The 72,089-nt window shown below is 46.9% G+C and overlaps 2 protein-coding genes across 3 annotated transcripts; both read left to right on the top strand.

Annotated features, from left to right (window-relative positions):
* Positions 1-21,680: 21,680 nt before the first annotated feature.
* LOC142557147 (prolyl 4-hydroxylase subunit alpha-2-like) lies at positions 21,681-39,150 on the top strand. 2 transcript variants are annotated; one of them, XM_075668801.1, is made up of 4 exons: positions 21,681-21,768; positions 27,398-27,646; positions 30,048-30,226; positions 38,899-39,150. In XM_075668801.1, exons 2-4 carry the CDS (start codon positions 27,450-27,452, stop codon positions 39,114-39,116), a joined length of 594 nt encoding a protein of 197 aa, XP_075524916.1. In that variant the 5' UTR covers positions 21,681-21,768; positions 27,398-27,449; the 3' UTR covers positions 39,117-39,150. The 2 variants fall into 2 exon arrangements, with proteins under 2 accessions (XP_075524916.1, XP_075524915.1); XM_075668800.1 differs by having other exon boundaries at positions 21,683-21,780.
* A 3,031-nt stretch (positions 39,151-42,181) lies between these two features.
* Positions 42,182-71,755, top strand: LOC142558097 (prolyl 4-hydroxylase subunit alpha-2-like). Its single transcript, XM_075670258.1, has 10 exons — positions 42,182-42,357; positions 44,686-44,731; positions 47,432-47,535; positions 49,432-49,602; positions 53,997-54,173; positions 54,864-54,938; positions 58,367-58,429; positions 62,228-62,296; positions 69,424-69,520; positions 71,297-71,755. Exons 3-10 carry the CDS (start codon positions 47,473-47,475, stop codon positions 71,389-71,391), a joined length of 810 nt encoding a protein of 269 aa, XP_075526373.1. The 5' UTR covers positions 42,182-42,357; positions 44,686-44,731; positions 47,432-47,472; the 3' UTR covers positions 71,392-71,755.
* The last annotated feature ends 334 nt before the right edge of the window (positions 71,756-72,089 follow it).

The following is a 72,089-nucleotide window of genomic DNA, read 5'->3' as shown; positions in this document are numbered from 1 at the left end:
ATCTATCTATCTATCTATCTATCTATCTATCTATCTATGAGCGTGTGTGTGTCCGTCAGTTAGTCAGTAAAGTCAGCCAGTCAAGCCAGTAATTCCAAACACGAATATTGCAGGTCCCGCAGGACAAAAGTATTTATAGACAATTTCAGAGTGCCTCACATAATATGAAAATGTTGTGCGCATACCTCAAAACATATCGTAAGGCAGAAAATTTCACCTCTAGACTAAATCATTCTACTCACTTGCTCTTTAATAAACCCATCAATTTTGACACCTGAGGGCATCCTAGTCCCTATATATTGGGAGAAATCAGACTGTAAACTTAGGTAAATGATTTCGATATCCATCGCATTTTCCTCCGTAATGTTCTAGAAACAGTAGAGAGAAAGCAGCTGTAGGTAGAGGCTAATAAGTGCAATTCAACAAATTTGCAATGATAGTTCATCTTCAGTGTCCTTAACGTAAGAAGCTGCGAGGACGTTCCTAAGCCACAGGAACAAAGTTTAATCTAGTCTCTCTATCTTATCTTTCGCTGATTTAGCCGCCGTTGTCATCGCGAATGTAGACGCTGGATTTCCTTCTACAGTAAGCACAATGTGAAACTATTTACTGCCTGTACGTGTTCAGAAAAAAAAATTAACTAGAAGGTCATGTAATCCAGCTTTTCGGAATAATATAGTTTGACGTCGCGTGCAGAGAGTGCACCATGAACACGGAAGCTCAAGACTGGCCGGCCCGTATAATGTCTAAGATCCCAGGCGATGCTTACATCTGATTGCACTTCAAAGGAGCCGGCGCTCGTGTCAGAATAAGGCACTCAGATCGGTGCGCATTGATTGCAGCGTGCTTCGTACACGAGTGCAATAGAAACGCCATCAGCAGTGCTTGGGCGAGCGATGGGGTACGAACATGGACGGTCGTTACGACCGTCCACTTCACGCCTTGTACACTCACACACACAAAGATGGTGCATCGCTCGACCTCTCTGCCCCGTCTGTACGAATGTCTGCTGCGCCGAGAATGTCTTCCTGGTAGCAGAAGGGGTGTTGCTGACATGTTTCAATAATGGCTCTGGTAATTCATGTCTAGTTCGCACAGAGCAACAGACAGCACGCGAGAAACAAGGGGACGGAACGTAGAACTCTTCGACTAGAATATCGTGTTGCGAACATCATCGGGCCGCTCGTTAAACGTAACCACGTGGTAGTGCAACGTGCGTTTGCTGCTTGGAAGAGAATTATTATACATTGTCTTACAGGGCCGCGAAAATAAACGCCACGCAAATAACGCGACACGGACGTGATCTTGCGTTCGTCGTGTTTTATGTGTGGTGCCTGTTTTCGGGCGGTGTAAAAGCGAACGCATAGTCAACACCCCCCCCCCCCCCCCCCCATTTTTACCTAGCAAGAAGTCTCTTAGAAAAAGATAATGTTGCTAAGTGATTATCAGAATTTTTCTAGACAGAAGGCGTCGGCACAATACCACCAGGATGGAACCATGCTTGAAACCGCGCACTACATACATTATATTCTTCAAGTCCATGGGTTATTCTAGCTCGCATAGACGAGAATGCGGCGTTGAGCTCAATCCGCATCGAGCTCAATCCGGATCGGGCCTGTTCGCGATCAAAATTGACCGTGTGACACCACTATTTATTGCACGGTTTAGACTGTAGTCCTACGCCACCAACGATATACCCCCTATTTCAGCTAAATTCAGACAAGGCGCCTTCTTTAGTTAACCGCATAGAGCACGAAAACCTGCTATATACGCCTTATTTTGCATAAAAATGTAAGGGAAAAAGGTATTTATTAATTATTTATCAAGATTCTGAATTTACCTCCGAACTTGAAACTTTCGGCGCATATCACCAATCAAGTTGTTCCGACGCTTTTCTGATATAATATTCCTAGCTGCTGCCTTTGCGTCTCCCAGGACTGCGAGATAACTCGGTAAATAGTCCCGTATATTGGCTCCAAGGCGAAAAACGAGCGCTTAGAGAAAATTTTGCTTAACTCCAAATCAGCTATTACCCAGACTTTTCAGAAATTGCCTTCACATCACCCAGGCATCACTTTTCGTGATGTATCGTTATCGTAACGGAGCAGGTTGTAGCGTTCTTTTTTTTTCGTCGGAGTGCAACAAATAGGTCTCCATGACATCACCGTGACCATTGTACTACGGTTGTCGTCGTCAAGCCATCGTAGTCATCGTTGAGTTTTCGCGTTCACATCAACGCCACAAGCACAGTGACGTCCCATGCACAGATATTCGCCTTTCACTATTTTATAACCGTACTCTTTTAACTACGTGCTCACTATATTTGCATGCATGCATAGAGTCATGCGTTAACAATTCGCGCAGTTGCAAACGATGCTAGACAGCCAGTTATCTACAAAATTGTTCTCAATATACTGATTGCCGCAGTATGTTGGGTCTGCATTTCTTTCTCCGGTGGGTTTCTTGCCGAGCGTGCAATCGTGCTCAAAAGAAAAAAAAAACGTGAGAAACGAGTGAAGATGTTTTTCACTGCACGCAAACACCCGAACGCAAATGTCGTTCGGCGCGACGTTTTGCAGCACGTGTCTGAGCCGTTCTCGCTGGGGCCGGTGAGCGAAACGTGTGTTCTGAGGCACTGCACTTCACAAAATGCATGTTACCTCTCTGCGTGTCCTGCATACAATATAGCGTCGGCATATTTTAATTGCACGCTCACACTGGCCCACAGTGCCTCCTGGTCAATGGGGGTTGGCCGGATTCGCTTTAAACTAAAAGGAGGAGGAGGGAAACGAGGCGCAAGAAGAAAATTTATGCTTGTTGACGACTGGGACTCAGCGTGACCTCATCCCACGAAGCCTCACCACTGCGCCACCGGCCCCCTGTGGCCCCCTAGCTCCGACATGCAATTCCCGAGCAGACGACGTCGAGCGAAAGTAGCAGGCAGTGCCTTCACCGCTAATCTGCTAATAGTGTGCAAAGGAATGTGACGAATACAACCGGAATGCATGTCCAGAGCCAGGAACCGTGATACAAGTTCTGTTTCTGTGCGTCATATCCGAGTGCTTTTGTACGTTGCGCCAGACAATCACGCCGAGCATCGGAGGAGGCGCAATTAGGACACGGAGGTGCCGCCGCTGAACTGCTTCGCGGGAAGCACACAAAGTGACGTGCTAGACAGAGTCTTTCGTTTTTTTCTCCCTCAACTGGTAACCAACAATATTTTTCGTTCGAAATGTTTGCGCAAATGTAGAATAGAAACGCACATCCAGCGCACACTTTTAGAATCTTTTCGAAATCGAAAGTTTGGAGAATCGGCTGTTCCTTTTTCATTCGTTTCGCAGTTTAACAACTACGTGCCAGCCCGGCAAATCAGCAAGACGCGGCGACCATGACCAAGCGACCTACGTGGTCCACGCGACCGCGGATTACACTGCCTCCAGGACCGGCCCACTTTTCCCCATGCCACCTCCGGGATCGGCAGCTTACTATTGCCCTATCTTCAGGACCGACCTTCCTTTCGATGACGATCTTGCTCTATCCGGATACAGACGATCGCGATCCGTGCATTGTGATTCTTGATCGCGATCGTGGGCTGACTACTGTGTAGTCCTGAGAGTTGCAGACTATTAGCAGACGAGGACAGCCTTACCCACAATGACGAACAAAATAATATATTATTCAAAAAATATGTTACAATTTTTACGGCATATTTGATATGTGCTTTGGACCCACTCCAGTGCGCTAGAGCTCACCCAGACTGTAGATTCCCAAACTCAAACCGGATAATTGTTGGACTGTGTAGCAGCGATCATTGTCGATCACGATCGTGAAATTCGATCCGAATAGGGCCCGATCGCGATGAGAAGTGACCGTGTGAAACCGGTGTTAACTTCAGGTTCTTTTATTCAATATTATTTATATGAGAGTTCCAGAGCACTAGATTTGTATTTATAAACACTGTATGAAGTTTTCCCCATTGTCCTAGAATAACATAACGCGCCACAAATTTGAAAATTCAAGAAAATAGAGGCATATTATTAGTGAACTGCAGGGCATACTTTCAGGAACATCAGATAACTGACGACATTGTGAATAAATTCCTTATGAAAATGCTCGAAAGTGTTGTACTGCATTTATCCACCGCATTCTGGAGAAATGCGGGGGATGATAGAGCTGCTTTTTTTTTTTTTGCGTCCTTGCTTTAAGTGTAAGCGTTGCAAATAATTACTCAAGACTCGTTTTTTTTCGTATTCTCAGGTGGTGACTATGATTTTTCTCCGGTTTCGTCGAAGAACTAACGAAACGTTAGGTTGGCTAAAGGAGATGTGCAAACAAACCTCGAAGTTGGCGGGTTAGCTATGGCCGTTGTAGTAAATTGCTTATTCTAGTGCTCCAGGGGGTTATGATGCGTTTTACAAGTGGCGTATTACTTAGCCAGCTGTCCTGGCGAAAACAATAGCAGCCAACGAGATAAAGTTTCGTGAAAATTCGACCATTATTAAGGTTGACGTGCATGCGAACATAAATGCATGCAGGTGAATCGCGTATTGCGCAAAAAAAAAAAAAGATTCTTATTCAAAGCCTAGAAACCCGCATATGGCCGTTATTCGCAAGGAAGGAAGGAAGGAAGGAAGAAAAAAGTGGGGAAGGAAAGGCAGGGAGGTTAACCAGTTTAGCTTGACCGGTTTGCTACCCTACACATGGGAGAGGGATGGGGGCGATGAAAGATGGGGAAGGTAGAGAGAGAGAGAGATTCGCATTGGTCATACCAAGAAACCGACAATGGTTGTACCTGCCGAAAAATCGAGCCTCTCGGAATCCCTTCGTCATATCGCCAATTGTCTTGAAAGCAGCTTACGTAAGGGAAAGTTCAAACTCAGTGGAAACGGCAGGCATGTTAGGGACAATGTGTGGCGAAACTTCAGTGCTTCTGGCTCAGATGTGCGATTCGCAAAGAATTATTGCTTCTTCGTTTTATGTACCTGTTTTCAGGTGGTCTACGAAGCGTTTAGAATGTTACATTCGCTGTCCCCGGAGAACTGAGAGTAGCACCGATTTCATTTTTGGGGAGAAAGGGAGCTTGCATGCTATGCTTGAAGGTCGTGCGAAGTTTATTCGGTGTACGGTGATCAATTACAAGCACAAGCGTTGCACGGTGTTATGGGAAGTCGAAGTGGGACCCCGAGTTTAAATTTGCACGAATTAGATAGAGTCCACGTCACGACTCATGCGCGAGAAGCATATTAACATCCGTGGTCTGCTTCAGGAAATTGAAATTCCCTAATGGAAGTGCTCAAAAGAAGCAGTTTTCTTGGAAATTGGGCGCGTCATTGTGCAAAGTCGCTTAAGTCTGCTGTGTTTCTTTTTTGAGGGACAGCCGCTGGGGACACCCCTGCCGTCCTTGCGTGGACTTGGCAAAAACAGCTTGCAGCAGCCATCAACTGCTAAGTGAGGGAAGAGGTGATCTTCGTCTTATTACGCGGTGAAACTTGCTTTACTGCTCTAATTGCCTTGAACCCCGATTACAGCGGCATAGTGCGCGGAACTATACCGGTATTGTGGTTTCATCAAGGTGGAAACGCATGCGCTATACATTTATGAACGTGTTGAGACAACAAAAGTTATGCAGATCTGAAGCGTTTTGAAAACTGACGTTACGCGGAGGCACCTAGCTCGACTATCCAGTATCCTTTGGGGTTGTGTAAAGCGTAACCAAATGACCCAGAGTGTTTGTGCAGGGCGACCGAATGTGCGTGTGTGCGCGTGCGTATGTGTGCGTGGGCGTGCGTGCGTATGTGCGTGCGTAAGTGCGTGTGTGTGTGCGTGTGCGTGTGTGCAACGACAGCGGAAGCAGCAACGATATTATCAAGGTGACGGCGATGACATGACCACGGGCTTATTGTACTCTGGCGAAGAAGCGTTACAACCTGTACGATGTGGGGGAAACGGGAGTGCCGGTTTCCGCTTTTTGCAAGCAATTTGTTGCTACGTGGACGAGACGCGCACGGGAAGGACAAGGGTCAGATCGACAATTATCTCAGCCTTCCATTCACACTTCCGCGTACCAAGCAAGCGCGCATGCTCTCGCATTCCTTTCTTCAAAATGAAATCGTTGCTATGAAACAAAAATCCCTACAGTTGGGACAGAGAGAAAGAGAAAGACAGAGTTGTCAAGAAAAGAGTGAGCATGTAGCTGGTGGTGTAACGCGTAGAGCATAGGCTTTCCTTGCTGGAGATATCGACTTCGTTCCCGCCGTTCCGTTCGTTCCTTAACAAACCTTCCCGGTCTTCGCTGACCGTGGCTGCTGCTACTGCTGCGGCTGCCTGCTTTGCTATCCTATACCCTTGCAACGTGCTCGTAACAAGCTTCAGAACGCCGTGCGCGCAATAAAGAAATATGTGCCCATGAGATCGCAAGCAAGACACGGTGAACCCATTCGCTGTATGCACGCGGGCTTTGTCGCTGCTATGGGCACTGCGTAGGTCAACAGCAGCATACGCGGAAGTGATCCAGTCGCTTCTCGCGTTCGAACGCAACGGCAACGCAGTCAGACTGGATGTATGGCTTGTCTATCCATCGCCCATTGTCTCTCGGCAATTGCACCGGGTAGCGTGTCCGCGCCAGCTCAACCCTTCCGCTGAGACGGCCGTCCGACTCGTTCCGACCAAGCCCAACGCTAGCTCGACGTCGAAACAAAACAACAACGCCGTTCCGAAGCAAATGCCCACGACGTTCAAAGCACACGTACGCGGCTAAGGTGACCTCCAAGCACGTCGTTACACGCAGACGAACAGAGACGCGGTTAAACGGCTTAGCAGCAACAACAAAGCGCACAGCGGCGGGCAGTGAAACAAGCGATCATTCGGGACCGATCGTAGTACACACTACACAGCCCCGACCCAGTCGATGAGATGGCCGGGCCTGATTGGCGTAATGGTGTCGGAACTGCTCCCCGCGCGATCAGCGACCGCCCCGCGCTACTCGAGCTGTAGTCACCGCCCCCCTTTACCCCTCCCTCCCCCCACTCCGGCTGTGGATCACACACCCGAAAACGTGACAGACCGTCGCTGTGATACGCAGAGCAGCTACTTCTTTTCCTTCTTCGTGGTCTTCGCCGTTATCATCATCGTCGATTTTTTTTATTCACGTATTCCTCAGTAGGGGTGGCCCGCAAGTGGGCCGATCGCGGCCTTCTGTGCACGGTCTGACACGTCGGTCACTTCGGCGAGATGAGCAGAGAGATGAATCTTGGCGGTTGTTCCTACCACCCTCCTCTATTTCCACCCTCTTCCTCGTAGTCTCTATATCTCTATTTTTTTTTTCATCCAGTACGCCGCATTGCACTTACCTCGTTTCTGGCGGTCGGTCGGGCGGCTCTTATTAGGAGGTTGCGCGTTGGGGAGCCCTCGCCCACCGCTGCTGCGTAATTGAGCATGGCTCGTAGATGCATGTTGTGCGTATACTACGCGAGTGTGGCTTTATCTTTCTGTGTGTCTGTGCGCGTATATGCCGCGCGTACGAGCTACAGACACTGCGGAAGGGGGATGTGCACATCACGCGGTCGGCTGTCGTAGATTTATGTGGGTGGGCGTTTTTTCATGGGAGGCTCGTAATAGAGCATCGTTGCTCACGATCGCGAAGGAAAATAACTGAGGAGTGGCACGGTTTGAAGACGAGAGACAGACACACTTTCTTGTACTTTTTTTTTTGCTTTTCTGCGTCCACTACCGGATAAGCAGGGCGATAACGCGAGATCAAAAGGTGTCTGCTCTACGTCTCACGATATAGCGATAAAGAGCCGGTGGTCAGTAACAATCGCGCGGCTCATTCGGGATGCAAACGCAGTACGTCATCATCATCATCATGTCGCGCGCAGCGAGCTTATAGCGGCAAACGATTAGTTCTGTTGAGTAGACGGCGTCTGTAGTCTTCGCAGTGGGATTTCATGCGTTACAGAGTGAAAGTATTGTAGCTAGATACTGGTTCCTAGATTAAATAATTAATGATTAATTAATTAATTAATTAATTACCTCATTCATTTCTAATGATATGTACGCAATGCCTAGCGCTGCTGCCGCAATCTGCAGCCATATGTATAGAAAGGAAGATTGCTGGAAATAAGCAAGCGCTGTTAAGACGCCAACTTTAGCATTACTTCCACAACACACAGTAACTTCTCTTTTATATTTTCGCAGGAAAATTACCGACACAATTTCTCCTGTGCAGTCATTGGCACTTGCAAGTTGATAATCTTTTACTAGGATCTCAAAGGTGAAGCTTTATGCCTACCATGCGATTATCCCATGTGAAGGAAACTGCTGATGTCACATAACCTAATCGGATGTGGCGCTGTGTGCTGCATCTTTTTATAGATAACAGCAAAGAAAATGTTGAACCCACTGCATATAGAACGTGGCCGTGCACTTTCGTAGACAAAACCGGATCAGTGCGCTTCCGTAATTCGTCAAATAGCCCGTCAAATATTTTTGGGGAAGCATATACACATCTGTTATCATACTTTTGTAAAAGCTACCAGCGCCCTGGTTCATCGAATTGTATCTGTGATTGACCTGCATGCACTTTGTGTCTTCGCCCCCCATTATTATTTATTATTTGACAAGTGCCTCATGGGAGGCGCTGCATTCTGACCTCATGACATATTAACAGATATAACCGTGGCGATGGCATACTAGCGTAGACACGCCCAATCCCTGGGAGACGTATCGCATAAGAATCATCTTGAAGTACTGCCCAACGGCACGGCACAACAGGAACGAATACGAACACAGGTGCACATATGTTCGTCTTCCTCTCTGTTGTGCCATCCCGTTGCGCTCTACTTCAAGATGGTTCTCACGTCAAGATGTCAACTAGCACGATATTCAACTGTTTATGTATCGGATAGCAGCACCGTATAGTGAACAGCGACGCCTTAAGATGCTGTGACAAACCACAATGTGAAAAAAAAAAGAGAGAAAGAAATACGTTTATGTCCCGCACGACAATTGGAAACAAAGCGACAAATTATTTTCCTGTCGAATATATAGGCCACCATTGACACGTTCTTGTCAGCAAATAACAAGATACTGAGGCCGATGGAATATAATTAAAAACTTGGAAGACCATCCCGCTTCGCCTTTAAGAGCGGAACGCGATAGCTTTCTGTGATCTCTGACCGATTCTCGCGCTTCCCGGTAACTGCACCTTCTGTAAACGCTATGTTTACCGGGAAACGCTAGCGGCAAATGCTATGCACGAAGGTCGTCATTCAGGTGGAAACGCGGTTTCTTACGTGGGCCGATCTCGGACGTAGTGCACAGCCGCACACACACAAAAAAAAGAATTACATAATTTTCAAGTTTCCGTTATTGTTCCACACTTTTAATATTTAAGCCTGAGAAGATTTAACATAAATGTCATGAGCTGTGTGCGTTTTGTTTCATGACATTTGTTTGTGGGCTGTCATCCTCAAAATTTTGAGGAGTAACTTTGTCAAGAATTTAAGACAAGGCTTGAGCAACTTTAGCGATAGAATGGTGTGGCAACACAACACGCATATACCGCACGTCGTACAATAAGACGCGGCATATACGTATACCTAAACATATACGGCAATTTTCGCTCACGGACAACTCCGCCGACGCGGATGCCGACGCCACGTTTTCTGCGACACGGGGACCTTAACGATAACGATATCGGGTTAATAACACGTGTGTGCATTCCTTTAGGTCATGCGTCGGGAGATGTCGCCACCACCGTTGTTGCTCCTATCTGTCTCCCAGTATCTTTCAGACATACAGCACGCCTCTGCGCTAATCTGTGGTCGTAGTGGACCGGTACATGATCTGGGAGAATTTCGATTCCCGTGGCTTCCAAGTTGCAGAATGCCACCCCGTGGAGACCCTGCGCACTGGTCCCGTCACCGCTATCTGAGCTGCGTCTGGACTCGAGTGCGAGCATATGACAACCCCCAGGCGTGCGCGCCTTTGAGGTGTTACGTGACCGGCTGCAAGGCACTCCGTGTGTATACGTAAACCTTCCTTTGTCAATGAGTCGTTTGTTTTGTCGCCCCCCTTTCGTAGCTCGGAAGGGAAACAGCAAGCTGTACCCCCATCCTGGTGCCTAACGTGGGGCCAGAACTCATGATGTTGAGATTAAAAGGACACTAAAGAGAAACACAAATTCAGTTTATACCCACGAAGTATACTTTGAAAACTGCGTTTTAATTAATTTCGCCGTAAGATAATGTTTGTTGTAAACGAAAATGAATGTGAAACTTCTATTTTCTTTTTTTCTTAATTTCGCTCCGAAACCTCAACGTAGGTGCGTCAGTGTGACGACACCATGTTCGACTTGTTCTCTTACTTGGGAGGTTGTAAACTATGGGGCAGAATAAACTATGTAAACTATGTAAACTATGGGGCACAATAAATAAATAAATAAATAAATAAGTAAATAAATAAATGCGTAAATAAATATTGCCGCTCTCAGTCGTGGGCGTTAAGTCGACGCCGCGGGCTTCGAAGCATGCAGGGGATGGCGTTTCGGCTGGCGCAACGCAAGCGGCGTAGCGTGACCGGCCGCAAACGACGCTTGTCCGGGCGCCGATAACGTGGGACTTGTAAACGCGCCTCACGTGCCACTCTCAACCTACGTTCCCGCTCTTCAACGAGACGCTTGAAGGCCGACATAGGTCACCGGGGATGCGGCATTGCATATGTGGCACTGAGTATGTACCACTCTTCAATTATCCTTTTGGCATCCAGAGAGGGAGATTAACATGGACTGCAACGAATGTAGTGGCATCATTGGAAAAAGACATATGCTGGCGGGGTGTCCCGCGACTCTCCCCAACCTCGTTGAAGAATGGACACAGTGGGAGAAAAAGGATTCAAAGCCCATTGTTTCAGGACCGACTAAGGGCAGTCCAGAGGGCCCATGATGTCGCTGAAAGGCTTGGCCTGACAGTGCCAACGTGGGAGCGGCCCGCCTAGGCTTGAGAAGTCGAGCCTGCGGACCTCATTACAACAAAAGTTTTCACACACACGCACGACATGCATCACTGCGTATGTGCCACTCGACGTACGCAGCTCTTCTGTGAACCTCTTTGATACAAACCTAGGTCACTGCAGTACGTGCCAGTATGTGTGTGCCGATCTTCAGTGCACCTTTTATGACGCCCACTTAGGGCAGTTAGGCGTAAGCCACTGGCCATGCGGCCGCTCTATGAGGACAAAAACGATCATTAAAATTTTTTTTCTAATGCTCGGCGGAAGTGCAATCCACGCCACGCTCGGTCCTTACGGCGGCACCGCTAGATGGCGCAGCGTGCGCAGTAGTACGCGCGAGTCGGAGGAGCCTGCCTGCGTACATTTTTCGGCGTTGGCAATAGTATGTGTTGCTGCAGTGCTACAATGTTATTCGCATTTATCGTGAGATGAATCCTGCAGAATGTTTCCCTCCCATTGCTGTTGAATTTCAACTGCGTTTTGTTGCACGTACACCGCCATTCTCTTAATTGTACTTTTATTTTTAATGCGCCTGTCTTTTCGCAGTGCGCCCAGCTTGCTTCTCATCCTCTCCCTTTTTTGTCCCTACATTCTCTTATAATTGTTTTTATTTCTTTCTTTTGTCTTAATGTATGCGCGCGCCAGCATGCATAGAACTTATCCGTGGTTGTTTCGGGGCACGCTGGATATATTATTAATTGATTCCTTGATTGATTCTTGAACAGTTGAATCCAGCGACAGACCTCGTTCTCGACATCAGTACGTCACAGTTGAACCAAAGCGACGAGTGGCTTTCTGCACGCTGACAGCGTGACCGCCGAGGGCGTACAACGAAAAGAGGGCTCACCGACTACGAGGCATGCGAGGAAGAAGTGCGCGACTGTTCCAGAAAACGCAAGCGGCGCACCGACTACGCTGTCAGCGCTTTCTTTCCCTGTTCCATAGTCCTTTGTGCTCTCCGGGCTTCCGTTGTCATTGTCATCGTGCCACTTACCTGCAATATACCTTTCAAATTGATTCGCGCGAAGCGTTCGACGCTGAACTCTGTAGTTCTTTCTTTTTCTTTTGCGAACAATGGCCGCGAATGCTCCGGCGACGTCTTAATCGAAAACCGACCAACGATTGCGTTGCTCGTCACGACGCAGTCGCCGCAGGCCCCCTCTCGAAGTGAGCTGCGCAATTTCTCAAGAGCGAAAACAGAGCGGTGAAAGGGTTTCGGAGAGTTCGGAGCGAATCAGAACGTAATACGTTCAGATAAGTTGGAATCGGAGTTTATACATATGCTTGTTTTCATTTTTTTTTAGTTTCGAAACTGCAGGCTGATTTTCGCTAGCGAGAAAAGTGCGGGCTACTCGTATAGGTACTGCACTTGGCGAATGATGCCGTTTCTCCCGGTTGCATCGTCTGCGCATCTTTTGCCGTCACCTTCAACTGCTGTCGACAGCTGCCTCTGCGAGCGCTGGCTGTGTTGTTGCATCTACACTGACGCAGGCAAAGCTTTTAAAGTTCACGCAAGCTTACGCAAACCAATATATACTGCCCCTCATTCCCATGCTGCCTGAACCTTGCAGCTTGCAGCTCCCGCGTAAACACTAGCATCGCGTACACTTCCCTCTAGTAATTGTATGACACCTTACGCCCGGCAGGCACAAACGACACGCATCACCGACGCAGCGTTTCCCTAAGTAAGCACATTGTCGTCGTCTTTCGGTCGCACTTTCCTGCGGCACCGTTATCAGAGAGCACACAACGTAGCACACAAACAGAGGGATTCCGATCCACCCGACGCTCTCCACGGCTTCCGCATAACACAAGAGAAATGCGGCGCGACTGTGGGAACCTGTTTCGCGTGCGGGTCGCATCAACGGCATACACACACACACGGCTTTCACAGATGGCTTGCACGCCGCACCTCGCACAGAATGGCGTGTTGCCACTGGTCGCGATCACCTTTCCTCTTCACGACGCGCGAATATACCACCGTCGTCGCGGAAGCGCGAAAAAAAGAAAAATCGCACGATCGCCGTTGCATACACACGGCCCAGAATGCGACAAAGATCGTGCACTTTAATTGAGAAGATAATGCGGGCATTGTAACTTACTGTCGTTCCAGTGCCAGCCGCGCGCTTCCCTGGACGCTGTTGAAGTAAGAAACGCGGAAGATCCAAGAATGGTGCCTCCGTCCGCCGCGGTGGCTGAGTAGATATCGCGCTTCATTGCTGAGCACGAGGCCGCACTCTTGACAACCGGGTACGATGGACTCATTCCAACGGGCTCAGCATGTAAAGACACTCATGTACTAAGGGCGTGTTCCAGTTCGTGCCAGCCGCGAAGACGCTATACGTATTGACCCTTTTCACGGAGCAGTTTCTTCTAGAGAATCGAGATGGCGCTTTCGGCGGCCCGCCGCACGTTGCCCCATAGCGACAGCGCGCGAATACGACACCCTTACCGCTTCTCCCTTGCTTCCGTGCAATCAGCTGCAGGAAGTGCAACTTAGTTTTCCCTAACACACTGTGCTCCAGTCGTGCTGGAAATTGTGGAGCGGTAGATTGAAGATGCGTGCAGTGGTTGGCTGCGAAAATAGTGACTGGCATATTAAGGCATGGAGTGCATCTGTGGGACCAAGCCCACGGACCTGCATAAGGACAGCCTGTGTTGCCGGACTTTCGCGATGCACGATTTTCTCCGAGAGTAAAAGGCTTCACTGATCTGCCAGCGCTTCATCGCTAACGGCCAAATAAAGGACTTCAACCGCGAAAAGTCGGCAAGAGTGAATGTACCGCTAGTTAAACATGGACAAAGGGAGTAGCGCCGCTTCCTGTCATAGTAAGTTTCGCGCACGTTACCTGCACACATCTACCACAACTGGCACGCAAACTCACCCACGACCACCCTGCCGCCAACGTATCAAGAATAAGTGAATTGGTGCGCACTTGAATATATGCACAATATATACGCACAATAAGTGACGGACTAAACTGACAGCATACGAGTGGTCGAAGCTGAATGTTTCGGGACGGTGCACAAGAGTAAGCGAGTCACTAGCGATAATAGATGTTTGATACAATGTATTACAATGCAAAGGACAGCCACGTTTCAAGCCTTGTGCGCAGTAACAACAAATCTATAGGAACCAAGGAGACCCGCGAGGATTAGGCAGAAAATAATCAGATAGTGATTTCACCGAGGAATTTTACAGTAGAGCCAAAAACGTGATAAGCCGCTGCTTCATTGTGTTTGCCAAATAAAGAACGAAGAGCAAAATGCGTTGATCCTGATGCAATTCAAAAGCGAATAGTTTGGATAGCTTGGAACACATATTTAACCCCACTTTTGGAACAAGGAACATATACCTGCTCGCTCCGTTTGGGCATGTATCTTAATCAGCTCCGAAAGCGCTTTTACATGTTCTGTGAAGCTGTGGCTAAAGCTTCGTGTCGTCCACCAAGCCACGGTCAACGATATCTCCCGAAACAGATGTTTGCTAAGCCGCACCGGAGTCATACACATCCATTGTAAGTGCAGAGGCAACGGAGGCAGCTGAGACAACCAATGGACGCGTCACCACGTGATCAAACATGGCAACGCCTGGATCGCAGCGAAAAAAGTCAATAGACAGCTAAGGAGCCGTCTTCGAGTCCACGAAATGGTACGCGTCCAGAGGACGATGACTGTGACGATTCAACGGTATCCCGTTTGAAATGACGTCAAAGAAAAATATTCATCTAGCCTACTTGAGCTAATCATGTATGCTGCACATGCCTTTCAGTCTAGCATATTGTCTAAATCTCCTCAATCATATTTTTCTTCCTTAAAACTTCTATATCAACCTTGTATGATTTCCCCTTCTTGCAACGGATCCGGTTCTCTCAACCTCTTTTACGCTCTCTTCCCCCGCCAGGACGTCTCTTCGACGTGACGCCGCTACACAGCGACATGGAAAAGCTACGAAAGCACATAATACATATGGTAGTTTACCTATTTCTGTGTTTCAAACCATTAAAAAGCAAAACCTAGCTTACATCAGACGCAAGGGGCAGCGTGCTACGTTTTCTTGTCCGCAGACAATTTCCCCGTCGAGATTCCAAGCTTCTTGATCAGTTGCCATCTTGAACGACAAAAACTCGTCTGGTCGGGATTGCTCATAGTCAAGGGTAAAATTGACGCCGACGAAAAACATTAAGAGAAAATCAATTAAGGCGTATCGAGTACCATACGGGGGCTTTGTTCACAATGACAGTAAACGAAAGGGGGGAGATGATTATGTACGTGTGAATAGATGGCGCAAACAGCGGGCATAAACGGAAGGAAAGCTGCGGGCATTGCGGTTCAGCGTGGTATCAGTAGTTCGGATTACTTATGACTCGTTAGATTACTTTCAGTGGCTAGCACATGCGCCCTACCCCAGTCAGTATCATTTCCTTCTGTTACAGAATGCTTGGCAAGAGCGTTAGAAGAAACTTCTTGTTTTCCCACATCATGACAGTGTTCCTTGATGCGCCTTTGAAAATTGCCCGTCTCGCCGATGTAGACGTAACTACAGTCTACACAAAGAATGTTGTACACAATACCTGGGCCCCTTTCTTTCGGAAGCTTGTCTCTGACATTTACAAGCACGTTTTTCAGCTTTTTCGCTGGCACATGTGCGACGTGCACGTCAAAAGAACGAAGTATACGGGCTAAGGCTTCGCTAGTACCGGGAGCAAAAGGTATCGCAGCACGTTTACGAGGAGCAAACGTGGCGGGGGAAGCACTAGGCGGGCGTGATAGGTGGCACTGCACTGAAGCCACGAATGAAGTAGGGTAGCTGTTCCGTGAAAGTTCAAGATGAATAGTTTCCAAATGTTTTTCTCGGTCTTTAGGAGAAATGCAGGTTTGTTGTGAAGGTTGTATGAGCGATGTGGCGACGGAACGTTTGTGGTGAGCAGGCTGAATTGACATGGAGTTCAAGTAGCGTTCCGTGTGCAACGGTTTTCGGAACACATTAAAACGAAGTCCTGTTCCTTCACGTTGCACCACGACATCCAGAAAAGGTGAGCGATGATCTTCCTCCAATGCAGCGGTAAAATTTATGGCGTGTTCTATCGAATTTATATGCAACGAAAAATCATCCAGGGCATCCTTCTTTATCACACAAAAAGAGTCGTCCACATATCTGATAAATATTCTTCGTTGGGTCATGAACGTCGCTAGAGCTCGGCGTTCTACTGCTTCTATCGTGAGGTTTGCAGCGGTGATCGACAAGGAGGCACCCATCGGCGTTCCTTGAAGTTGCTTTATACGACCGACAAAACTACTAGCCTTAATTCGTATAGCTATCCACTAATCTGCCATTGCAGTCGACGCTCCGGTTTTTGGGTGAAACTGCGAGTTTTTTATAGCACGAGACAGCCAAATGCTTTTTTTTTCTTTGTCATGCCTATTATCCGTCTCTTAGGGTGAAATATCGTCTTTGCGCATCTAGCCCTTTTCTTTTTCTGTTAGTGGTATCGATGATGTACTGATGCATGATTGCCCGCTGCTGCCGATGGCCATGACTTCTAAGATGTCGTGCATCCGCGAGTCTTTCCTTTTTTTTTCTTAAACGTTGATGTCGTTAAACTGTACTATGCAATGGAAATGGAGACTGTGAAATTTTTTTTTAAAAGCATGGTCATTTACAGAAGCGGGCAATCATGGATCAGTACACCATCGACACTACTAACAGAAAAGCCACAGGCCCGCGCGGCACACCCAGTACTAGGGGGTGTACAGTGATACCGGAGGAGAGGCTCCATAGGAGCTCTATTTTCGGGAGCACGCACTAGGGGGTCTTGGCGGAGAAGTCTGTTTGCTTCGTTTTAAGGAGAACGATCTTGAACTGTCCGCCCGGCGTTGACGGTGATTATCGGCTTGCGCTGCTCTCTGCACAGCGGTCTGCTGAGCCCGACGTTGCCTGGTCGTAGCCGCGCACGTAGCTCTACGATTCCCTTCTTCAGCAGAGGTTCGTATATTGCGAGGAGGCGCCATGAAATGTACCGAAGAGTAAACACAGGTATCGAGACTATGCGGCGCATATGTCACATCCCTTGACCAGCGGCACGATACCTTTTTGATGACCTTTTTGATGATGATGTTGACGATGATTTATTGGCGTCCCCTTTGATACGGGGCAGCACGCTTGAGTTAACCAGGTCCAGCTACTTGCAACATAAAACTGCTACATGTCGGTATACCTGGTGGAATACAACGTAACAGTAATGCAAAGTTTGCTCCTATTGACGCTACGCGGTGTGCCTGTCACATTACATGACAAATGGCACGCTTTGATGCTGATGATGATAATGATTTATAGGCATCCCCTTTGAAATGAGCCGGCGATAAATAGTCACCTAGCCTGCTTGATCTAATCAGGTATGTATATATGTTTTTTTTAAATTATCCAGTCCCTTTTTTTACACGCCTTTCTTTTTGTCCCTGCTATTATTTCCGTATTTACTTGCCATTTCCCTTCCCCTAGTGCAGGGTAGCAAACCGGAGGCTTCAACTCTGGTTAACCTCCTTGCCTTTCTCTCATTTGCATCTCTCTCTCTCTCATGCATGTTGTTCATTCTAGCATTTTTTGTATACGTCTCCTTAAGATTCTTTTTCTTCCTCAACCCAATCCCTCCATTTCTTGGCCAATCCTCCATAATGAGTAGGATTGGATTGGAAAAACTTTAATGAAAGTCCTGCAGGACGCACGTCAGCGCGCAATGGCCGTCTCCTACGCAGGGACCGACAGGGAGTACGTGGCGGCCGCTGCGCGAGCCTGCTGGATGGACCATTGCTGGCCTTGTAGGAGCGGGCTTCGTATGGTCTTCTCCCACTTGTCGGAGGTATAGAATCGGGCGGAGCATTTGTGCACTCCCAGAGCACGTGTGCAAGTGTCGCCGTGACCCCGCACGAGGGGCACGCATCGTCGGGGTAAACGTCCGGGTACATGATGTGTAGGGTGGTAGGGTTTGGATAAGTATGCGTCTGCAACAAGCGTAGCGTTAGCGCCTGCGGCCTGTTCAGTTTGGGGTGAGGGGGCGGAAAGAGACGTCGTCCCAAGTAAAAGTGTTTCGTGATTTCATTATACGTTACTGGGGCGTCGCTGTTCGCCTCCAACTCATCGAGACGCGGTTGCCCGGAGGTGATGGCGCGGTCGGTAAGCGCGCGCACAGCGTCGTGGGCTGTCTCGTTGAGGTTGGGCGGGGCGCCCGATATCCGACCCAGCTGGGCGGGAAACCAGATGACGGTGTGGTGTTTGAGGGTGCTCGGATCAGCGCCGCGGAGGACGCGTTACGCCTGGTCGGAGACGACTCCTCTCTGGAGCGCTTTCATGGCCTGTCTCGAGTCGTTGAATATTGTCTTTCGCTTGTCGTCGAGCATTGCCAGGGCTATGGCCCCCCCGGGGTCACGTGTGCGTACCATGGCGGCGTTTAAAGTGCGTTGCGAGGACGAGACCGCTACCGCGGCGAAGGCTTGGTTGCATCGGTAGGCGGCTGCATCCACGAAAGCGACGTCGTCCGCTTTCTTGTTTATGCTTTTGAGGAATGCCGTGGCCCGGGCTAGGCGCCTGCCTCGATTGTGTACCAGATGTACGTTCCGCGGAATTGGTGCGATCGTGATCAGGTCGCGGAACTTGCGGGGAACCGGCGTAAACTCCGGTGGATGCTGGGTGTTCGGCGGGAAGTAGCCGAGCTCACGCAAGATGTGACGGCCGGTCTTGGTTATCGTCAGTCGTACCATCTGCGCTCTCTCCTGAGCCTGAGCGATCTCTTCGAGCGTATTGTGCACCCCAAGCTCGAGGAGTCGATACGTCGGCGTGGTGATCGGGAGCCCAAGGGCCCGCTTCACTACCTTTTGGAGTAGTGTATTGAGCTTGTCACGCTCCGATTGTTTCCACTTGTGCATTGCTGCGACGTACGTAAAGTGACATAGGACGAACGCGTGTACGAGATGCAGAAGATTGTCTTTTTTGAGGCCGTGGTAATGGTTGGCCACCCTGCGTACGAGTCGTATTGCGTTGTCCGTCTTTGTCGTCAGCTTGTGGACCGTTTGGATGTTTGATCCACCCGCCTCGATAATCATTCCCAGTACTCGGATGGAGTCGACCGTGGGGACTGGGCGACCGTCTCGGGTGCGGACGGTGATGTTGCGCTCGGTAGGTGGTTTCCATCCCTTAGGCCTTTTGCCTTGTCGTTTTGGGCAGTACAACAGCAGCTCCGATTTGGCCGAGGAGCACTTGAGGCCCGTGTGGTCGAGGTAGAACTCGGTGGTTCCGACTGCCTCCTGCGGAGCGGATTCGATAAAGCCGTCCGACCCCGCGGAGCACCACATGGTGATGTCGTCCGCGTATACTGTATGGTTGAGGCCTTGTATCTTCGAGAGGCGTTCGGAGAGCCCAATCATCACCGGGTTGAACAGCGTCGGCGAGAGGACGGAGCCCTGGGGGCTGCCACGCTGTCCGAACTCGACTTCTTTCGACGTGAGGTCTCCGGCACGGAGCACGACCTTGAGACGGGTTAGGAAGGAGCGGACGAACTCGTAGAATCGGCGCCCGAGCCCTAGGTCCGCGATCGCCTTAAATATTGCCGAGTGCTCGATGTTGTCGAACGCCTTCTCCAGTTCGCGGCCGAGTATGGCGCGGGTGCCCCAAGTGGCCCGGCGTCTATGATCTGGTGTTTCAGGAGAAGCATCGTATCCTGCGTCGAGAGCCCAGGTGGGAAGCCGATCATGTGGTGTGTGAAACAGTCCTGGTCTTCGAGATAGCGGCCGACTCTGTTCAGTACGACATGCTTGGCCACCTTACCCACGCACGACGTGAGCGAGATGGGGTGAAGGTTATCGACGCCAGGTGCCTTGCCCGGTTTCGGAATGAGGATCGTCTGGGCGAGTTTCGAGGCGTCAGGTAGCTCGCCCTTCCCCCACACGTCATTGATGGCGGCCGTGAAGTACACGACCTAGGGGTCGTCTAAGTTTCGCAGGGGCTTGTTGCTTATGCCATCGGGGCCTGAGGCGGAATGGCCGTTTAGTTCGTCGAGAGCCCGGCGTACTTCTACGGAAAATTCGGCGTCGAGGACGGTGTTGTCGGTATCTGTCTGATCAGGATGTAGGGTCGGATGGGCCTGTGGGTATCGGTAGGCACTTATGCACAAGGGTCTTGACGAAGTCATCCGGCGAAGTGGTGCCTTTAGCCTGGTCTCATCCTCGATAGGCAACGCAAACTAAACTGTACCGCTAACTATGCAACTGCGGCATAATGTGCCATCTGGTGTAATAATATGCAACTGCAATCCAAAGTGTGCACTTATCGACGCTAGGCTGCGCATATGTCACATCGCATTGAGACAAGTGGTACTATACGATGCTAATTATGATGAGGATGATGATGACTTACGGGTATGTTCTTTGGTACGGGGCGCTGAAAAGCAGTCCCCTAGCCAGCTTGATTTAATCAGGTATATCATTGATATTTTATTGCGATAGCAATCATATGATCAGTCCGGGCGCATTTCTGCCGTCGCCGTTGTAGTCGCAGTGGTGCCCCCGCATAAAGTCCAAGGGCAATAATACCGCCGCCGCGCGCCGCATGCTGTAGGTGCGAGAAAAAGCGCGCGAGGTGAGCCGACGATCGTGGCTCAACCACGCGCGCTCAAGGGAGGAAAGCGGGGAGGAAGCGCGCCGTCTTCCGACGCGCGAAATACCCGGGGGAGGGGAGGGAGGGAGAGCGCCGTTGTACTCGTGCAACAACTGTGCATTGCGCGGCCGCGCGCACCCTATCTTGAAAGCGGTCTCCATCGCGGGCTGCGTCTAGGTGCGATGGATGCTCAGGCCTTGTGCCTACTGCGTTCTCCCCGCTCAGTTTGCGTTGTAGCGACACACAGCACGAAGGTCACTTCTCTCGCTGCTGCTGCCGCGCTTCCTCACGCGAGCGTTTTGACAGCGAGTGTGCGCGGTCATCTAGTTTGATGTGTTCATGTCTGCCTGTGCGCGCTGACTCCATGCTTCTTAATATAGACAGTAAAAGAATGTTTGCAATTTTATACGGCAGATAAAATTACTATCTTTATTTCGTATAGCTGTCTAGACATTTGCTATCGCGATCGAGGGTTCGCCTTTTGGTCGAAACTGCGACTTCTTTCATTCTAGCATTTTTATACATCTACTTAACCTTCCTTTTCTTCTTCAAGACAATCTAACCATTTCTTGGCCAATCCCCCGTAGTGGGTATACGAGCCTGACGATAGCTGCGACGGACATCACGGCGGCGGAGCTGGCGGCAGACAATATCGCCAACCGAAAGGGCTATTGGAATCAACCCATAACATCTTACGCTGTAAAAAGAAAAGGGCTACTTTTGCAAACAGTATCTTGCAACATAAGAGACGGGCAATCGGCATGATAAACAAAAAATAAGCATTGGTTATCTCGCGCTATAAAAAGCCAGGGAAACTATTAATAAACGTTCAATTGCTAGGCCAGTCTGTGTCGTCATCCCTTTCTGACCACGTCACTATGTTCTGCTACAAACAATTTGTGTTACGATAACCAACGAGCTCGGGCAAACACTATTCTGAATAAAGGCATACACAATAGAGAATTCTGTGTCCGTCTTTCTTTGTGGTGTCAACTTCTTGCACATGTCTACAACTTGGCCACCAGTTGGATTTTAGCGCTTGCTTTCTTATCCTATACCCGCGACACATACAGTGTCGTCAGGAATTGCTCAGCGCTCTGAAGAGCGAGGTAAGCCGTTCGGTGAGCATATCGAGCAAGGCGCGTTTGAAGCCTTACTTTCTAATGTTGTACATACATACTTCTATGTTCTATTCTGTTCTATTATTGTGAAGTCTTGTCTTATTCCGATGCCTACGCAGTAACCATGCAAAACTGTCGCTTAAATATACAGTACATCCGCTCGGTAGTCGCTTCAGCTTAAGCTGGCCTGCGATCGTCAATATATCATGCTGTTTCACGGTGTTAAATCGGAAGATTGGGCGAGTTGCTAAGCCATACTGGAGATTTTGAAACAGCGGAAAAAGGCGGGAGACCAGCCCAAGAAAGATACAGCGCTGACTGACAACTAAGCTTTATTCGTCGCAACGACGCAATATTGGCCTCGAGCTCAACCGCTGGAAAAGCTGGCGCCACCGTCGGCGTGACGTGCTAGGAGGGATCACGTGGACATAGCGGCCGCGTCGGCTGCTTCGGGAGCGCCGAAGCGAGCTGAAAACGAGTTTGAATTCCCTCGTACGCTGCGGTCCTCATTTAGTGGCGAAATTTTCCCGCTTCGAGTGTCTCCTTTACAACGCTTGAAAGCACTACAATAGGTAGTGGCTGCCTTTTAAGGCGCGCAACATGGTAGGCTACTGCTCGGTGCCGCAGGGCCGGACGCACGTAACGGAGGCCGGTGTCAGCCTTATTCACACGTAGCCGCAGGACAAGAAGCTGCGTGAAGCTTGGCTCGCGAAACATAAAACCGGCAAAGAGTCATCGGCTACAACTCGGGTATGTAGCAAGCACAGAGGCGAGGAAGATTTCTGCTACGGCGCCCGGTCTGCGATGTTCTGAAAACGCGCACTGAGACGCTCGCCCGAGTCCGCTGCCCGACTAATGTCATGACGGTTTGGTCTATCAACTTGTCGATGCTATAGATACTGGCAAGTTCAGTGGTGTGGAAAGGCAGCGGTAAGAAGCACATTTAAAAAAAGCATGGCATATGGTCATGTTTGTGTTATGAATTAATGCACTGGATTACAAAAAAAGGAGCAGCGGGAAATTGCACGCTGAGAACACCGATAAGCGAGGCAACTCAAAAAATAATATTGAAAAGTCAAAGAATTTACAAGGAAAAAAAAGATTGAATCGTCGCGACGGCACATCATAGTCCCTGTAGGCGTCGAAGTCTCTACAATGAAGTTATTCTTCAACAGCTCTGATAGCTCCCACGTAACTATGCTTGCTTGTATACTGTCAAATGCTCATATTCTGCAGCCTAAAGCTCATGGCACGGTGCGAGAACGCGCGCGCGGAGAAAGCAAAACAGTGCGCGGACAAGCATACAGGCGCGCAGTCGGTTGCTGCGAATCTGCGCGATCGCTGCATTGAGGCTTCTTTCTATTACGCTTCGTTTAGTTATACAAACACTATAAGAACATATTTCACATAGTTTGCTCTCAGCGTTTACCTACCTTTCACCCAAGAAGCCGGTTCGGAGGCTCCATCGCGGCGAATGCGCGCAGTGGCGTTCACTGTACGTATTCGGTAAAGAGATAGCGTCTGTAAACGATCGTGTGCTTTCAGTTTGCCCAAAATTATTATTTAGACAGTAAACAACTTCTCTCGTTTCGAAAGTACTTACAGAAATGTCCGGGAGAGCTCGCGCGTGGTGCTTTCAGTGAGCGCTGACAGCAAAACCTATGAGGAGCGCGCCGCGTGATCCCTCATACTACGCCAGCGAGGCGCTTCCGATAGATGGCGACTCCGTGACTCCTCGCCGCCAATATAATTGTGCAGTCTGCTCACCTTGGCATTCGTTGTCGTGACTGCGGCTGCGTGCGTTGGTTTCGATGATGTCAGGTTCTTAACGTCACTGGCACCAGATAAAACAAGAAATTTTCGAGTCTTCTGAAATGGCCAGGTTAGGTTGCATGTTTGCCAGTTGGCTTTCGGATTTTCGGTGAAACAAACCGATATATATTTTTTTTATTCCCTGACCTTGCTTGAATTGTGCGCGCGCTCTGCACAGCTATATCGTAATGGTGTTTTCTTATTAACTTTATTTTTCTTTCTTATCTTCATTTGTCCTTTTGTTGGAGAGTGCGGAAGCATATATTGCGCCATTGCGACTAATAAACCTTCGTTCAGAGTAACACATTCCCAGCGTCACATAGCTAGCTACTCAAGCTGGCGTCAGAGAGATTGATTGATTGATTGAAAACTTTATTGTTCCACCGAGCTGGGGTGTCCGCCTCTTAACCTACACGTAGGTAGGGGGGGAGGACGAAGCAGTCCCCGCGCGTTGAGGACGGTGAGTCTTCACGAGATTCACTGTAGAGCGTCACACACTTACTGGCACATACCCACTTACACAATTTGGCATCGAAGAGGTTCATTGAAGACCAGCACACACCGAGTGGCACATACCCAGTGATCTATGTCGGTATGGCATGGTATGAATAACTTTATTTAGGTCCTGAGGGATCAGTCTGGGACTAATGCGGGCCGCTCCCACGTCGGTACAGAGAGGCCGAGCCCCTCTGCATTTTCGACAGTGGCACCTATCCAGTTTCGCATCTACAGTGGCTCATGTCGGCGTGAACGATGTTTGTTGAAGACCAGCGCATACGTACTCATCTCCAACTACTCAGTGACCGAAGTTGGTCCGACGGTTCATTTCAAACCCTGTCCCTTTATCACAACAACCCGATGCGCTACCCATTCGACTGTGCACTACCCGCGATCCAGGTAACTGGGAAAATGGTTAGATACAAACAAACCGAAATGAATATATAGATAGCCCCATGAAAATGCAAGTACCCTAGTAATGCTAAAGCATTAAAAGAACAACCTTCACATTTCTCCGGTGGGTGAAAGCGTACGTACGTCACACAAGTTCCTCAACCACAGCAGCCACACGCTTTAGCCATTTGCGCCACAAATTCACCGAGTATGGGCTGCTTTTCAATGAACTTCCCTCCCGCACACTTAAGCAACTGGGTATGCGCCACTGGGTATGTGCGGCGCTTCAAAGGAAAAATAACACGCCGGCTATAGCATTTCGAAGCCAAGGCCCGGACTTCGCGTCGGAGCCCCTAGATGGCGCAGCGTATCCAGAGGGACGTGGACATAAGCATCAACCAGACAGTAGTCGAGATAAGCAAGAGACGTTTAGAGTATTGCTGAAAAAAAAAAGCAGAGAAGAGACTGATGCGCCTGGTTCCGTTAAATATGTAGCGCTTACAAGGTAGATTACAAAGCTTTGAGAAAGAGAAAGAAGATTAAGGAGATGCACACGGAAATGCTAGAATGAAAAGGATGCATAGCATACCTGATTAACTCAAGCAGGCTAGGGACTACTTGTTACCTCACCGTTTCAAAGGGGATGTCGATAAATCATCATCATCGAAGTGCGAGAGGAGAGGCCCGCTGAAGTAGACAGCTCATACATGACGCGTTTCTCAGCGTTCGCACGCACCGGACGATCACGCATCTCGGAAGCCACGCGTGGACTTGGTGGTGGTGGCGCTAGATGGCGCAGCGAGTGCAGAGGGGAGCATGACAGATGAGCGCGCGCCTGCAGCGCAAGCCTTCTACATGGCGCGTTTCGGTGGCGGCAGTACGGCGTGTCGCTGCAGTCCTTGATTGGTAGTCGCATTAGTATTCATAGCGAGATGGGCTCTGGCGATGTTGTTAGTGTCACTCATAATCACAACCGACTAACCCAGGTTTAGTGCGCCCCTATCTTACCGTTATCGCATGACTCTTCAAAAAACATCGCCACCGGTTGGTTTCAAGCCTGATTCCCTCATCACAGCAGCCCGTAGGCCTACTATTACACCACGGACATACATATAGAAATGCCGCACGTTACAAGCTTCCTGTAGTCATCATACCGCTGTCATGCTTCCGTCATTCAATCGTGATCATGCCGCCAATGACATGCCATGTCGCCATGCAATCGTTGTATTGTGGTAATTCCATCATCGTCATTCCAGCTCTATCATCCGATTAATGTCATGTCATCGTCGTCACGCCGCATCGTCGCCACTGCATCGTCGCCCTATTGTCTTTATGGGGCCGTCATCACACCGCTTTCTTTGCTCCATCGACGTCATTCTTTCTATTTGATCGTAATAATATTGTCGCCATTCTATTGTGATAGTGGCGCCTTTGTCATGCCGTCGTTGCCATTGCTTCCCCGTGATACAGTCGTCATAATTAATTCGTCGTCATGGTGCCCTTGTGTTGTTCCATCGTCATCATTCCAAATTCGTTATGCCATCCTCGTCCCACAGTCATATTCTATCCACTCTCCTCAAGCCGTCTTCGCCATACCGCATTTGCCGTTCATGAATCGACCAACGTCATTCCTTCTTCGTCATTCCATCGTCATGCATGCTATCGCGGTCATGACAGGCCTTGGCGAGTGAGTGTCGTAGCAAAGTGGACCGATGCCGAAAAAATAATAATAATATTTGGGGTTTTACGTGCCAAAACCACTTTCTGATTATGAGGCACGCCGTAGTGGAGGACTCCGGAAATTTTGACCACCTGGGGTTCTTTAACGTGCACCTAAATCTAAGCACACGGGTGTTTTCACATTTCGCCCCCATCGAAATGCGATGCCGAAAAAAGCGTACATCGCATTACTCAAGGCAATATTAATCTCAACATAATCTTCGCGGACTGTAAGTAAAGGTGCCTTCAATGTGTCTTCAGCAATAGGGTGCGCTGCTACATTGCCTGAATGCTAATCGCATTGAAGTCAGCAGTCATCGAGAAGGGAGTTGTGCCGGAATAATTTTTAAGCGAAGGTAATTCTTCCTTTCTTCCTTCACTTCGCGCGCGCTACTATGTTGTCTTGCAAAATGGGCCATTACCGGAGGTACCGCTACCGGAGCCCTAGCAGCTCGACGCGGCAGTTGATGTAGTGCACGTAATCACAGATGCAAGCACAAAGACAAACATGCCGTCGTCGTCACGTTATCATTCCATCATCTTCATTTCATCATCGACAAGAGCAGGGTTATTCGCCAGCAACAAAACAAGCTTCGCTTAAACCGATTCCCATATAGCGAGCGCTTGGGGTAGACATACATTTTACAACAGTCAACTTGAGAGATGGTGACTTTATTTGAATGCATAGAGATATTAAATGCCAAGCATTTCTTGGCGAAGATTTGGCACTTTGACAGCACCTATCTATCGGTCTAGCCGCCTACATCTTGGTGTTCTCATGGTCGTTTTGTTGACTTCGTATGTACCAAAATTGGCATAGTGTGACAAGAGTGTGTTGCGAACATAAATCATAGGTCATGACGCGAATGTCATGAAATATGTGTCATGTAGGTGATGAAACAGCCACCTACGTCTTGGTGCTCTCATGTTCGTTTCATTAAGTTAGTAAGCTCCCCGCACACTGCTTCGCATAAATGTCGATTCCGACAGGGCGTGGGATCTGCCGCCTTTTTCATTCTGCGCAGTTATTCGTAGCTTATGTTCAAACAATGGCCTTTTGCTTTTGAGATTCGTACCAGGACGCTTTGGAATAACAACGGACAATGAAAAGACGCTCTCCAGGCACTTCGGTGTCGCGAGACTAAAAATACTGCCTTTTTGTGACGCATCAATGCCCTTTTTTTTTTTCACCCAGGCATTTCTTCGCCGTCGCTGCTTCGTAGCTGAACCGTCCTTCGGCAACAGTGATGCGCTGCCGGCTACAGCTCGCGGCTTTTGCGACGCTCTGGCTCGCTTCCCTGCTCAAAACCGATGCAGTCAGCGCAGCCAACGTCTTCTCGTCGGTGGCGCACATGAACGACCTGATGTCCCTGGAGCAAAGGCTTGTTTACAAGGTCGGCGACTTCCTACACCGCATGGAAACCAAGCTGGGCTACCTGCGCAGGTGAGAAATTGCCAGTGTACCTCGCTGTGCGCACTTGTATAGTTACGCACGTTCCTGCTTTATTTGACCGTCTTCGTCGAAGATTTTGCGAAGCTCTAGCTACACTGACTTTCTTGAAACCGAACATTAATTGAAGAACAGATCTGTCCCTTATTAGTTGGTGGCACAAACCAGAGCGACGAATCTCGCTGTTTATTGAGTAGGCAACATTGCTGAGACTAGAAAACAAACGCCGAAGCTTCATAAACCTCCGCTCCTATTTTTGACGCTTTATCAAAAATGTTGCCTCTATCATCACGCCTTCGACTCGGCTCCGTAGCCCCGCCTTTCCTCAACTGGTGCAGAATACACAAAGCTTTTCGATCGCAACTGCTCTTTTCCATTGGCTGACAGCGTTCGCTAATACAGTATGTCCTGCCGCAGCACTGGCTGGACTGTGTTCTTACGACCAATTCCAACGTAAGAGCTTTTTGTGAATACGTACCCACGTCTCTAACGTGCCACGTTGCTTGCATGTAAGCGATTCTGCCGTTTGTTGTACTGCACGTGGACAATCACATTTGCTTCATTCAGTTCCTTTGGCACCTACCAAAGTTCACACGGGTGCGAGCGATGCTTGTCTCAGTGCTGCGCTGACTCAGCACAAACCAGACTTCAAGCAACATATCATCACACATGCGAGCCGCAAGCTTAGGACACCTTAGTCGAATCATTAATTTCACGGAAAATTAACATTCAGCTGTCATCCAGACCCTCGGCAGATTTCGCAACTCATCTCTACGACCGCCGATTCGTCGTCGTCAGTGGCCCTTGCGCGTTTTTTTGGCTGTCAACGCTGACAAGCGTCGGGCGGTCTTGCCCACTGGATTCTTTGGCTTCATGATTAAGGCACCCACGTAGCCTGTCGCTCCAGTCCACGGCCTCCGAGATTGTACGCACTGTCAGATGACTCAGCGCACGCGATCTCAGAGGCCATGTCCAGTCACACGCGCACAAATGCCGACACTCACTTCCGCTCGCCATGCTGCTACAGATGGCAGTGCCTGCCTCTCCGCCTTCGACTTATGCACCGTTCTTGTCTCCTGTAGGTTGCGCCATGGCTTCCGAGTAATGGCTAGACAAGTTTATTGCCGCCCCCCTAGCATATGATCCTGGCAGTTCCAACTCGTTCATGCTCTCGAACTTTGTCACCAAGCTTCTTCCCACCTTGCGAACCACGGTAGAATTCTATATCATCGGGAATACCTTTCTGGCGGTCGCAAATGGTTGCTTGTTCTTTCTCATCAGCTTATCACAAACATGCGTCGCTTTCCACGCGCAGTTTATGGTGTGTTCAAAAGCTACACTAAGCATCGCTCCTTCGAGCTTTACTCGCGCTCGATGTGCCACGTGCCAAATGTACCAAAGTACATTTGCTCGACCTTCGAATGCCCGCGCTGCAAATCTTCTGGGCACCTGGCGTCCTAAGCTGCTGAGTCGGTATCGGCCTTTGTATGGACCACTTTCGTGCACTGAAAGTATTCGTCTTTCCCTAGACGCGCTACGCGTGCTCCGCATAAAACCGTCCTTAGAAATGTTAATTTATCGCTGCACATCAACGCGCGGAAAAAAAGCACCAGTTTCATGTACACTTTCATGTAGCACGTACTGAGCAACAGAAAGCTGTGTAGGGAGTTTTTTGTGTCGCTCGACAAATTTCTCATTGACACTTTTCATCTAACTGTAATACTTGAGAAGTTGAATAATTAATTTAGACTAACTTTGTCATTAGGCGGAATGCAATAAATAAACTGAGTACCTTCAAGCGACGGCACGCAACTTTACGTTGGTTCTGTTCAGCTACATGACATTTGCATGTATTCAAATCTTGATGCACGATAGTTGGGACACCCTATAGAGCCAGTAGAGTACTATAGCATAGTCGCCTACCATCTACCGCTTCTTTTCCCGATCTCTCCTTGTTATCCCTACGAGGAGAGGAAGGCTAGAGACACGCTTTGTCGGCCAACCTCTTCTTTCTCGTCATAAAACCTCCTTCATCCTCCCCCAGCTGAATTGTGTGTTGAAGCTGAGACCCTGCAACGGCCAGTTTCGTAAAAGAACGGTTCGTCTGAAACCGTCATGGTCATGCACTTAAGTGTAGCACTACGCGAATACATTCTAAGGCGTCTTGAACACAAGGCATTTCCTGTGATCAATTTTTTACCCTTTTTGTGTCCCCAGAAACTCCCTTAAATAGGGCCGACGTTAAGTTCATTACGATGATTCGCGGTTTTCGTTACGTCATGCCGCATTAATATACGTGCCGGGCGATATTGAACGGCACTTTTGTTAAATCGAAAGTTCCGGAAACGTGTTTCTGCACATATGAGCGCACTGCACTATTCTCCATCGACTGCAGCTTTCTGAACGACTACTACGAGACGACGGCGTCCAAAGACCGGCAGCTGACGCACTCTTCCGCCGAGCACGAGTACGACACCCGTACGGCCAGCCCCATCGACGCGTACAACACCATAAAGCGGCTGTCGGTCGACTGGAACGAGATCGTGCACCAGTTCAGGGAGCCGGACTGGATGGGTGAGTAGCCCATTTATTTGATCCATTTGCAGGAGTGACTGTGCCAGCCTTACCCAAAGCCTTCTGTGGGAGTGAGCGGCGATGTCATACTTGTTGTGACAAAATTGCGAATTTAAGGAAGTACAAACTATAGAAGGTCTCGAAGGTCTTGCATAGCAAGCGGTGGCGATACGTGTTTCACAGTAGATAAACGAAATGCAAGCATGAAGTTCGAGCCAGAGATAATATATATAATAATAAAAAAGTAAAGAGAATATCGAAAAACACAGCTTGTGGTTTGCAATGCAATTCCTCTCGCACAACTACCGGTGATAAATTTCGATTAAAGATAACTCTGATGGAGGGGGACAACGAAAGATACATGCGGTGAAGGTTTTATGCATTCAGAAGAACCCAGTAAAAGCATTTATGGAAAAGAGAAAGTGACTGAAGAGAACAAAAGAACTTGAGTTTGGCCAAGTTTGTGTTTACTGCATACCATATTGACCGCCAGTAAAGATGAAGACAGGGGAAGAGAACACAAATCGACGACATGGGCGGCATCTGGAAGGGAATAATGCCATTTGCTTTAATACACATCTTGACCGCAACAAACGGATCTTTATGAGGAATGGAGCAAAAAAAGGTCTTCTACATCTACCGAAAAGGCTGGGCCTATGTCCTGCTTAGCCCTTTGAAAGTCAACAACATCGTCAAAGATTTCTGTAAGGGAAGGGGGTCGGATATAACAAGTGTCTTCAAACTCTTTAAGATGAACCGGCTAACTTGAACATGCCACTCTCCACGCTGGCTAACAAATGTCCTGAAGAGTATGCCGGGCTTATGTGTCTTCGTAGTAAAGAAATGCAGGCAGAACACGGGAAGGAGGGAGATAGAAATCCAAGACGATGAGCAGAACGAGAACAAGCTAAAGCGAGCGCGAACGTTCCGATAGGTGGACTTGTCTTCTTCAAGGCTTTGAAAAATACAAGGCCACTTGTCGAAACGTTGGCTCCCGCTTTTACCTTGTTCTTGTTTTGCTAATCATTTCGCAGTAACGAGAACACTTAGCGCGGTTCCCGAAGCGCTAATGATGTGTCTAACTAGCCTATCAAGAACAACTTTGCTTTTTACTCTGGCTTCAGAGCTTCTGTTAGGTCCCATGTCGTCGTTCTGTGTCCTCTTCCCGTCTTTGTCTTTATTCGCGGTCAATACAATATGCAGTGAAGACAACAAGAATATAACAGTACGACAGAGGGGAACGACGAGGATAACATAGCAACATCGCTCATTGCAAAACGTAAAAGAAAGAGAAAGGACGGAAAAAAAAGAAAATGCAGAAAGGCCAAGCAAAACATTGAAATATTTCTGACTGATGAGGCATTATTTCAAAACTCTAGCTTCGGTATTCCATGGAGAAAGGTTGGTGACTAGGACAGAAAATCAACACCAAACACATATTTTCGAATTTTTATTTCTTTTCTTGTTGTTTGTTCACATATTTATTTATTCTAGACAACCTTACAAAATTGTCTATCATTTTACAATTTAGATTACATTGTAAAATTTCAGTTTGCAAATCGTAAACGTTTTCACACGTCACCTAAGCATCTGTGAGCCGGCGTGACGTCGTGGACTGCAGAGTTATCCCCTCGTCCTTTGGCCATTGTGGAGAAATAAATGTTTTCGAAACTTGCCAAGCTCAGTCTTCAGCTTCATGGAGAACGTTGCAGTCCATATCTACCAGAAATATAATCAGCTAGGCCCGAGCAGATGCTATCGAATCAACAGATAGATAGTGACACGCATGCTTCTTTATCCTGTGACCGCATTTCTTCGGCTAACAACACGTGCTTTTTTGCATCAGGACATGCTCGACTGTTGTAGCCGATTCTGTCGGTTGTTGTATGTTGTCGCGAGACCTTGTGCACTCAAACTGCATGCGCGACGCGAATTGTGTTGCATTTTCTGGAAGCTACGCGAGCGCCAACGACCAGGCAGTGACAGTCAAGGAGTCATGCCTAAATAGCCAACGCTTCTGACCCGTAGATAAGATTGCGACGATCGCCGACTGTGCTCGCCGCTATCGTTGTGCTTCGAGCGTCACTTGTTTTTTTTTTCTTCTTTTTTTTGCGAGCACAGGTTCGCCCAATAACAAGTTAGTTTCGTGATTCACTTTTGCTACTGTGTTAGTCATCGTCACTACAGCGTGAAAATAGATAGATAGATAGATAGATAGATAGATAGATAGATAGATAGATAGATAGATAGATAGATAGATAGATAGATAGATAGATAGATAGATAGATAGATAACAGGAAGGGTGGTGAGGTTAAACAGGCGTACGTCCGATTTGCTACCCTGCAGTGCGCAAAGGGGGTGCAGGCTTCGTGCACTCCACATATGGATGGATGGATGGATGGATGGATGGATGTTATGGGCGTCCCCTTTAGAACGGGGTGGTGGATTGCGCCACCAAGCTCTTGCTATTATACTGCCTAATGTCCTACCTAGGTTAAACCATAAAAAAAAGAAAAAAAAACACTATGAACTCCCACAACCAAATTTTCTGATCCCCTATTGCGAATTGTGCTTTTGTACGTGAGCCGAACTTTTGTATATCAGCCGAACCTCTAACGCCAACTGTTGACAGTAGCGGCGAAGATCGGTTGGGACCAACACGTCATCGAATAGTAGTAGTATACAGTAGAATGAGGGATATAACAAAATTAAAACAGCTCACAAAGAGAACATAGACAAGACTGAACAACACAAGCGCTCCTTTGCCGTCCTTTTTCTTGCGCCCGTTTAATTTTACTGTACAACGCGAACCGCCTAGTCCAGTAGCAAACCCTGTTATGTAGTATGAATCACCGTTATCTAATGCTGAATTCCTCGCGTAGCAAAAGGAATCGCTGCTTTGTGCTCTCCTACAATGGCACAAGAGCTCAGGAAGTGCAGTAGGGAAGAATTCGAATGCGGCTCAGTTGTTTGTGGAAGCCGATATACAACGGCGACAGGTGGCAGCGGTAGAGGCCGACGACTCGCGTATTTCCGATTGTACTCGGGAAGCCTCGCTGACGCATGGTGAAGCTGCCGCGAGTAGTTGTTTTTTTTCCCCAGGTCTGCCTTTCACAGCCTGTACCAGTTTACGGACACAAACTCCACTACACAAATTACAACAACGGGCAGTCGGTGAGCAAGCCAAGGATACTTCTGCTCTGCGTTTCCTATTTACTAGATTTCTGAAAGCCATGACCATTAGAAGACTCTTGTTTTCACTTGTCGCTAAACTGGGCGCTGTCTCATTGTGGCGGAAGAAACGGCTTAGTTAAGATGCTTTGTGCCTTCTTTTGTGACACCTTAATTTTGCTCTTCAGCACGAAGTTTGGGGCCCATAAACGTACGATGTCGTTCGTTAAGTTAAATACGGTCACGTTCCAAAACATGTTTCCATCGGCTGCGAGCATCTAGGGATTGACTGTCAACGACGATCGATCGCCATGTTTGAAGATAACGGTATTGCAGAATGACGACGCCACGGACGGGTACGTGAAAAGTGGCGTATGCATAGCGTTGTCACGGAATACAGATTGTGTAGAAAGAAATATTGCCAGTTCTTATCAAATAAAAAAAATGCTCTTTAAGCTATTTTGCATTCCCCCATCAGGTGCTTTGCTGCCTCTGCCAAACACATGATTAGTTCTACATGACTTATGCGGTGGCTGCTAACACAAGCTCAAGTTGCTGCGGCACAGTTCCATAATCTGAGCATTCATCTTCTGGAGGCTATAGCTCAGGAGATGTTACTTACGGCAATGAGGACAAAGAAATCGGTTGTTTTTCTACAACCATTAGAACGATTTATTCGAGGTTTGTTTCACTTAAAAAGAAAAAGATTAAATGTAGTGGCGATACTGAGCTAACTTTTTATTTAGGCCGCCATTTCTTTTGCAAATATTACTGGAAATTGCAAAATCAAGAAGAAAAAAACCTCAAGTATGAAGTTTACAACGCTGTAACTCATAAATAAGAAGAATGATCACAATATTCTCAACTGAGCTTAATGACAAATATAAAGCGGACAAAATCGGCGAAGTAGAAACCGGTTTGCAATATATATATATATACATATACATGTATATATATATATATATATATATATATATATATATATATATATATATATATATACATATACCACTAACTTGTGAAAAGGATTTTTTGCAGAACCCTCGTAAACATTAGGACAACTACGAGTAAGCTACAAGTAAAAAAGACGTTCAGGCGCAGCGACTGCCTGCCCAGACGGCCGGGCAAATCCCGCCGGCCAGCGAACTTCTTAAAAAAATCGCCTACGAAAGCATATAAAAAGCACATTTAGAACCCGGTTATGCAACGTCTGCTAGGCCATGTTGCACAACACCTTTTAAACGCATTAAAAAGCCACCACGAGCTAAAAACCTTTGTTGTTTCGCCAAGCAGGGCGCCTTTAAAGTAGTGGCATGATAGGCCTTGCTTACAAGGGCGGTAGATTTTCGATTAAAAACAAAAAAAGAACGTAGACGCACTAGGTTGGGGAAACAGGTGAACGCACCATGGCTACCGGCATCGCAACAGTGCGGCATACAAGAAAGCGGACGTGCCACCTCACTTCCTTTACGACATTTTAATGGCGCAAAACACGTTGAGCGATTGTGTTCCCGACCTCATCACCAGCACTGCGCGTGAGCCGCGGGCATCGTCAGTTCACTCGATGGGCGACCGTGCAGAGGCTGATGCTCAATGAAACCCTACAGTCTAGTCTGAGACCTGCGTATGTAGGAGCGTTGAAACGACGTGGCCGACTATTAAGGAGCGGTGGAGCGTGTGTCTTTCTATTCGCTAATGAGTAACGACAGCGTAATTCGGTAGATGTTGGACGGAAGTTTGAGGAACTCGGGCGTACCTGCTCTGGTAACGCTGTTTCCCGAGCCCCTCACCTTTGCCTGTCTTGCGAAAAATGACAAATAAGAAAAGGCTTGATCCGATGATCGAAGGCCTAGGACAAACTGAGTGCTCCGAGGAAATGTCAGTGGCCGCATCATTCCTGTGGAATGATGTATACTATAAGACGACAATAAGCGGACGCGTGGATTGAATTGAATTCTGGGGTTTCACGTGCCAAAGACACCATTAGATTATGAGGCACGCCGTATGTGGAAGACGCCAGATTAGTTTTGGTCCCCAGAGAAATCTTTCACGTGCCCCCAATGGACGGGACACAGGCTTTTCTCTATTTCGCACCCCATCGAAATGTCGCCGCCATGGCGTAGATTTTATCCCGCCATCTCGTGCTTAGCAGCGCAACACCATAACCGCTAAGCCACGCCGGAGGGCGACCCCACTTGTGTTAGAGCACACGCAGGGTATCGATAAACGTGGCGGTCATTTAGACGGTGCTAGTGTATGACTTTCTTTCCGTTAACGAAACGTGGCAACTTAGGTCATCAGACCTGGCAGGACGTCCCCTGGTATGAAGACAAAAGAGAAAGAACTTATTTCGCTAAAGTTGCCTACTCACTCACATTAATGTTCCCTCTCTTTAGCTATAAGTGATCTGTCGCGCAAGCGTCAAGCTGTCCACAGTTCAACGCTTTGCCTCAACCTTCTGCCCATCCGCGCCCTCCCGATTCAAGCAAACCACTTTTATATAGCGAGCAAGAAAGGTTGGAAGTGTAACGAAAGAGGGAGGGAAGACGGCAGTACGGACTAGATAGAGAATCGGGACCGCAGGCCACATTCGTTGACACTAAGAGGAAGATATGGAGTTTGGCAGGTCATGTAATGCTTAGGGCAGGTGATAATGGGGGCTTAGGAATAACCGGTGGTCTACCACAGTTACACAATGGGTGCCACGACAAGAGAAGCGCAGTCGAGAATGGCAGGGAACTACCCGGATGGTGTGATGAAATTAGGAAATTCGCCGGCGTGAGATGGCGTCAGATGGCGCAAGACAGAGTTGGAGGTCGCTGAGAGATCCCCTTTCCTTGCAGTTGGCAGAATACTACTACTACTACTACTACTACTACTACTACTACTACTACTACTACTACTACTACTACTACTACTAATAATAATAATAATAATAATAATAATAATAATAAGAAGAAGAAGAAGAAGAAGAAGAAGAAGAAGAAGAACAACAACAACAACAACAACAACAAGAAAAGTTTTGATGACGTTGCACCAACGGAAGCGTTAGATATGTTTGTGGATAAATTTTCGAATGCCAGCACCTTAATTCTACCTTGCCAACTCGCATTGTATATTACACTTTGTATTAAACGGCCATATATTGCTTTGCTACTTCCATCCGAAAGCTGAGGTTTGAAGTTCATGTTCTGCTTTTATAAATGTTATATACATATATATATACATATATATATATATATACATATATATATATATATATATATATATATATATATATATATATATATATATATATATATATATATATATATATATATATATATATATATATATATATATATATATATATATATATATATGTATATATATATATCCTTCACAAGAAGATGACGCAGTCACACTGTGAAGGAACATTTCTCCGAAACAGCGCAGCGCTCGTTGGCGAACAGCCGCGGTCTTCGTCTTTGTTTCGCACTTCGCACGTACTCTGTCATGACGTGAGCTGCTTCGAGCGCGGCCGCGGAAAGCCGTTCGCTTGACCGAGGGCTTGTATTGTATGAAAATTTCCCACCTGAGTATAATTCCAGTTCTAGTGCCATACGTAATCCACTGCTCCTCCCCTGACGTCATGGTGGCACTGAACGTCTGAAATTTCTGAGCCTCGCTAACGACTCGCCCGCCCTTGCTTCAGCGGAGCCGGACGGAAGTTTCACCATTCAATAACCTTGTTCTGTCCATCTCGCTTTCTCTGGTTCGCATGTTGCTTCATAATTAAGCGTGTTTTCTGTGAAAACGTAGACAAGAAGGGCTCGATATTTTTTTTTAGACACAAGCCAATGAAGCTGACAGGCAATGAAGTCATGGAAATCGTAAGGGAAACTACCGCGGTATTAATTTAGAAGTACGACATTTGATGTAAAGGGCAATGAAAATGGATGAAGAAAGAACTTGCCGCCGGTGGGAGCCGAACTCACAACCAACGGCGCCGTGTCACTGAGTGATGCTGGCTAACACTCCCCTGGTCAGATCCTGTGCACCGAAGAAAGTGTGTGGCAGAACAGCCGTTGCCGTAGCTCAATTGGTAGTTCAACACACGCGTAATGTGGAGGTTATGGGTTCGGCTACCATCTGGGCGGCAAGTTGCTTTTTTTTCGTCTAGTTTCACTTCCTATAAGTAGCTTATCAACCCCACACTTCAATTAAAACCATTAAAACCGTAGAAATCTCCCTTATGCTTTCCTTGCCGGAATTGTCTGTTGTCTTCAACTGGACATATCTTCTGTACCACCTTTACGGAGGTGGTAAAAATGTTGGTGACAGACCTTTTTTTTTTACTGCAGTAAGTAAATATAATCCGTGATTTTTCTCCTCACAAAGAGCGAATGCAGACAACAAGAAAAAATAGAGTAACCTGGAAGATCAAGTGCTCGAAATGGGTGCTAGGTTTTTTTCGCTTTATTTTTTTAGATGGGGTGCCACTTTTGCGGAATTCCATTTTTTTTTGTTGCGATAATTTTAGGGGGCAAAATTTAAAAAAAGAACTACGGAGACGGACTAAGTCGCCTCTTGCACTTAAACAACTCCCCCTCCACCCCGCCACCGCGCACACACCCAAATGCTGCAACAAGTAAATAAAATGTGTCTGTTCAAGGCCAGCGTCTCTGAAGAAAGCTAAGAGGCGCCTTCTTTTCGCGCAAAGCACATCCAGCGCTGCTATGAGACCCAACTGTAGATGCTGCAATTCTAAGGCGCTGGCACGTAAATGTAGGGCAGCAAAGTACAACCCCCCCTTGATGCTTCATAGCGCGTACAGACGCACAGAACTTGATTTAGGTGACATTGCGCGCCTATCACGGTGGCAAACGCGTAACATTTCGCTTTGTGCAAAACAAAAAAAGACGTATACTAGACGTCTCGTTCGCGAGGTGTAACCTCCCACAGTGACACACGCAGGCTATGCGGGACACCCGACACGCATCTAGGGATTTAGACCCCACTAGTGTTGTGCAGCGTGTGCGTAAATCTAAGCCCACGAGCTTGTGTTTCTTTGTTTTTTCTTTTTTTTCTCTCTCATCAACTCCGGGCTTTCCAGAAGGCCTACGATGCGGCGGTGCGGCTTTGGCTTCCCTTCCCAACGTGGGAGCGGCCACAGTCCTGCCCCTATAACAACGGGGTGCGAGATTCTTCCGGACCTGAATAAAGTTTACTACCTGCCTACTTATCTATCCCGCCCCCACCTAAATGCGGTGGCCGCGGCGGGCATTCGAACGCGCGACCTCGTGCTCAGCAGCAGAAGCACCAAGCAGCCACTTAGCTACACCACGGCGGTTGCATAACGTTAAACCGTACAAGTGTTTATACATCAAGGGTGTGCCTGTGTTACTCTCTTTTTCAGCAATATTCCAGCAGCATATCGGCCTTACCGTACTGCACGCAACAAGTGCCAGAGATAGCGCGCCTTGACTTATGGCGTTCCTATCGTCCCTCTCTAATGGCAGAGATCGAGAGGCTGATGGTGGAGTCGAACGACACGTTCCCGCGCCAGAGCGACCTGCTGGACGCCGGCGAGGCGCTCATCCGCATCCAGAAGACGTACCGGCTCAACCTCACCGACATGGCCAAGGGAGTCATCATGGGACACAAGGCGACGGCGCAGCTCACCGGTACACATGCCATAACCTGGCCGTCGATCTATTCTTACGTAATGCCCTCATAAATAAATCTAACGTTCCTACGGTTCGAGTGAAAGAGCCGATTTTTCTCGTGTTTTAATTTTTTTAGCGTAGCGTGGCTACATGTTTATTAAAAAAAATTTACTCGTTGAGTTACTGGAGATTCAAACGTGTCTCAACTAAGAGATTACTACGGTATAGTAGCATGCTTCTTTTGCACTTTTTATGTGTTTCGTTTCGAGTTGTTTTGGCATTGTACTCTAGATTTTCTTTAATTCCCGATGGACAAAGTCAATGTGCAGGGCTTCTCGACGAATGAGCCTGGTTGGCTACGCTACACGGAGTAGTCGAGAAATGAATAGAAAAATAAGAGGAGAGACAATGTAACCAAGCAAGCCGTACGTTCAACTTTTCATCCAACTATCGCAGGCGCTCACCTAGGGCGATTGGAATCATAAACCGCAGCGTTGCTGCAGTAAATATTTGCGTCATCAGCGTAGGGTCGATGAGCGGATGCCCCAACATCGCGTTATAGACCTTTTCATCGGGCAAGGAAGAAAGGGCTCGCGGCGGCGCTGCGTCTACGTGTTGCCATCGCGTGCTGCGGAACAATTCGGAGGTGCTAGTTCTCCACGAAACCGATCAGGTTTCAGTTCATACAAGGTCGTCGAAGAACCACTGCGTTGCAGTGCGGCGTTAACTACAGGGCGAGAAAATTTCTCTTGGCTGCGCAAGAATGCGACCTGCATCCGCAGCTGCGGTGTGTGTGCGTGTTGTGAAACAGTTTGGCTGTATCGTTTATTTTTACTCGACGAATAGCAGCGGTGTATGCGAACTGCCGGTTAGAATCGGAAAATATTCTCGCTATCTCAATGCTTGGCGTCGAAAGTAAAAAAAGAAAAAATAAACCTGAGAGTGCATGCTGGTGTACGGCCAACCCAATTCAACCTTGGAACATCTAAGCGTCAATCATTATAAAATATTTCCGGCGGCCACCGACATCGTTCTCATGCATTTAACATCTCACAATCGTAATGCCAAGTCTACGATCGCAATGTTATGTCAAAATCACAATTCTGTGTCTACGCTAGCCTCCTGTATGAATCCTACAGCATTGTTCACGACAGTGATCACTGCGGTTGGTCAACCATGATTCGTGTAAGGTTTCGGCTTCGGCCGGTAAGGCTTCGGCATTGTAAGGCTTCGGTAAGGCTTCGGTAAGGCTTCGGTAAGGCTTCGGTAAGGCTTCGGTAAGGTAAGGCTTCGGCATTGACTTTTTGCTCTGTAAAGCAGTAATATCCAAAGAGGATCACATAAAAAGAATCCGGCGGCTATTTGTCGACGACTGGTGAGTGCGTCTTATAGAGATTGGGACGAACAAGATCGAAAAAGTAATCACACTGGCTAACGGCCGCAATGAGACCTAGCATGGTCATGACGCATGCTTGGGCCACACGCCATATAGAACAAACAAATCCATAACGCCGCATCTACGCCTGCTTCGGACGCTTGCGCACTTCAGAGACAGTCGCTCGGCCACTCCACAGGTGTGATTCACACTATACGGTATGCTGTTATTATTAATCAAAACTAGTTTATTCGTGGGCCGAAACCTCGTTGAACAAGCGACGTAGTCGCAGAACGTATCCTCAGATAGCATGTTGAGCGCTTTTCAAAGTAAACAGCACAACCTATTCCGTAGCGGAACGGTACCCACTCTGTTGGGATCGTGATATGTTTTACAACTACTCATTGCTGCGAATCACGGCTTAAAACTACAGAAATATTGCTGCAGTTACGCCACATTAGTGAAACGAACTTTCGGAAATACATTATTAAAAGGTAAATGAGACATTCACCCAAGCGTAGCTAAGTGCTGCAAAGCATTTAGCTTTGTAGCACTTAGCTACGTTTGGGTGGATGTCTAATTTTCCCTTTATTAATTACTTCTCTCCACCTTGCGGGTTTCCTCAGAACGACTACTTCAGAAATGAAGCTGAAACACGATTTAACGAAGTGATGACAATGCTTGAATTATTTCGTTAAATCGAGAAAGATATTTTTCGGTCCTTCGAAATCTAAAACTAACGTAGCGACACTCAAAAGCTACCGCGGCATTGTATTTGCCACTAACCCAGCCATCTGTCCCATAAACCATGAAAGAACGAAAGCAACCACCGCGTGCAGCCTCGTCAAAATAAAGCTAGGGATGTGACCATGACGCCTAGATGTTCTAACGCAACGACTTTAGAGCTCATGCCCCATGAAAAACCCGTCTGTGTCAAAATTAGAAAGAAATCGCCGCTTTTGTACTAATTTATTTCAGGAGAAACTTCGTTAAGTCGAGTTCGGCCAAGTCTGTTTCGTTAATCCGGGTTGCTGATAACATTTAACCGTGTGGCTACCAGCCGGTGAATGGAACTTTCTTCGTTGGATCGCGAACTTCGTAAAATCGAGTTTCCTTACGCTGCACACAACTGATCTCAGAGACGGATTGCAAGCACAAACACGCGCGCACACCTAGTGATTGGTGCTGCGTGCGCCTCAACACCACACAAACTCCGTCCATGCCGACATAAATTGCGCCGGCCCGCCCCACAGCACCACTTCCCAGGCAGAAGACGGCACATAATAAGGAATAGACCGCGCGAAGCCAAAACAACCACAGGAAACTGCCGCCGAGCGGAGCCGAACACAGAGCGCCCACTCAAGCCATCTTGCCGACTGCCCAAAGATGGCGCCACTGCTTATGCATTATGACGGCGCCCATAAAAATATTAAATAAATAAATAAATAAAAATAAAAAAACGGTCTATAATAATTTTCATATTTGGTATTTTCATATTTTGACTGGGGGGAAACAAAAAGATAAAGGAGGATGTTTAGCAGTATTACAGCTTTCCCATAGCGTAAACTGGCCTCTGCAATGCAAGGTAAGTATACGTTTCTCTTTAATTACATGACCTTCAGGAGACGTTGGTGCCTCTAAGCTGCGACGGCTTCTCCATTTCAAATAGAGCGAATGTATTGAACAAACTTGCATTGAAAAAAAAAGAGAAAGGTAACAAGAACGAGAGAAAAAAGAAGAAAGCTTTGCCTTCTACTTTTTACCTCCGATGCGCAGCGCGAGACTGCCTGTACTTCGGCCAACTGCTCTACAGCAAGTCTGACTTCGAGCACGCCACCAAGTGGTTCGAGGAGGCACTCACGAGGCTGAGTCTCGAGAAGCAGCCGTCTATTACGCCAAAGACGGTGCACGCTTACCTCGCCAGCAGTCTCGAACAGGTAGGCCCCATTGGACACGTGACTGTGAGTGTGGGCGCATTCGCAAGGAACACGACGTCGGGATCTCGGGAATGGACCTGCGGCAGAAGCCCATGATAATAATAATAATTATTATTATTTTTAATCGTTTAAGCGCATACAAGCGCCACAAAGAGGAAGAAAAACGGGCTAGCAATTGTCTCCTAAGAGGGACATCACGCCCACCTGTCTGAAAAAATAGGAGAAAGCGAAGGAGGAGATCAAGGAAGAAAAAAAGAAAGAGAGAGAGGAATAAAGGAAACTTCACACAGTCACACGCAGACAACCGGCTTTACAGACGAGAGTCAGGTCCTGTGGTTGACCAGAATTCCAGTGCAGCTTTATGAGCCTCATATCAACTTGAAGCATGACCTCATGGGAAACAAATTATCATTAAACGCTGTTCGAGGAAGATTAAGAAGTTGAAAAGTGCTCAGCAGCGCACAGGGACAGCCGAGGAGAATTGGACACTCTAACAGCAAGTGCTCAAGCGCTTTGCCGGAGCCAGACATTTGAGCATAAACACACAGAAACGACAAAAAAAAGAATGTAGTTCTCTAACCGACTTTTCTCATTTTGGACCTAAAGCAATCATCATTTTCTCACGAAGAAAATTGTTTCCAGCAGACACGCTCCTAAGTTCGTCCTACAAGGTTCTACTAAGTAAGTGGTACATTTGCTTGCAAATTTATTTAATTAGTTAGCGTAACCTGTGTAGAACGGGATTAACACGTTGCACTTATGTGGAACGACATCAACAGTGGTGTACAGGAACAGTGGCGAAGGTTGGACAGAAGGAATGGCCGACCCTCAAGGCCTTTCGTTGCACAGAGGTTTATAAAGAAAAGTGTTGTATTCCTAGAAATATGTTCCACTTAGGACAACAAAGACTAAAAGGTGGAATGGCTTAAACTTTCTTGGTTAAGATTAAGCGCATTTTGAGCAAACGACACCGTTTTTGTCAGGATTCTTCCGATTTTCGTTAAACTTAGAGTGTTTATGTAATAACCGGCGCTGAAGTGACTTTCTTTCTCGCTAACCTTGTTGCTACAGCTTTTTGTTACTGCACAGCCGATTCTTACCACACTTGAGCAAGTGCTGTGGATCATGTGCCTGAAGTCATTACCTCACGGTTGTTTATTCTTTCGTATTACAGCTTTGCCAGCATGAATTTATTTAGGACTGCGAAACATATAAAAGGTTTATTTCGAACCGTAGGCACCACGAAAAAACAAGCTGGTTATCTTGGGCGATGAGGGACACGTGTGCACGATGATAGGAATTGCGTCGTGCAGTTTTCTACCCTCTATAACCTCTTGTCTAGATAATGGCAATTGTAGATGAACGTTCGTGACATGCGTTTGAAGTATCTTTACCTTGTTAATTTGTAATAACCACTATCTTTCACAGCTCTATCATAAGGCTAGCTTGTCTGCAAGCATTAGCTGCGTTCAGTTAGGTAGCTCTTGACGCAACTAACCATGCATGACCTCCGCGACTCTGAAAGAGATCATTGGTTGAAGGACATGTATCAAGGCACCTTCTTTTCTAAGCTCTGGATTTCGTGGGTGTAATACAAAATATAAAGAAACATTTCATGTAAAACCGAAGCAGTAAGGCAGTTTGTGCACGATGAGTTGTCACTTTAAAGAATTATGTACAGGCGTCGACAAAAGTGGTATATTCTACGCAGCGGGAGCCGGAGCAACGGCAAACTGCATCGCAACGCCATCTACAAGCAGCATCTGGGATCGAGACAGCCAATGGGTGCCCTTTGTTATCTGCAAGCATGTCGCTTGACTCGTGTCAATGTTTCGTGCTTCAGCTCGCCAAAATGCCGAGCGACGCCGCTGCAGTAGCAATCTGCGTGGAGTATACCACTTTTGTCGGCTCCTGTACATCCTAAATAATTTTTGGCGCTTCTTCTATTGTGTAGATAAATAGCCACCTTTCTCTCGATAATGCTCAGCATTTGTTTTATCACTAAGCACGAGTGAGCTAACCAAGATTCCGACGAAATTTCGTCAGGTCCGGTAACTTGTTAAGGGTTGCTGTCATGGGTTGCGGTGGTGTATAAATTCTGAATGCAGTCAAACCATTTCTTATGTTTTACGTACAAGTATACGAAATCAATTATGTATTCTTGAACAAAAATTGATCGAGAATCGCATGAGAAATGTAGGTATGAAATGATTTCAAGGCTGCACGTTCACGTTTCAGTGCATATTTCTTGTTCGTTGATGCATGAAACTGCTTGCAGCGCAATTATTTATACCCTGCCATGAGTCTGATATGTTCAGTCTTGTCTAGCTGGAGGAACAGCAGCGGCTGCAAGAAGAACAGCGCTACAGCACGGGTAAGTGGCCCTATTACGTCATCATTTCATTGTTCGAAAAGGAGCAATTGCAACACTTTGCACTTACACAGGTCTGTCTTTGTCTTGGCTTGTCTATTTAGTCTCCAGAACGGCGTTCGATCAAGTACTGAATGTAATTAAATTTGGGAACGCAGTGAGATATTTGCTGAACTCTTCGCCATACAAACCTTAACTGCATTATTGTCATCTTCCCTATATAGGAGATAGATTATCTGAGACATGCTTCTACTTGTATTCGATTTATATCCAAACTGAATAGACCCAATTTTATAGCAGTGAGGTCTGTTTTTAAGGAATATAACAGCGAAGAACTTGTGATTGAGGGAACTGGGGGTACTTATCCCGGGAAGTGGAAGAAATTTGCTTTTTAATATTAACCCTGCCAGCTAACGCCAGGTATCTACCATACTACGAGAACTCCTCAGTCTGTAATGTTTCTTGGCGGTGCTCTTCCGAAGATTTTCTTACCTTCTCCATACCTACCCCTCCCCCCCCCCCCCCCCCTGCGTCCGCTCTTGCACAACAGCGAGGCATAGGTATGCTCATTGTAGTTTCTACCTTAAAGAAAAAACGTTTGCACGTGACGCAGCGTGAGATGCATGCATGAAAAGTCGCGAACGACTGAACCTGCCTTCATAACTTTGTTAGCAATTTTTCTTTAAAACCATAGGCCCTGCCTTCGTTAAGTTTTTAACACAAAATAAAGGGGGAGGGGAAGTCAATAAAATTGTGTTAGGTGAAAAATTTGCTTGCCACAACTCCAGTTGAGCGCTATACGTAATGCGAAGCATCGTTGTTTGGTTGTATAGAAGGGCATTCACGAAACCGTGCTAATTTTCGGAAGCGAAACATACACCGCAGGTTGGGAAAATGAAATCTTTATATACCATTTCATAGTTGCAAATGATGATTAGGCACAATTTTATAATTTTGCATTGTTAGCGGATGCACAATTAAACATACGTATACAGTGTTCAGCGATTCAAGCCCGATACCCAGCTCGCGTGGCGGCCGGCGCTTTTTCAGCCATCAATGAAAGCTGGACAATCACAGCGGGCCCAAATACACTGCCAATGCATCGCAAAGGCTCTCCTATTCATCGTATATCGTAATACGCCAGCTCGGTGTCCCAAGAGTCCATTGATTGTGCGAAAATCGCCGGCAGCGATAGCCTCCGACTGTCGTGTTTGATCCACTGAAGGGTGTACATCACGTGACGTACTCAAAATCCTTCGGTTCACTTATTGTGGTTTCGACCGTGTCTTCACTGGTGGATTCATCGGCTAGGGTTAAGCAAGTCCAATGTGCATCACTGCTGACGTCAATGCGCACTTGTGGAAGAACCCAAGCGTGCTGTGGCTATAGAATCCAAGAGCAGGTGTGTCAGGCCATAAGTGATTGCACATTGCTTCTTCGTTGCCTATATACCGGGCCGTACAGCTGCGCGCTGCAAATGCAGTTTTAAGTCCCTGTTCGACACGCTGCGTTAGGCTGCACTGCCTCTGGGATCGGCCCACGATAACAGTCACATACCCGGCAGGGAAAAACCGGGCTACATTCGCCGAGAATGGTTCGACATTTCAAATACAGAAACAACATATCTCGGAAAAAGCAACAGCTACCCAATGACTTATACCTTTCTCGCGCCGGTTTAGCGCAGTGATTCTCCTGCGATGTGCTATTTTCGCTGGACAGCGCAGGGCAGAACCTTCTGTCACTTGACATGCCGCATCGATATCTGGCAATGAAAGACAGCAGCACCTCTAAGAGAACACAGCGCGTCGGTAACCATCTTCCCCATCCTCACGTTGTCACGTGCAGCGCCTAATCGAAGGCCGCTGGTACAAGAAACGACACTTTTCAAGCAGCATATCGACACGACAGAGGATGGCTGGCGGCACAAACACAGGAAGAATGCGTTAGAAAATTAACGATACAGGTCATTCTTAATTTATTCCAGTTTAAAAAGAACTAGAAAAGAGGCAACAGAATGATGACATGCTCGGTGCCGCCCTACTTCAGAGAGGAGGTTCCTACAACATCCATCATATTCATAGTGCCATTCCTACACAAATCCACTCATTCATCCATTCACAGCAGTGAATGCGGCGCACCAAGCCTAGAAATATTTGTTATTTATGTACTAAGATATACCTTTAATGAGGCTCACGTAACGATGCTACATTAAGGAAGGAACAATGATAGAAGTTATCACATAGAAATGTTACATTAATAACGCGAGGTCATATACACTAGCCTAGTAAGAGTACATGTGGTTTCGGATACAATAAATAGAGACGTGAGCACTATTATAACGTAATAAACAAGGAGCTAGGCTAACCTACAAAACCTTTAGTTGCGTGCTAGAAAACCATCACAGTAATATAAGAGGGCATCGACTTATATATGCCGCCTGCGTGTAACACTAGCGATAAAAAATCATATTATTGTGCTTCCCAACAAAATGCACAAGTTTCACATCATTAGAGTGCAATACGAGATAAGAAACAGTGATTTACTGAGTGACTAGGCGAAGAAAAAAAAAAGAACCGCAGTAAATCGGGAAGAGGAAAGGCGAACATAAGTGTAACGCGGACCCAATAAATTGTCTCGTTGTGCTTTGAACTTGTGCTGATCGTGTTGCTTCTGTTGCCGCGCGTATGCATTGGTGCAACCAAGAACCTTACGCTGAAGTCAGCCCGAAGACACCCAGCCTCGCTATGCCCTATGCCGAAGGATACCTGGAGACGTACAACAACCTCTGCCGTGGAGACAAAATCCGGGTGAGTCGCTTAGAAACTTTCCTTTTGCGCTCGTATTTTTTTCATGGCTTCCTTGGTATTCGCGCTTGCTCCATCTTTCTTTGCATGAGCAGCGCCGCATCATTGCCCCGTTTAACACACCCCGGCCGGAGCTGCACATCAAGTGGCGAAGTAAACGAAATTATACAATTCGGCGCCAGCCAATCAGGCAGGCTTGAAAAGAAGACTTCGCAATAAAGCGCGCTTTAGCAAGTGACAGTGCGATAAAGGCCACACAAATGACAAAAAGTAAGAACGTAGAGAAAAGAGCTAGGAATGGCACTTGACCAAGATATCGGAGTACGTTCTTTAACGAAAGTTTGCTGTGACTTAGTGCAAAGGTAGTAAATGTTTCCCATAAGCTGTTCCTCTTGTCTGTAACGTTTTCATCGGCAAGTGCTACGGTAAAGGATTTGAGGCAAGTTTATTTTTTCAGTGCACCGATGTCGCCAACAGTCTCGTACAGTTATTCAAGTGCACAGCTCAAATACAGTAATGTATGCGAATACAAATCCTATGCCTCGACATGCCGTTTGTTTCAAGGACTGTTGGTTTTTATGGTATAACTAATGATGGGGGGAACAGATTATAGCCGCAACCTAGTGTGTTAGCAATAATCCTCCTCGGTGTAAGGAGAGTTCGAGGACCTTGTGCCGGCCTCGGTTAACACCATGCAGAAGAGCCTATGCCACAATTGTATAAACATACAGACACAGGTGCGCATGCCCTTTATAGGGCACCTCTCGAGCAGCTCTGAGCGCTCCTGCTCAACCACTAAAAGTCTGTGTATCTAACAAAGAAAACAAGGCTTTTCACGGTCTAACTCTCTTCTCTCTCTGTCCGCCCCATTTTTTCTTGTTAGGTTTTCTACGTAAAGTTAATACCTGAAAAGGAAAACAAGCAATTAATGCGAATAGCTTTTACTGATGGTCTGCGGCGGCTGAACAAAAGAAGCCTTAGCCCCGGAACCTTGAAGTCAGGGCAGCACTAAATTGCTGCCCTGACGAATACAGTTGCCCTTGTCCAACCGAAGGTTGTACGCAGAGGTTTTCATTGTTCGGCCTCTGTTAGTAAACTCAAGCAGACTCCTTCAATGCGTACTTCAAGTCTTCAATACAAGTGTGAGCCTTTTGTACGTTTTCGGCTTTTAGTAATGTTTTTTTAGCGAGTACATCATGACGTAGAGCAAATAAATTTACCAGGAAAACTCATACCTATGTGGGAGACCACGACATTGAACACAGCCAAACAATATGTAGTTGCTAATTTACTGCAGCCGAATATGGTAAAGGCTACTATAGTTATTGAGAGCCATGCGATCGAATTTAGAGTCCGCTCACTGTAATTGTTCAGTACTGTTCGTTGTATATTATTCCCAAGGAAACTAAGGCCCCTGTCTGGGTCTCCTGAATGGTAGGCTCATGTCTCTTTACTCATCACATTATTGACGTGCTGCACCAGGAGTGGCCATCATAGTCCGTTCATTGTGGCACGAAAAAAGCGCAACGGACGACGAGCATAGGATCACGCATGACGAGTGTTGTTCTGTGTTTTATGTAGCCGATGCATACTATAGGATCATACGGGGCAAGGCTAATCTTGCCTTTACAAAGGTCGTATGAGAAATTTTGTTGCCTTTCTGATTAAGTTGCGTAGCCTTCACTAATCTACCTGTTGAAATGCGAATGATTATCATGTGTAACTTTCATATAGGTATGTATTCGCGTTGCTATTCAACCACAATAAACAAAACTCTTCAGCATACGTGGAACACCCCTAGAGCCTATACATAGCTGACAGCTTGCGTTCCATGAAATCGTGCTACAGAGCTTATACTTACTATGCATTGTCTGCACTTCACCCTGACCCTGTGCCCAGAATGCTACCGAAGAGAAGGACCTGCGCTGTTACTTGAGCGTTCCGCACCCATACTTCCGAATCGGCCCTGTCAAAATGGAGGTCATGAGCCTAGACCCCTACATCGTCCAGTTCTACGACGTCATCTGGCCCAAGGAGATACGAGCAATCCGCAGCATTGGAGATCCCATAGTGAGTCAGCTTCTGATATTCCGCGGAGTTAGTGTCACGCTCGCCTGTAACGAACTGTTTCGCTTTGTCGACAAAAATCAGCGGAGGCAACTTTCTTGCCACTAGGCGTCCTCACGATGCCATGGCATCGACCGTCTCTTCACCGCATTACTGAAAGAAACTTTATCATTGAAGTGTCATGCACTGCGTTGTATCAGTAAAGCAGACGAGAAAACTTGTACCACGGCACTCACTTCGTGGCCACAGTCTCTGTCAAAAGTGGCCAGTTGCCTATGCTTGCGTCGCCAATATGCAAGCCTAACCTGCCAAACCTTACCAGTGCATGTTTTGTTTTTCTCATTGTTCCCGAATCCTAAAGGAAGAGTACGTTCCGAAGCTGCTTTGCCGAGGCTATTATTTTGCCACCACTACCCTTGAAATAAATTATTAGAAAGTGTAGTAGGCGACCTTGCTGATACATCACCGATGCGAGCCGGCATAAGCAGTCCCAGTCGGTGCTTGCTTCTATAATTCTTGGGAATTCAGAGTTCTCCTCAAGGGCATTATTCAAGTAAACTCCGAAACCGAAGGGACGGGTTCGTATACTGATATTCTCAAACTAGCAGAATCAAGCAGCACGTGTACTCAAGCATGAATCCGGCATAATTCGGGTGCGAATATTTAGGCAGCAATTTCCCGGATTTTCTTTCTTCTGCGTATGGAAAAGTCCGCTCAGTGTTGCTGATCCGGGCTAAAAAGCTGTGCCGTCCTGTTCCCACAATCCCCTCCGATTCTGACATACACATAGGATATCTCATCGCAGTCGCATTTTCATACATTTTAATCGATCTCAATTGCATAACCCCGCGTCCAGTCGGTAACACCACGATCATCGGCGCTGTAAGATGAATGGAACTTCTCAACAATGGCGCATCGGCTTGCATTTCTCGCTCAATGGAACGACTTCATCTGCAACGAAAGCGAATTCACCGCAACGCATTCATCTGTAAGCGGGCACATGCCGTTTGCGCACAAGTGCGATAGAGGAGACACGACTTAGCCGTCTTCTTTAAGTAGGCCTACTCAGGTATTCTCCTTTTGCATCAGACCCTGCTATACTGTCTGTGTGTCTATGTGCTGAGGACGGACGCCGCAGACGGATCGTGGGATCCCGTCCTTGAAGGCGTTATAGCGTCGCCTTCACGCGTATATTGTGCCCGGTTAAATTCGAGCCATAGACGTCCGAAGGTTAATCGAGGCCCATCTTTACGCTTGTCGAGGCGCTCTCCCCATCTGCGTGACCGACGTCCGAACGAAAGCCTATCGCGAGCTCACGAAGCTCGCGATCTCGCAACAGCGAGCGGCAACGTCCTCGGCGTCGCGTTATTACGATGGCCACGGTCCACCGCGCCAGCTTCACCCGTCGTCATCGACAGCGAAGGCACGTCGATTGCCGGTGGCCAGTCTTGGCAGAGCGTGTCCGTAATAACGGTCCGGTAAATTGAGATCGCCGCCATCTTTGAGGAACGCTTGCCTGCGCGCGCACGCACGCAGGCACGCGCTACGGAAACACAAGCGGGCGCGCACAGATTTCTGTGTGGCACGAAGCAGGTGAGCACGCTTGTAAAAAAAACGCTGGCAAACTGGGACGCCTGATGCCAGGCTCTTCTATAGACGCTGTTAACCCATTCGAGAAAGTACCAGTGACTGGTAACGACTGAGTATACAGGGAAAACGCTACGTGGTTTTCAAATTTTATGGCAGCTGGGGTCAATGCGGCTGCACTGTACTTCAGAGCCACTGGCGTGCACGACCTCTTTCAGTTTTTTTTTATCTTTAGTCGGCCTTTTTTTACATTCCTGAATTTCGAGGTCCCTTTTCGTTTGTGCCATGTGGCCGATGGGATTGTGCAAGACTCTCTGTGCATTTCTTATATCACTGTGTCAGAGCGCTTCAATAACGTTGTTTGAAAAGGCAACCCCCCCCCCCCCCGGGTCATATATGTTTGACCCATATGTTTGAATATCGGGCTCTTCGAGTTCATCAGAGCTTGGAAATTTGCACTCTGTCGCTGCCGTGAACTTTGTAGATTTGTTCGCGATGGAAGACGGACAAATTCTGGCGTGATGTTTCTTGTCAACAAAGCGCAGGGAGATATGTGGTGCGTGCTAACGTTACTGACCAGCATTTGTGACAGAAGATGAATTGGAGACTCAGCGCCTTAGACATGCATACAATATATTAGTACTAGCATTCGAATTTTAATGCGCTGGTACTGATTATTATTTGTACATTGTGCAAATGGGATACGTATACACAAAAAAAGAGGCAATAATAAATTAGGTACTTGAAACGCAACCGCCTGTGGCGTTTTCTATTAATGAAGAATAAGCTCATAAACTCCTGACTCATAAACTCCTAATGAATAGATATATCGACGGAAACTTTCAACCTTCAAAGTCACAAAGCCGTCGCAAGCCAGAATGACGACGTTTAGGCAAATCTATGCACTGCTCATCATCCCCGTACTGCTATACTAGCAGCATCCTGTAGACACCAGCGGCAGAGTCCCCACTGGTAGGTTTCTTCTTTATCTTTTTGTAGGAGTTTCTACGGTCGTTGTATAGCGGACACAAAATATAGGCTGGCGATGATATTGTCACGCTGTCGTGGAGGTGAAGACCGAGACAGCGGCACAGACTAGAGCAACGAAACTATCTATTTACTGGGCCGAACTTGGGTCCACAAACACAAGTGGCGCTCGGGCAGAACGATAGAGGCGAGGGGGATAAAGTAGGGGATCCTTCGCAGATGTATGCCAATGAAAGGAACTTTTACATCAAAGACAGCGCAGCTCTACTTCTCACATTCCTCGGAAGTGCTGAGTGTCTGTTTGTAGGCGGTTCTTACTGTGAATCATGACTGGTCGCCCAGGGTTACCACTCTGCACAGTGTCAATTTTCGCCATGTTGTCAAATTGTATATTACGGCATTCTGAGTCAATTGGAGAAGCCACAGTAGGTCTTTGGGCCAATCAGAGCTGACCAAATTGAAAGTTCCACAATATAGCGGAATTCTACACTGCCCAAACAGTGATCCTAGTCGTAAGGCAGCTTCGGGACCCTCACTCCATGGCGTTAAATGGACAACACTATCAGCACTGACCACCCAGACATGTACAAGCCACTAGCTGGCCTCCAACATGGAGACTGTACATAGCGCGACGTTTGAAATGAAAGCAACAGATTACTGGTTAAAAAAATTATGCAGATCCCACGCACTATGGGAATCGATGAAAGCTAAGCTTTCTGTGCTGCTTGCGTCTATTGACGATATTTGGCGGTGGTGTTGACGGCCTACGACAGTCTTGATGTGATGTTAAATGTTACCTTGCGCACACCACTTTTTTTTGTCTACGCAGTACACAGAAGTCACAGCGAGACGTGTTTGCTCGAGACGTTGTTGTACGCCATTTTTCGACGCCTGCGAGAGAGTTAACAATGACACTGCTGAACAGCCGCTTGCGTTTTGTCGTCTTGACAAGGCGGTGCTTTAGTACGGCTTTGAGTCTGCACGCCATGCGTCAGTTGGCCACACGTGCAAAATTGCACGGCGTTTCTTTTTCAGAAATAGCAGAAGCGTGCCGTATCATAACATCAATTACTTTCTTTACAGTTTGTCTTCCATTGTCGCGATGTCTAGTAATAGCGTTTCTTTTATTGAAGAGACCGCAAACGAAGCCATGCTTTCCGACGGCTGCTTTCCCTTCTCGCGCGATCACCCCATGTATGCAAACTGCCACGAGCGAAGGGTGGCTATTATTCACCCTGTTCGTCAGGGCGTCACCTTTATGCATTCTCTGGCTCCTCGTTCTACCACACTGTCTCTCCTCTGGGCAGTTGCACGTGAGTACAAAAGTAAGCGCTGCAGTTTCTAAAATTCTTTTGACAAGGGCTAACGCATAACTACAGCCGTGCAGAGGACATTGTGTCGATGGCCAGGGTGTTCTAGAGGGCATTGTGACAATAACCAGGGAGCTCCAGAGGGCACTGTAGCGATGCCACAAAGCCCTTTGGAGCCCACAATGCCCGCGATGCGTGCAAGACAGCGACCGCGGAAGCCGCAGCAGCAGCACCAGCAGCAGTGGAAAAGTCGAGAAAAGAGTCAAAGAAAGCTTCGCTTTAATATGGACATATATAAGTTGTTGCCTATTCAACTGATATATACGGAATATAAATTTTAAATTGTAATAATTTATTATTGTGTTTCAAAGCAAATTCGGGGGCTCTGACACGCGTCTGCGTTGCACTCACGTATGATACCGACCACGCCGTCTCAACGCGGCCCTTCACCACTGCGCGAATACCGTTTCGGATTTTCACAGCGCTACGAAACCCGGTTTCTTCTCTTTGCAGCTGGCCCGTGCCACAGTTCGCGAGACGACCGAGAACACGGTGTCCCACGGCCGCATCAGTCAGGTGGCGTGGGTGAGCCCAGACACCCACCCGCTGCTGGAAAGGGTCAACCAACGGGTGGCCATGCTCACCGGGCTATCCACTGACTACGAGCGCGGAGACTCCGAGATAATACAGGTGAGCATGCACTTAAACAAAAAAGATACACTTTCGCGTGTATAAGCCAATCCGAGCAACTCGTACATCACAGGCAGCGAGGCTGCGTAAGGAAGTTCTCGTACTTTTGGAAGCCCTAAGAATTTGGTTTGTATATGCAGTTTATCAACCCAAGACTGTTCTCGGGTCTCTTGTCTCTACATCCGAGCTCGCTACTTCTATAAGCACTCCGGTATGTCCGACGCAAGAGTCGCGAGTCATGAAAACAGCGAGAGAGAAAAAGAAATGGAGCTGTGCAGGCCATGTAATGCGTAGGGCAGATAACCGGTGGACCGTTAAAGTTACAGAATGGGTGCCAAGAGAAGGGAAGCGCAGTCGAGGATGGCAGAAACTAAGTGGCTTAATGAAATTAGGAAATTTGCACGCGATCGTTGGAATCAGCTAGTGAAAGACATGGGTAATCTGAGATCGCCGGGAGAGGCCTTCGTCCTGCATTGGACATAAACAATAGACTGATTATTTTTACTATTATTATTATTATATCCGATGATTTTGATTATGATGATGATATCCGATGAATGTTCCTGTATGCTGCACCGGCTGTATATATCCTTTCGAACATCGCAAGCCATACGCTCTGCCTCGCTCGCTTCGCGTTCTCAACGTCGCCTTTCCGTTGTATTTTTCCGGCACGCTGTTCCCGACGAGCAGTACAACTCCTACGGACCCGGAGGTCATTACGAACCGCATCACGACTACCTGCTGGAGGGACTCACGAAGGAGCAGGTAAGTTGGGGACCACCGCAGTGGCGCTTGATGTGCGTGCTCGAAATGATGAACATAGTGAAAGTTGTACGCTTCAGCATTAACACGAAAACATAACTGCCACATCGCAGAATGAAACATTTTAAAATTAATGTATTTTAGCGTATCGTTTGCGTTATACCGTTGCCATTGCAAGTTGCCACTAAATGTCCATGTGCATTGCTTTAGTCCGCATGCGCGGGCTTACCGCACGTGCGCAGTTGAGACGAAGGGCTGGCAGTAACGGTAATAGTAGCACGGCAACGTTACACAATAACGTACTACTAACCTGGAAGCAATTATGATGTTTCTGATTGAAAACATGACAGAAAGAATATTCTTAGAATAAAAATAGGGTCCAACGTGTCAAAACCACGATGTCCTGATGACGCAGGTCGTAGTGGGACTTCTGAATTAATTTTGACCACCCGGGGTTCTGTAACGTGCACCTAAATCTAAGTACGCGAACGTCTTTACATTTCGATTACATCTAAATGCGGCCGCCGCGGCAGGAATCTAACCCGCGACCTCGATCTCATCAGCAAAACATCGTAGACGGCGGCGGGTAACTAGCATTATTCACACATGTGATTGTAGACATGACACATTTATTAAGGGAGGCATACTTGGGCCGTCTAAACCCGGAGGGCACACCCGAGATCGCATACCAGGTGACGTTTAAGGAATTTCAGGCTGTATTGTCGTACATTACACTTGAATGCCTTGCATGGGCTTCGACGCTTAATGTCATGCTGCGTTTATTGCGTAACTCTGAAATCTGCGGGACTTTCACGATTTCAAGAATTCTTACTAATTTAAAGAACGCGTGAAAATTCTTTCGCAGGCAATATCGACGCTCCACGCCAGAAAAAGAAACGCGATACCTATAAACTGTGACTGCGACCCAAGTGCAGAATTTATAAACCCGCAAAATACGTGGGTCTAGATGCTGTGCGATTATACAACCTGGATTATCCAAACTGGACTCAGTCTGGTTAACCTCCCTGCCTTTCCGTCTTCCCTTCTCTCTCTCTCTCTTTCTATACAACAAAAAAATCGCCATCTAAAAGCGTATACAACCCGATGTTAGCGTAATTAATTGCAGGCTTTTCATGTATCCACGCTGGTTAATCTATGAGACCTCTCAAGAGAAAATGTTTTGAAACATTCGATACGGCGTACGACACTTACGCGGAATTTTGCACCGATGGCTCGAAGACGCTCATTTATGTCCGAAACAGCGTGGTTGAAAGTACGTGGGAACACACAGACTACCACAGTTTGTATCAGTTTTCACTCCTGAGTGTTATGCCTTGTGGATGGCAGTTGAAAAGATTAATAGCGCCAAACATGAACAATCAATCGTTTATACAGATTCTTTAAGCGCACTTAAGGCCCTCAATATACATTCAGAGTATGAACCTATCATAGGCGACATCCTAGACATAATAACACATCTAAGTAAAGGCCTGAACATTCATTTCTGCTGGGTCCCAAGCCATGTTGGGATCCCCGGTAGTGAAAAGGCGGACGAATATGCAGCAACGGTAAGAAATCTGAATATTTCAAAAGCTAATACACCTGTTAGGAATGAGATTCAAGCTGTTCGCAAGGCACTACTCCCTAACGGGCAACGCGAATCGAAGTTGAAAGACAACAAAAAACTTCAGCTCATCAAACCTGCCCTTGGGGAGTGGAAGACATGCTATCATCAAGAACGTTTCGTCGAAGTAATTCTCTGCCGACTTAGGATAGGCCACACGGTCATCAAACATAATTACTTATTGAAGGTGAAGGAGCAACCACCATGTGACAAATGCCATGAACCTTTAAGAGTAATGCACATATTAATCGCGTGTCCACATCTCGAAACGCATCGACAAATACACTTCACCGTATTGTATCAATCACACACTACGCTTCATCCAATGGTGATGTTGGGAGAAAATGCACTGGTACCTCTGATTGACGTGATCAATTTTTGTGCGATGCGTTTTTTTTTTAAACAAGCTTTGATTAGTGAAATGTATGCTGCGTTTACCAACGAAATTTTATCGCCCTGCATCTGGCGTCGCACAGCCATGGTCGCATTTGCGTCAATAAACCCAATTTAACTAACCATGCAATTATGCAAAGTGCCTCTGTCCCATCGTCACATCATTATTGTACATAATTTTCACGTACTCGGGCAAGTTCAACACCATCGTATATATCGTGACAATTTGTTTAGGTGATTATGTAGGTCTAAGTGGTGATATGTTAGTGAAGCCATGTGGACTCAGACATTTCTGTGAGAACGTGCCGTGCATGTAGTATAATATCCTCACTAGAATAGCAGCTTGGGCTTGTTGGTTTTCCATCCTGCTAGTAACAGCGCAGTAACAGTCTTCTTGTCTCGTCCCTTGTCTACATTTTGCGCTGTTACTAGCAGGATAATATCCTCAGCAACTTCTATATGCAATCGTCCTGGTGGAATTATTCAGTCATTGTGACTAAGAATACTCGTACACAGTTTTATTGAAACAAAAATTTTTCTAAACGCGCGAAATTTGCATGTTATCAGCAGACTGCGCCAGACGGTTACTGTGCTGTCAGCAGCATCTGCCTTCCATCCGTTTTCTTTAGTTAATTACGTCAATACGCAAAGCTCCAATTGCTACAAACTACTATTTGCAAATTCCCCAATTCCCTGTTTGCAAAACACAATGCGTGAAATTATTGGGCAGCATTCGAAAATCTTTCGGAAAGTTTCTCAAGTATACCTTTAGTATATCCCTTTACTTGCAGTATACCCCTTTAAGTATACCCCTTTAAGTAAACCCCTTTAAGTATACCCCTTTAGGTACACCCCTTTAAATATAACCCATTACCTGCATCGCCTACGACAAAGAATAGACTATTCCAGAAAGGCCAAGGGCGCGAATGACGGCTACCTGTTCGAATTGTTTCTGGGTTTCTGGGTGTTCTGAAGCCATCCCCCCTATTGCTTTCTATAGACTGGACTTCCGTGCAATGGGCCAAAGAGGGAGTTTCGTTGTTTCTACACTAATACATCTAGCATTCTTTCACTTTTTTAATTACCTTTTTTAGCTACCCCGCGAGCACGTCGCATGATTAGCGCAGTTCAGAATCTGCAGCTCCATCTCCTTGCAAGAAAGCAAGAAGAAATAAAGAAGCACTACCGGGAATTCGAGGAAACGAACTGAGACACGAGTACACCGAGTGAAAGCGACGGCTCCGTCATTGTTCGTGTTTTTGATGTTGATGTTTCTTTTTTTTTCTTCCTCATTGACCCGAAACGTGAACAGTCTCTTCGTTTTTCATTACGGCGTGCCGGACTGCGTCAGCATGACGCTAACACGCTTTTGTGTTTGGTCTTTTTTCTTGTTCTTTCCACCCGGTTTGCGCAGCAAGAAGAAGTAGACGAAGAGGATAAGAAGTCCGGAGACCGCATCGCCACCTTCATGTTCTACGTGAGTTTACGGCAGCCACCCTCGCACTGCTCGACGTCCGAGACTCAAGGCGATAAAGTGTGCCGCTCGATTCACTTTCTCGCAGTCTTGGCCGAGCCCTTTTCTTTCTTGCGTGCTCTTCTTGTTTTGTTACAGGATGAAAAAAAAAATGAACGGCAGCATTCCGGTTCTGAATTTCCGGGCATCAAAGATATCGCCTAGACAGCGGCAGTGAAACACAATGACTTACATGTTAAATATTCCTCAGCAAAATTATTTAGTAGACGGTTTGAGTTTGTGCGTCAGCGTATTATTGTTCGCGCTATATCTAGTACCGGAGAGAGGCATGCGGCGGCAACAACGCTGGTGGCGACATCTCTTTACTCAGAATGCAACACCAGGGTGGACATAAAGCTAATATTGCTATGGCCTACCGTATTCTACTTAATTGCTGGTGTAAGACATTGGTTATAGTTACATAAACATTTCGTTTCCGGCCCTTTATAGTTTTCGTTCTGCGAGAACACTCACCCAACACAAACATGTTTAAATGCATTGTATTTGGGCAAAGCGTAACGAGATGTCACTACCGAATTTGCTGCTGCCGGCCACGGCTCCTGAAACCCGGTAATATGTCAGTGGTAAGAAGTTTATGCCAAGAAGTTTAGAAATTCAAACTCTCTAATACGGAACGAAATTCAGGTGCTTGTGGAATATGGACAATGGAATATGGAATATGGTACTTGCCGGCGTTGCTGCGGACACCTTAGTCGAGTTCAGCATACGTAGTTAAAAACAATGTTTCGCTCTTATTCCACATTCATAAACCCCGCCTATGCGGCAGTGCGGATTGTAATGACGCCATTTCATTTCCCTTTTTAAACGTAACTTTGAAGGGCTAGATAAGACTTCAACGAGCCGTGAAATACTAGTTATGAAAAGCGCCCAAGTACGAATGATGACAGTACAGTGATGACAGCGGTGTTTTGAACCACTTAATTATGTTCATTTCTAAAAGCGTGAAACTTCAGTGCCTAACACGAACGGATAATAAAAAAAGGTCTTCCAGATAAGGCATGGTCTAGCTAAGTCGATGGAATTTTTTTCCTCTCTATTTTTTTTTTTTGGGGGGGGGGGGGTGGAGGGGTGATAAAGGCAGTGCTTTCCTGCACAATTTATTTAGTGGAATAACTTTCCGCATTAAAAAGGTTCCGCAAGAGATGTTGCAAAATAAAATATCTGTTTCTGTTAAGCATATGGGGAATTGTTATATAGAATTTCTAGATTTCCACAGGGTGCGATATTTCGTCTTTGTTGCTTAATTAACGAGTAACGTTGATAATTATGGTTCATCATTTAAACCAAGGTTTTGTTCCCATTGCAAGGCTATACCTTCTTGTTCTACAAAGGTTCGAATAATCGTGCAAACATTTCACCTCAAAATTCCTAATTTTAATACCTTCCGACTATTTTTTTAATGAAGACATTTGAGTAACTAAATTCCTAGCACGACATCGGGCACTAGAATTAGCTTTTTTTTTTACCAAGGGGTCAAAAAAACGTTCACACAGTGCACTCATCGCTTAATGATGTCATTCTTTTCTTCCCAATATCCGCGCAAACAAGGCTGGAATTGTTTGCGGTGCAACATTTTTCATAAAGAACGCACGTATGGTAAATCATTGCGTTACGCCCGAACAGAAAAGTACCTAGTTCTCTTAAAGTCATCACGTGCTCCTACGAAGCTTTCTTCAAAAAAAAACAACAAGTAAGCAAAACATTGTCTTTTATTGTGAAAGATAAAGGCAAGAAAAAAAAAACATCCTGTTGCAATTAAATGAACAATTCACCGAGTGACCATTATGGTGCATCTGATGAGCAACTTCAGTTCCAGTAATTCATGAACATTTTCTTATTCTTGTGTCCTAGAATGAGCACGCTGTTCTAGCCATACGTGCTTTCTTCGAAAAGTAGAGTTAATTTGCTTGAATCACTGCAGTATCAAATCTTTGTGGTGCAGAAAAATCAAACTCAAGGGAAGTGCAGCTCGGATATGCGTCAATATTCTTGGTGTCGTGAGCGCGTACGTTCCATATCACAAATGACCTCCATCACCATATTTCGCTTAAAATTGGGCACCGAAAGAAAAGCAGAAAAAAAAAACAGAAGAAATGTGATTCGAATGTTTTGATGCTTTCAGTTTCTATTCTACGTTCAACAGAAGAGCGCATATATTGTGTGTCTGTATTATTTTGATGCCTGTCTATGTCGTACAGCTCGAGTAGACGTGTTGAGTAAATTTTAAATGTGCTTCACATTACTTCGCGCATCCTAAGAACGACTCGTCTGCAAGAATATTCGCTCCATCGGCAGTGGCCGAGATCAGATTCCTTTGTCATTACTGTCGGCGTAACGCAAGCGTTTAGTAGTTACTCTCTAAAATATCTGAACTTACGTTGTTAAAAACGAGCAACTTACGCATTGAGGAACTCAAAGCTCATCCCTAAACAGGAACAGATAATTCAGTATACTTCTTTAAACATTCCAAGCAAAAGAAAAGTTCACAGTGCGATGAATGCTTGAAAGGGTGAACACTGGGCAAAAAAGAGATGTCACTCGAGCCAACACTTCGACACGGGGACTTGCCTTGATCAGGGCAGAAACTGCTTTCCTTAGCAGCACTTTTATGCACACGAAGTTCACTTTCCCCCAACCTCAAAATGGCAAGAGGCGTAGAATGGGCTTATGCGCAAGGTAGCAGGGAAGTCGAAGTGTTCAAAAAAGAACAAAAAAATTGTATTTCTTGTTTAGCTTTGACAGAGATGGAAAAAGGCTGGGGTATACTGCGCTTGGTTGTTCCGACACTAGTGCCCCTGGAGCACTTTGTAGCACTGAAGGGTACTGCTGTTGGTTATACCATGTTGTAAGCTCGGGGAAGTTCCTCGACAGCAGTATACTTACCTGTGCGATACCCATCGCAACTCAACACCAACACCCTCCCACCCCCGTTTTCTTTAGCACTTCGAATTTCCTCTTCCTGCACTGCGCACCAGCCTAGTCTCCCTCTCATCCCCCTTGAAGGTAGGGGAGAGTGAACAACGCGTACATAAAAAGAAAAGTCGTAGTTTCACCCGAAAGACGAAGAATTGATTGCCATAGCAAATTAGTGCACAGCTATACGATGTAAGGATAGTAGTTTTCTGGCCGTATAACCTTGTAAACATAGGCAAACTGACTGAATTAACAAGCGCGGGGTCACGCGCGCACAAGCAAACATCAACACATTTCACTCCATGACCGTGGAAAGTCGCTGTCAAAACGCTGAAGTGAGGAAACGCGGCAGCAGCAGCGAGTGAACTGAGCTTCGTGCTGGCCGTTATCGCTGGCTAACCTTCGCACGCTTTCACTCTCACACACAGCATACGGCGCACAGCGACGATTTTGTCTCCCTTGGACTTGATACGGAACCTCACGGCGACGCCAATGGCGGAAATGCGCCTGTAATGTCCATGTAATTTCTATCATAATAAAGCTCCGCTATGAAAAGAAGTTGCTGCTCTGACGAAGACAAGTGTCTCCTAGTCAAAAGACTGGCTGAAGCGACATTCCTTGTACTACCATTGTTAATCACTTCCTTAATCGCTGTTATAGCGCTACATTTGATAAACCGTCTTTACCAGAAGTATTAAACACTGCTTAATTTGCTTTTACATTGCCGCTTCCAATTCTACTACTTCATGAAGGTGGTCCTTGCCTTCTGATGGTCGTTGTAACTGTGTTGCCTTAATAAATCGCCTTTTCTTTTTTTCACCATGACAGCTTTCAGACGTGAGTTTGGGAGGTTCGACTGTGTTCCCCTACGCCAAGGCGGGTGTCTCTCCGCGAATGGTAAGAGTCATGTGATCAGTCTATTTTACGTGGCAAAACCAGGTCGTATGAAAATGTTCGCAACACACCCGGACTCAAAGAACAGAACCTTCGTAGATCTGGAAATTTGTCAGAGGCCTCCGTAAATGTATAGGAAACAGCAGAGCTGGGAGATGCTCCTCAAAGAAATGCGTAACGTAGCATTGCATTTACCATCAACTATAATATGTTAACAAAGTATGTAGGCAGCTGTACAAGCTCTTTGTTTTTTTTTCTCTTATATTTTTCTAGTGTGATGACACAGTTTCCTTTCATAACGCTACTCAAATTTCTTCCGATCACATGTTCAAAACAACTTTAAGCTTGAAGTAAACGCCGCATGTAGCGCTTATTTCTTCTACTGGCAGCGCAAAATTTTAAGGTAACACCACTCCTTGACTATGCAAGTGCATGGCGCAGTTCGGACGCAATAGAAAGGTACCGCGTAGCTTTACACATAAGAATCGCTTGGAAGGATCGCTTGGAACCTTGTAGGAAATAAGGCGCCTCGTGATGCAAACTGAAGTGATGTTTGTGAGTGAGCTTTCTGTAAAGTTTCTATACCAACAAAAAGAACAACTGTGTAGTAAAGAACGAGAAAGCTTAAAATTTGAAGAGTCAGTTCACGTGCACCCGGCAACAAAAGTTTACGGACCACGGGATCTGCGAAACGGTTCAATTCCCGAGCAGCCTCTAGCAGAATCCAGTAAAACTGTGTACGACAATGTTGTTAGCATATCGAGGCCCTAAATGCAAATACCAGACTGCATTGTGAGGTTGCAGAGATATTCAGCTTTTTCCCAGATCTCGTGCACCGCAATATTTTGTCGCTGTGCGTACGTAGCGCGACCGCGCGTTGGAAAGCAGTGAGCAGTGAAACACACAGGGACAAAAGCGCGAAGTCATGGTGACAACCCGTCTTCATGCTTTTTCAAAGAATATAGAGCCGGCCGTCGGCTACATACCGTGTGTCCCGGCTAGTTTTAGGCAAGCTGTTCGACGAAAAGAAAAATTGAAAAAGAAAACGGTACAAGATGCGATTATTAGACAGACGTTGTTTTGTCGTCAGAGGTCAGATGATTGAACACCGCCGTAGGTCTTAAAACCGTATCTTGCGCCGTGTTTCTTTTTTTAACCTTTCTTTTCGTTAAACAGCTTGGCTAACGTTAGTTGGTGCGCCACGCTGTGCATTTAGTCTATAAAAAAGCACCAAGTTCCAAAAATTTAAACGAAGGCAACGCTAACAAGAGGAAGATGGGGTAGGAAAGAGAATAAGAAGGCTGGCGTCAACTCCACTTAGAATGAAATGCAGTCGCCAACCATGTCAGAAAATGCAAACATGATGTTTCGATTTTCGTTTCACCTCCGCTTGCTTTCCAACAGGGAGCGCAGCTCTCCACAAAGAAGGAGGATCAGGCGACACTAAAAGAAACGTTTTCTAGTCGACTGTTGTTGAAAGCGATACCAGATGAAATAATGCAAGACCTGCAGCACATAATATTGCGCCAGATAAAGCGTCACTGCTTAGCATTAAGGGCGAAGCTGCATTCTTTTTTCGCATTCAACAGGACTGTCGACATTGGTTTGCGAAATTGCCTTATATTTCTGCGGTTCTTTCAGTTCTTATCACGTTATCACTGTTGATGCGTTCAACATTACGTATAGTTTTCGGAGACGTCAGGAAAGAAACAAGTCCGAAGTTTCCTATTATATCCAAATAAATCATTCAACCATTTACTCCGGAACAATGAGTTCTATAAATTATAACACCCATTTCTTTATTTAGAATTTACATTTTATATTTCCAATTCGCTGACTCTCATTTCAAATTACACCGGTGATCTTCAAAACCATTCATGGCAGCGATTGTAACATTGCTACCTTTCCCTGATAATAACCGTACTGATGCTAATTCGCTTACCTTTATGTTACTATGCCTAAGTATAAAGCGAGCAGCCTAAATAAGCTTGACTGAAATCTGACAACAGAGCTCCCTGTAGCCTGCGAACCGGACTGCCCATTCGTGAGCTAAGTGTCTTTCTCGACAAGCACCCAAATTGGTATGGCCGGAAATTGTGGAGGTCAGATCGAAACTAAGAAATCGACTACGCACATTCGTAGGTCTGCGACACGAAGACGGTAGGCAAGAACTGCCGATGGCAATTACGACGTCTAAACTGTCAAACGTTCCTCGAGGGCGGCTTGTCTCAAATCAATCATACCTATTAAACAAACAAAAAATAACGACACCCAGGAACGAGCTACATAGGAATTCAAGGAGCCAGTACGTAAAAGGTGAAAACCGATTTTAGAATCGTATGGCTCGTTTGACTGACAGCTGACGCACCAGGAAGAAGCGCGGATGACGAGGCTGACACACCGTGTCAGACGGCGCTAACATGGCGAGACCTTTCACCTTCATGGTCTTCCTCTTCCCGGTGTTTCCTCTTTATCGTTTCCTTATCGCGATCACTGTGCTAGGAAGTTCACATGATGACCTCCCGCTTCACGAAATTCAACGAGGTTTCTTCCCGTTTTGTACGGTTGCTTTCTTTCCTGGCGTCTGTGTCCCAAGCTATTACATTTCACATTACCATCCGTACTGAATAATAAAAGGCACACGGGTGTCGGGTTTTTCGAACGCTTCCTTCGCGAATGTGTTGCCTGCTTTCATAGTACTAAGAAAAATAAAATCCGCCTTCGTTCCACGCCGTGAAAGCGGATGTACAACGAAACTGCTGCCGACGTTAGACACGTGCCACCACCCCAACTGACCTTAGACGACGTTAGATAAACACCAACACCACAAGCGACGTGCGGAAGTGCAGCATGCATCCTCATTGTTCCATGCCCTCCGGCAAGCGCAAGTGCCTGCTTGAACTAAATGAATTTTTCAAAGTGAATTTCGTGAGAAAATTCATCAAGTACGATTTACACAAGCTGCATACATGATAGCTTCAGAGTGTAAATCGAATGTATGATAAAACATAATTCTGTTAGGCGGAAACTGAAAGCCCTTTTCAAGCTGTGTGTCGGTGTGAGTTTTTCGATGAGCACGAGCCCAGAAAAAATCTCAAACTAGAAGCTAACAGCCTAGCTGTAAAATCGTGAAGGCTGCATCAGGGAGGCAGTTAGAGTATAGGAAACGTATTGCACGTACTGCAGAATGGCGTAAGGGCCCGAGGGTACAGATATGACATAACCAAATGGACAAGTCACATTTATTCGTGCATTAGCAAGCTTGCATGCCTAATTTATGTTAAAGCTATAGTAGGCGTATGTATGGTCTAATTTAGCAAGCGACCTCCTCTTACCAATTTAAAGTAATTTCACGTCAAAATGAAAGTGAATTCGCGTTTTTCACGGCGCGACGGTGCATGCGCCCTGCTCTAGCAGACGGCGCCATGTTAGCGCCGTCTGACACAGTGTGTCAACCTCGTCATCCGCGTTTCTTCCTGGCGCGTCAGTTGTCAGTCAAACGAGCCATACGATTCTAAAATCGGTTTTCACCTTGTACGTACTGGCTCCTTGAATTCCTATGTAGCTCGTTCCTGGGTGTCATTATTTTTTTGTTTGTTTAGTAGTTATTATTGATTTGAGACCAGGCGCCCACGAGGAGCGTTTGACAGTTTAGACGCCATAATTGTCATCGGCAGTTCTTGCCTACTGTCTTCGTGTCGCAGACCCATGGATGTCCGTAGTCGATTTCTTAGTTTCGATATGACCTCCACAATTTTCGGCCCTACCGATTTGGGTTCTTGCTGAAAAAGACACTTAGCTCACGAATGGGCAGTCCGGTTCGTAGGGTACAGGGAGTTCTGTTGTCAGGTTTCAGTCAAGCTTATTTAGGCCGCTCGCTTTATACTTAGGCATCGTAACATAAAGGTAAGCGAATTAGCATCAATAGGGTTATTATCAGTGAAAGGTAGCAATGTTATAATTGTTGCCATGAATGGCTTTGAAGATTGCCGGTCCCGGAGAAGCCATTAAAATTTATTGTGATTCACTTGATTTTTTTCTGCCTAACAGATTAGTCGCGAAACATTTAGGAAGGGTCACGCGCGCGCCTGCGCGGCCTGACATCGAGGGGAAAGTCTTCAGAACAAGGAAAGTGCATGGACGCGCACTGCAGCAAACACTCGTGCCTTGTACAGCGTTGAAACTCCAGCGCTATGTAGCTCTACGTCGGTGCGTTGCCGAAAACGTGCGTAGTGTAAGACTTCAACTTCACTTTAAAACTGAAAGGGGCCAGGGCATTGGCCAGACTGCACCGGGAGGCACTTAACTGCCGCCTTGCATTATTGGCTAGCAAATTTATCGACAAACCCCTGCGTTACACTTGGCCGACATTTAAGAAACATGACGTTGCTGACGAAGCCTTCTCGCAGCGTCGGCCCTCTCTTGCTGATGGTGGCAGCGCGTGCCTGACTTGACGTATACTCGTTTGCGGTGCGGTGACACTGGGTCGATACGATACCGAGAAGACGCTGACGCCAACAAGTGACCATACTACTCAGCACAGCGTGTCGTTGAGAGCGTTTTTTCATAATAGGCGGACACCGGCTCAACCGATATGCGCGAGTTGTCGTAGCGCGACGGGCTTTCTCTCGACGGCACAGGCAAAATTAGCGTGCCGACCATGATTGTTCGAACCAACCCCACGTAATTGGCTGTCCAAGAAATAACGCGATTGCCGCAGCGCCTTCGCTTGTATCTATAATTTAATTAATCGCACTCAACATGAGTCGAAACATGCTTTCGAAGTTGAAATGCACAAGCTTCGGCGCTGACAAGCCGCGCACATGAAGTTTGAGCCTATGTTGGTCCTGTTTAGCAAAGGTTGGGTTAGGCCTGACCCAGTCGAGGTCCTGCACCCGCTTCCGATGGACCTGAACTTTCAAATAAGCAGTTACGACGAAAGAAACTGCCCTTATAGTTCAGCTGTGGCACTATAACGATTTTACATCGACTATGGTTCACTTCGCAAGGTGCGTGCACAGTAAGTGACAAGCGGCGACAAAGTTCTGTGCCAAGATCTGTACGTCACCGTTCCCGAAGGCTGCCGGTCGCATCCGCTACGTAGATGGGTGGGTCTGTACGTGTTGTTGTGCTGACCGATTTTTTAACTCCAGAGAAGCACTGTTTACCTCTGCTTCAAACGGGAAGCAAGAGACAGGGCCTTTGGTACAGCAGCGTAAACAACCGCCTCGCTGGGTTATCAACCGTGTCAGCGAGGCATTAGCGATTTCGAGAGAGAATTAAACCTCCTGTAAGTGAGCGCTTATGCCAAACAAAGTTTTTTCTAATGATACTTTATGGCACGCGCGAACTGTAAGTTGGTAAGTTGGTGTAAGTATGGTTAAGTTACCGAAAAGTGAGAATCAGTAATAACAGCCCGCTATATATGTGTCTAGATCACATGTTGCCGTTGCTCAAGTGACTTGGCAGCTCCTATAGACTCGTCTCAGGGTGGAACAACACAGTATATAGGCACACATGTGTATGTTTTGCTACGTTTTGACGTTATTTCTTATCATCGATGCGCCTTATCCCCAATATCAGGCTAGCAACGATTTGTAGCTGCAGCTGTCGATGCAAACAAGCGCACCGCTTTGGCAAATCCGACGAAGCATGCTGAGCTCGAAGACTTTCTTGAATATGCGAAATGTCTAATGAAAATGTAAAATGAATACAAAGAGCGAGATGCAAGAGCAGACAACAGCGGCAACAAACTCCAATGCCACCGTGACAGCAGACGGAACTCAGCGTTTATTTATCGGCCGCACAGTTAGCGCAACAGTGCACTCAGGCCTACTCTCACAATAGTTAGTAAGTGCTGAATCACTTCCAGGAACGACATGCTGTCCCGGAGAAGCCATTAAAATTTATTGTGATTCACTTGATTTTTTTTAAAGAGCACTAGCCTGGACTGCAAGCTTTAAGTTGCCCAAACTTGCAGCTTACTATATATGCTTTACATCTTTTCATCTAGACCATTTTTCGCAATGAAGATTCTTGGACCCTAGCCGTACGCTTCGATGGCACAGAAGGCCACGAAAGCGCTCTTGAAATACCTCAAGTCGACAGGTCTTAGGAACCGTGTGTAGACTGGGTGCGAACCTTCCACTGTGTGCGAAACTGTACTCTCTCTCTCTCTCTCTGTGTCTCTCTCTCTTCATCCCCGTACCCCCTTTTCCCAGTGCAGGGTAGCAAACCGGACGTGCATCGGGTTAACCTCCCTGCTTTCCTGTCTTCTATTTCTCTCTCTCTCTCTCTCTCCTCATCATCGTCACACATCATGCGCCGTTTTCTTCCCTCTTTCTTTCCCTCTTGCCTTTTCCGCAACGCAGAGTAGCTGGCTAGAGGAATGTACCTCAGACCAACCTCTATGCATTTCGTATCATTAAACCTTTCTCTATAGCGATCCACGAAACGAACATCCGACGCACACTCAAAATGGGCGCCGATACAAATGGGGGCGAAATGCGAGAACATCCGTGTATTTAGGTATAGGTGGACGTTAATGTACCTGAGGTGGTCCGAATTTCCGGGATCCCCCACTACGGCGTTTCTCATATACATATCGTGCTTTTGGCACGTAAAACCCCATAATGAAATTTTTAACAAATCAACCGGCGAAAGCCCCAGCACCCTTCTAAAACGTTTCCAGCGGCGTGCGGCAGAGTAGCACATAAATATGAAAAAGGCGGAATGTATAATTTAAGGTCCCAAAATTGCAAGCAGTAGCGCGGGCCTCCAGATCATACTTTAGCATCTGCATTTCTTTAAGCTGCGTCCAAAGCGCGGTACGCAAGCGTTCTTACTTTTCGCCCCTCTAGGAATGTAGCCTGCGTGGCGGGGATCGAACCCGCGACCTCCTGCTCAGAAGCTCGACGCCATGGCCACTGAGATACAGGCGTGGTTCGCAGTATTGAGAGGTCGCTATTTGCTGTCAGAGTGAAAATGCAACAGCAGATTGCACTTTTCCTAACATTTCATTGTGCCTCGCTATGCTACGTTCACTAAGTCAATCTTGTTGAATCAGGGTGAAATGAATCTAAACCGAACATTATAATCACCACTTATGTGTGCGTAATCGCTTCTTGCAGGGCTCGGCTGCCTTCTGGTACAACATGCGCGAGGACGGCAGCTACGACGTGCGCACCTTGCACGGCGCATGCTCGGTGCTACACGGCACAAAGCACGGTACGTCCTACGCATGCAGCAATGCGCCTTTTCTCTCTATACTTTTAGGGCCCGCAGTCATTCGTCAAAAGCTTACGGACCACGGAATATAAAAAAAGACAGAATACCAGAAATGAAAAACTGAATGTTTTCGAATTCTGGGCATGTACGCAGTGTGGTATTCGTACATCCAGCTTGTAATAGTATGTATACATGCAACCAACATAGTGCTCTACAATTTTACTGGTTACGCTCGCAAACTGCTGGGAAATTCAACTTTTTCACACGTCCTGCGGTCCCCAAACTTCTGACGCCGACTGCACCTACGGGCTTTCAGAACCAGAGGCATACTTTATCGCGAGCAAGTGGAATGTCTACAGGAAAATTCGAACTCTGACGCAAATTGTGAAAACATTTTTTGCTAGCGGAAACGATAAAAGATTGGGAATGCACGCCAAGAGTACCGCATGGTCCACAAAGCCAACCCCCGTTTATTATTATTTGGCTACCAATTGCAGCTAAATATAGTGTGGGTGGTCGCGCGAAGAGGTAGCCGCCGTAACCACGGTTTATTTAAGTGCAGTAGGACCTCTGTTGCGGCTGACACCACCGCCACTCAGGTCGAGCGGGCTGACGTGTTCTATTCTCGCGCTACTTGCACGTGATCCCATCTCCTTCACCTCCTTTGGAGGCGATAGTTGCGCCGCCACAGGACCCTTCTCCTAGTGTGACGCGCTATTGAAATAAAGTCTAGTAATAAAGCACAAGTAAAATGTGCAGATGGTGTCGTCGTTGGTAGTGTCGGGTTCACGCAATCCGAGAGAAGATGTACCAGGCAGCACCGGCAGCGTAGGTTGTGAGCGAGGCGCAGCCACAGTGATACCGTAGTACGAGATCGCGACCCGCCGCACGTTCTCGTATAGGTGCCCCGGCCTGTAGAAGTCGGTGCTCTAAAGGTAGACAGTCTGGAAGCTCTGGACTTGCGTGGTAATAGCGCTGTAGTGTCGATCACTCATATTGATATGATGTAGAAGTCATTCTCGAGCTGAAGAAGCCAGTGACAGAGCTGCTCTTCCAAAACTTCTGTAGGCCGTGCATCCGCGGAAGGTGTGAACACCGAACATAGGAAGGCTCGCCTGCTGCTTGAGGTGAAATCGCGAATGCCGAGAGCATCAGGGCTGCAGTGGTCACTGAATGACTCGCTAAGGTTGTGGTTGTGGCGTCGCCGTGTCTGCGAGAGTGAAGCTTGCGCCTAGTGGAGCAGGTGGGAGGGCCTCTGTATCGGTGGCGGGTGGCGAGTATCGGAGGTGGTGCCCCAGGACGGACAGCGGACAGCTTCCGGGAACGTCCAAAAAAGGAAAGCGGCGGGCTGTAGAGTAGACGAAAGCGCTTATGTTCGGCCCAGTGAATTTCTTGGAAAGAGTGGAGGCGCAGCTGCTTTTGAGCTACGGAGGAGACTCGCGAACCGAGTAGAGGTCTGATACTGGGGCTGGCGCGTGATGACGATCGGCACGGGTGGACGCAGGCGATGTGGGACGACACGACGCGGTATGACGCGACGGTTCAAATGGCGAGAGCGGTTATGACTGAGCGCTCGAGGTGACAATGAGCAAGGACGGCTGCCCGTAATTAGGTATGCCGTGCTGTACTACAATTACTCCTAACTGGTTAATGGTAGCACATCGGACCACCATACGTTTCTGACGGAATAAAATGCGCGGCTTACTAAACTTAACTATTTAGTTCCACTTTATATCTTAGCTGACATACTCTGTTGCACTGTCTTTGCTATTGCAGTCGCCAACCTATGGATTCGAACCAATGGCCAGATGTTCAAGCGACCATGCCCAGCGACGAAACGGAAACGGACGCTAGATTCTGTGAAGCTGTGATAGTTGTTGCCTGTGTTACTATATTTCTTGTGCCTGCTGCTTATTTGTTCCTTCTTGTACTTTTCTCCTCACAATTTTTTTTCATTGGGAACGACGGGTCGTCCCTGTTAGTGTCTATTGTTTTTATTTTTAAATAAAGAGAAAAGAAAATCAAATGATTGTTTATGTAAAGGAACGCACACCACCTTGAGGGTGTTAAAAAGAAGCTCAAGGTACGGCACATGCCAAAATAAAGCGCAGGACCTTGAGCATGTTGAAGAGTCAGAGGATGGTCCGTGCAGTCTACAGCACACCACCTTGAGGATGTTGGCCCTCCACCGACAGTTGATATCGCTAGCGCTGAAATTTGCACGACTTTTATTGTGACGCTATAACAGATTACTACCAAATACAGTAGCCACGTACGCTCAACTTCAAAGTCTCTGTACACACTTTTTTATTCATTAACAACGAAACTGAAGCTTGGCCCCGACACGACCCTATTTACTACAGCCGAATGTACAGCAGTATGGATGGAAAGGTGAAAGAAATGCTGCGAAACATGCCGCGTCATTCTTCATTGCTGAGTAAAAGGTGAGTAACTGTAATTGAAAAAGAAACGGCGTGCTTCAAGAATGATAATGCTGAACTAAGCCTAATAAAAGAAGCCAATACTATGATTAATGTGACAGTAAGTTGTGTCATTGCTGTAAAGAGTC

The sequence above is a fragment of the Dermacentor variabilis genome, chromosome 9 (assembly GCF_050947875.1).
Source record: "Dermacentor variabilis isolate Ectoservices chromosome 9, ASM5094787v1, whole genome shotgun sequence".
Taxonomy (NCBI): Eukaryota; Metazoa; Arthropoda; class Arachnida; order Ixodida; family Ixodidae; genus Dermacentor; species Dermacentor variabilis.
The sequence above is the reverse complement of the archived record's forward strand: the minus strand, read 5'-3'. Positions and strand labels throughout refer to the sequence as shown.

What these genes read in the sequence shown, in the direction of transcription:
- LOC142557147 (XM_075668801.1), top strand. Translation starts at nt 27,450, where the DNA reads ATGCGCTGCCGGCTACAGCTCGCGGCTTTTGCGACGCTCTGGCTCGCT. An exon ending in AAGCTGGGCTACCTGCGCAG is followed by an intron (nt 27,647 to 30,047) that starts GTGAGAAATTGC and finishes CATCGACTGCAG; the next exon opens with CTTTCTGAACGACTACTACG. An exon ending in CAGGGAGCCGGACTGGATGG is followed by an intron (nt 30,227 to 38,898) that starts GTGAGTAGCCCA and finishes CTCTAATGGCAG; the next exon opens with AGATCGAGAGGCTGATGGTG.
- LOC142558097 (XM_075670258.1), top strand. Translation starts at nt 47,473, where the DNA reads ATGCCCTATGCCGAAGGATACCTGGAGACGTACAACAACCTCTGCCGT. An exon ending in GCCGTGGAGACAAAATCCGG is followed by an intron (nt 47,536 to 49,431) that starts GTGAGTCGCTTA and finishes CCCTGTGCCCAG; the next exon opens with AATGCTACCGAAGAGAAGGA. An exon ending in AGGGACTCACGAAGGAGCAG is followed by an intron (nt 54,939 to 58,366) that starts GTAAGTTGGGGA and finishes CGGTTTGCGCAG; the next exon opens with CAAGAAGAAGTAGACGAAGA.